General features: G+C 34.5%; 2 protein-coding genes, 1 non-coding gene and 3 pseudogenes across 7 annotated transcripts; 2 read left to right on the top strand and 4 right to left on the bottom strand.

The window, feature by feature from the left end:
* Positions 1-16,155: 16,155 nt before the first annotated feature.
* Positions 16,156-23,180, top strand: LOC146880990 (uncharacterized; annotated as a pseudogene).
* On the bottom strand, positions 16,687-16,793 carry LOC114170899 (small nucleolar RNA R71). The gene has a single exon (XR_003601254.2). It is a non-coding gene; the product is annotated as a small nucleolar RNA R71 (small nucleolar RNA).
* Positions 23,181-36,391: 13,211 nt separating the features above from the next.
* On the bottom strand, positions 36,392-37,007 carry LOC146880989 (uncharacterized; annotated as a pseudogene).
* A 3,152-nt stretch (positions 37,008-40,159) lies between these two features.
* LOC146880988 (uncharacterized) lies at positions 40,160-40,523 on the bottom strand. The gene has a single exon (XM_085668443.1). It carries the CDS (start codon positions 40,496-40,498, stop codon positions 40,160-40,162), a length of 339 nt encoding a protein of 112 aa, XP_085524569.1. The 5' UTR covers positions 40,499-40,523.
* A 427-nt stretch (positions 40,524-40,950) lies between these two features.
* Positions 40,951-49,078, bottom strand: LOC114170155 (uncharacterized; annotated as a pseudogene).
* A 10,621-nt stretch (positions 49,079-59,699) lies between these two features.
* LOC114169670 (proton pump-interactor 1-like) lies at positions 59,700-64,603 on the top strand. 5 transcript variants are annotated; one of them, XM_028054927.2, is made up of 8 exons: positions 59,700-59,846; positions 60,683-61,083; positions 62,161-62,349; positions 62,450-62,629; positions 62,726-62,920; positions 63,173-63,271; positions 63,381-63,890; positions 64,072-64,603. In XM_028054927.2, the coding sequence occupies exons 2-8, from the start codon at positions 60,691-60,693 to the stop codon at positions 64,405-64,407; spliced, it is 1,902 nt and encodes a 633-aa protein (XP_027910728.2). In that variant the 5' UTR covers positions 59,700-59,846; positions 60,683-60,690; the 3' UTR covers positions 64,408-64,603. The 5 variants fall into 5 exon arrangements, with proteins under 5 accessions (XP_027910728.2, XP_027910727.2, XP_027910729.2 ...); XM_028054926.2 differs by having other exon boundaries at positions 59,706-59,846; positions 60,671-61,083; XM_028054928.2 differs by having other exon boundaries at positions 59,730-59,846; positions 60,651-61,083.
* The last annotated feature ends 7,486 nt before the right edge of the window (positions 64,604-72,089 follow it).

Raw genomic sequence — 72,089 nt, 5'->3', positions numbered from 1 at the left:
CAATGACATCTAACATGCAAAAAAATTAATAGATTAACAAAAAAACAAAATATAGGACACATACATAACGATACAACAATAAACTTACCAACCAACAAATCAGAACAATACTTTCCATCAATGATATCCTTTATACTTTTGAACTTCCAAACCTTTCTAGGTATGCTTGCAATGGGTTGTGGTCGTATAGACGTTGCTCCTATAAACAACAGCTTAAATGGATGCTCACAAACTCTATATTGAGCTTTGTTCTTCAAGAGTTTAAAGTTATGCATTATGTAACTTTCACCCTCTTTTAGCTTCTCTTTCCAGACACCCATATCTTCCTTCTTAATCATTGCAACAATAACATCACCCTGAACAACAAATTAAAACATATATGGTTAAATATAGTTGTCATCGAATAAAGTAAAATTTACAATATGCTAAAATATGGTACTTTACATTACCTTTTGATCCATCAGAACCATTTCCATACTTCGTTTGGATTCCCAGGACTCAACATACCACAAATCTACGATTCTAATAGCAAGTTTCAACGTCTCCCTTTTTCCATCAATATCCTTGATCATATCAAATTTTTTTGCCATCTAATATGTCACAATAAGTTAGGTCTTAAGTTTCAACGGACCACACAACGAACTCAAATAAAGAAAAGAAAAATTAAGTAAACAAAATATTAAGGTAAGAATCATCTTCAAAAATAACAAAACAAAATAGTGTTCAATATGTTCTAATCATATAAAACTGAAAAAATTAACAAAAAGAAGTCCTGAGACTGAAATTCGATTTATTCGCTCACAGGAAGTTTACTTGTAGCAAGCGTAACGTAAGCGCTTACAGCCAAGTCAGCTCAGTATTTAAAGAAAGAGAGAAAGATGGAGTCTCCCGTGGGAAAGAAGCGCAGGACTGACTTTGATTGCTCGTTAGAAGAAGGAACGAAGTAGCTCTCCCGATAGTACGTATTCTTTTTCTAGTCTTGGGGAAGGAAATGAAATCCTATAGCTTAGCTTGAGTAAAGCCCATTAGTAGTAATGCCTAGGGCAACCTTAAGAATTATATTCCATTCCTCCTACCGTCCCTCTCCTTTCAGTCGAGCTCACATCCCTCTCACTTCGTTCGAGCGATTTCATACCGGTCGAGCATCTTCAATCTTCATAGCAAGAGTTCCTTCGTACCTTGCTTTAAAGCGATAAAAATAACAAAAAATATTTCTTTTCAACAAAAACATCACAACATCTTCAAAAAAACATTAACAAATAATATCTCAAACAAAACGAAACTTCTATAACGTATTTCAAAACATAATACAGCATAATAACCAAGTACAAAAAAAAAAATTCTATAAAAGTATTTAAAAACATAATACACCACAATGACAAAGTAAAAAAACAAACGATAAAGAAGAAAGATGCATCAAGAAGAAAAAACAGTAAATAAAATAAATATTTAACTTTTAAGAAAATAAAATAAAATATCAACAGCAAGATCAACACATAAAATGTAGTTCAGAAGTTAAACAATATTAACTTACGGAACTAACAAAGAAAAGAAGAAGAAGATCAAGAAATACAGAAGAAGGACGAAGTGAAAAGAAGGAAACCTGGAGAAGAACAACGCAGGTAACTTGCCTTGCAGAGGAAGAATTTTCAAATGTAACCAAATTTTGTTACGCGACTAAGAAAGGAAGGAAGAAGAAAATGAAGAAATACAGAAGAAGGAGGAAGGGAAAAGAAAAGAAGGAAAGCTGGAGAACGACGGAGGTAACTTGCCTTGCAGAAGAAGAATTTTCAAATGTCACAGCAAATGTCCATCACATCATTTAACTCTCTGCACCGCCAAAAAAACTACAACACCAAAATGACTAAAATACCCCTAATCTAGAACACGTGTCAATGAACATGAGTGTCTAATTTAGTAATTTCACTATCCTAACATTTTCTTAGATATATAGTAGATTAAATTCAACATCGTATATTGTTCCCAAATCACGGGAAAATTTAAAATCTATTAACCGATTAACTCCAAAATAATTCAATATTATTACAAGTTTCAAAATCCATAGCCAACTCAAAAGGAAATTACAAATTAACAAAAATTAGTTTCTTAAATTAAATCCCCATTGCTAGCCTTCATTCCGTTCTGATGCGTCGCCAGCCTCACCTAAAACATCATCTACTCCTGTGTGACAAGTCACAAGATCATCGCCAAACACAAACAAAAAGGGTGAGCTTATAAAGAAGCAAACATGCATAATAAATGATAAATACCTTAACCCAACTTAACTTAGCCAATTTCCCATTATTAAATACCTTAGTACTAGACAACTCTACTCTCATAATCTATATGAGATTAACACAAACTCAACCATGGACTTCGAGATTTCATATGCTTTCACAAACCCGCTCGTGGTCCAACTCTATGATCCTCCCCGTTCGTAGTTCAACTCTACGAACTTCCCTGCTCGTAGTCCAACACGCGTGAACACCTACTATGAACCTCCCCGCTTGTATCCCCACATAAGAGTACATCCAATACGAACCTCCCTATCTGTATCCATCACATGTTTCCAACTCCATTATGAACCTCTTTGCTCGTAATACAATCAAGTGTGAGCCAACTAATACGAACCTCCCCGCTCGTATTCTCACACAAGATTCAAACCATATGGACCTCCCCGCCTGTAAGAATCAATGCAAGCTTATCCTAGACCGAAGACCATCACCATAACCCTCCTCCAGGTGCCACTCACTTCAGGGACCCCTGTTTTGTTGCTAACACCTGACGGTCCAATCTGCACCGCTAGGTCTTACACTAGTGTTGTGAATTTTACAGGTTTGGTCATTGTCGAAACCACTTTGTTCACATCAATCGTTAAAGGCACATTTCATAACACCAAATTGCATATGTTTACCTTTCAAAATACATCCAATTGCATCATCACAGTTCATATGCACCAATCACGCATAAGCATTCATACATTCATCATTTGGAAACACGCCATCACTTGAGTTTGACCAAGAATACACATTGCATATATGAATCTATAAGGCAATAACCAAAAGATGCATATAATATAATCATACAAAACACAACAGTACCTATAAAATCCCTTCATCCTAGTGCCTCACACCAAAACCAATATTCAGCACTCTACATGATCATGTATCCATACATAGATTCATATTAGTAGTTACTTGAAATTATCAAGAGATTATTCAAGCATTTTAAAGACTTCCAAACCAGCTATCATGCATATCATATATCTCTAACTACATACATTCAAACTAAGATCACACTGTTCAAATTAAAGAACAACATGTTATGAACCTATTGTCAAAATTTTAGCTAAATAAGACGGTTAGCGAACCTAGAACCGCAATTTTACGAAACTATATAGAGAAGAAAAATGTAGTTGCTACACGACTAGAACTTGGCACCCAGTGAAACAAAAACCAAAGACCTGGAGCCTAGAGGTAGGAAACCACCGCCCGACAGTCCTTTCTGCCCAAAAAATACGAGAAGCAGCGTATTGCATCTACTTTGGTCAATTTAAAGGCACTCAAACATGCAGAATTTAGCAAAGTTTCATCCATCATGCATAAAACTACACAAAATTAAAGGTGCACGTTTAAACAGAAACCACAAAATCGTAGAAAATGAACCAATCCAATTGGTGTCGCCTGACAGATCTTCATTGACACCAAGAAGTTTCTGGCCAGAACCCAGAAACTTAGTTCAAGCAGTATGCATCGCCCAACAGGTCTTCATTGCCACCAGGCGGTTTCTATGTAGAAACCTAAAAACACAAAAAATAGTGTAATTGGAAGAAGGAAGAAGGCACCCGGGCTTCAACACATCACAAAATACATTAAACACAAATTTAAACAAATAGATACAACTCCCCTTACATGGTATTCCTACTCCAATAACACTCCTACACTTCTTCTTAAACCAAAATTGATCCAACCCTTGCCTCTACCATAAAGAACTCTCATTACCTCTTTTTGCACTCCTTAATTCACAATTTCAATGCTCTCACTAGCCTCCCTCAACTAGCACACAAAATGACCCTAAAACGAAAATAAATGTAAATGGTCATCAATAGGAGAGGTTTCTACTCTCTTCCATTCAATTATTCAATTATCAAGCATATACACAACCAACAAGCCAATTCATGTTTCATGATATTTCATGCAGACATACAATTATAAGATCTAATCTCACGTCTATGTATACATGCAAAAGAAAACAATTAATTAAAATATCACACAACAAGATTCAAACCCAAGATCTCTCCACTCCACACCACCATACACACTCAATCACTTAAGCTATCATTGCTCCTTTTCTATGACTTGAAAATTAATTTATTTAGAGGTACTTTCAATCCACAATTATTGCTAATTAAATATTTATTATTTATTTAAATTTTTCGGGTCTTACATAAGCCATTAGGTAAGACTTTGAGTTTGCCATTTTGCAAACGTTGCATTTTTCATAAAACTTGGAGACTTGTTTTTGAAAGTGAGGCCAATAAAAACGGTCTTTCAAAACTTTTAAAAGTTTTATTAACACCAATGTGCCCCATTAGTCCACCTTCATATGCCTCTTTGATGAGAAGTTGTGTAACATCCCTAAGGAATATTACTTGATAATAAAAAAAATAAAAACATAATTACAATAAAGTCCACATTTAATATAAACTATTTCCCAAAAACACGAGAAATTTAAAACTTTAATATACGAGTTATAAAACCAGGAGTCCATAATTCATAAAACTGAAATAAAAGTCAATGGCTCCTGCCAAGTTTACATAATCTTCACAAGGATAAAATAATAAACAAAATACATATGTATCTACATAATATCCCATGCTAGCCCTCGCTCCGAGTCTAAGCATCTCCTGGCCCACCTGTCACATCATCTGCTCCCGGATAACAAGTTACCCGATCATCGCCACACACACACAAAAAGGGTGAGCTATGCACAACATATATATAAAGAAACATGAGAATAAATATGTTCCCCAACCCAAAATAACATAACTAACTCATAGTCCTTCATGAGTATATGCACGAACTAGGTCTTGGGACTTCCCTGTGCTCCCACGAAACTAACTCTTTTGTGGTCCAACCCTCTGAGCCTATCCCGCTCATAAACATAAATTTAGGTAAAACACCAATATAACCATACCCATATACCAACCCCAAATCCCTCCCATGGGAACCCGAAATTTGATAGCAAAACATACCAATAGGACAGTATCTCAGCATACAATGTGACCAAAAGTATAAAAATTACAGTCCAGCTCCCCTAACCTGGGTTATTGGATTAAAGTTGGACGAAATTTGATGTTCCTTTGCTCACCACGGTTCTGCTTCAGATTCCTCCCAAATTAACCTCTCAAACATCCAAATTCACCTCTCACTCTCTAAAATTTCGTTCCTCTCTCTCTATAGGCAAAATCCCCAAACTGGAGAAACCCTCTTTTCTCTTCAATTTCGCCTTTTATATGTGGCTCAATGTAGGTTAGAGTAAAAAAACGATTTGGACTCAAGTGTGGGCCTAATGGCTATTCAAGTCACTTAGTGGAAAGGTTTTACAACACCTAATCTTTATCATTCTGCTAGGTTTTCTTTACCCCTTCGCATTCATACCATCTAATAGTTAGCAAAAATAAAGCTTATTCTTTGCCCATCCAGGTTTGAACCCACGACCTTCCACTCATAAGGCCAAAGCACAACCACTATGCCAAACCACCTTTGGTTACATAAACAATAATCACAAGTTTACATTTCAAATTCCACACTCATACATTTTATTAAAATAAATCATAAAACAACGACACATAATTGGCATCCATAAGACTCAGACCCAAGTCCTCTCACACAATCCAAAGTACTCTCAACCACATGAGCTAGCACTTTTCCACATCACATTATACAGCAATTAATGTCATAAAGACGCCCTCCTCCCGCATTTATTAATTAATTAATTATTTAATTAATTAATTTTCCCGGGTCTTACGTTACCCTCACCTTTTAAAGTTTTTGTCCACGAAAATAAGACTTACCAGTAAAAAGATGAGGTTAGGACTTCCTCATGAGATCTTCCATCTCCCAAGTCATCTCTTGGGTTGCCTCGTCCCAGAGAACCTTCACGGTTCGTATCTCCTTCCCTCTGAGCTATTTGATCTGAGAATCTAGAATCCTCACCGGTCCAACTCCAAGAGTCAGGTTCTCACGCACCTGAACATCATCCTGCTCCAGCACATGAGTAGGATCCGTCACGTACTTTCTCGACTGTGATACGTGGAAAAGATTGTGCAAGTTTCCCAAGTGAGGTGGCAATGCAATCTCATACGCCACCGGTCCAATTCACCTCGTAATCTGATATGGACCGATGAATCGAGGGGTCAACTTCCTCGACTTCAATGCTCTCCCAATACCTGCTGTAGGTGTAACTCTGAGAAATACGTGGTCACCAGCCTCAAACTCGAGTGGTCTCCTCCTCTTATCTGCGTAGGATTTTTGCCGACTCTGAGTTACACGCATCCGTTCCTGTATTACCCTAACCTTCTCAGTGGTCTGTTGTAAGAACTCTGGACCAAGTACCACAACTTCCCCATCCTGTTGTAGGTGTAACTCTGAGAAATACGTGGTCACCAGCCTCAAACTCGAGTGGCCTCCTCCTCTTATCTGAGTAAGATTTTTGCCGACTCTGAGTTGCACGCATCCGTTCCTGTATTACCCTAACCTTCTCAGTGGTCTATTGTAAGAACTCTGGACCAAGTACCACAGCTTCCCCATCCTGCTGCCAACACAAAGGTGTTCGACACCTCCTGCCATACAAGGCCTCGTACGGTGCCATCCCAATGCTGGAATGGTAGCTGTTATTATAAGTGAACTCCACTAGTGGTAGCACATCACTCCAAATCCCGAGGTGATCCAGAACACACGTTCTTAATAAGTCCTCCAGAGACTGTATGGTTCTCTCAGACTGGCCATCCGTCTGAGGATGATATGCCGAGCTCATTTTCAACTGAGTACCCAAAGTGTTCTGTAACGACTGCCAGAACCTCGAGGTAAACCTCGGATCTCTATCCGATATGATACTCTCAGGCACACCATGTAATCAGACTATCTCCCTGACGTACAACTCTGCCAGCTTATCTAGGGACATCTTCTGATTAATAGGTAGAAAGTGAGCGCACTTCGTCAGTCGATCCACTATTACCCATATAGAATCATGCCCCCTCACTGACCTCGGTAGATGGGTAACAAAATCCATGGAAATGCTGTCCCATTTCCACTGGGGAATCTCAAGAGGCTTCAACGTACCACCTGGTCTCTGATGCTCTATTTTCGCTTTCTGACACACTAGACAAGATGCCACATAGTCTGCCACATCAGTTTTCATACCAGTCCACCAGAAAGTCGCCTTCAAGTCCTTGTACATCTTAGTCATACCTGGGTGTATGCTAAGACAACTCTTATGCCCTTCATCCAAGAGTATTTTCCTCAGTACCCGACTACTGGGTATACACACCCTCTCTCTAAATCGCAGGATGCCATATCTACCCATCCTGAAGTCTTTCCTCTTCTCTGTGCCCAACTCACTAATGATGTGCTGCAATTCCTGGTCCTTGCCATGTTCCACCCGAACCTCATCCAAGAATTCATTAGTGATCCTCAACATGCTACACCGTATGTGATCTGTCTCCATATCCAATCCCAGATTCATATCTCGCAGCTTCTCGATTAACTCCAACTCCTTAATCATCATGGTCGACACATGAGATTTCTTCCTGCTCAAAGCGTCTACTACAACATTACCCTTACCAGGGTGGTATAATAGCTCAAAGTCGTAGTCCTTCAGGTATTCCATCCAGCGCCTCTGCCTCATATTCAATTCCTTCTGATCAAACAAGTATTTCAAGCTCTTGTGATCACTGAATACTTGAAACTGTGCCCCATATAAGTAGTGCCTCCATGATTTAAGGGCAAAAACCACCACCGCCAATTCTAAATCATGTGTAGGATAGTTTTTCTCATGCACCTTCAGCTGACGAGATGCATAAGCAATGGGCCGTTTCTCCTGCATCAACACACAACCCAGACCTTGGTATGAAGCATCACAGTATACCTCAAACGTCTTGGCGGTGTCAGGAATAGCTAATATGGGTGCAGTGGTCAATCTCCTCTTCATATCCTCAAAGCAGACCTCACACTCGTTTGTCCAAGAGAAAGGCTGGTCCTGCCTAGTGAGTTGAGTTAAGGGACTCACCAGCATGGAGAACCCCTCCACAAACCGCCTGTAATAACCCACCAGACCCAAGAAGCTCCTCACCTCAGTAACCGTCTGTGGCCTTTCCCACTTCACCACTGTTTCAATCTTCGCTGGATCCACCGATATACCTTGGGCTGAGATTACATGACCCAAGAATTGTACCTCATTCAACCAAAACTCACACTTTGACAGCTTCCCATACAGTTTATGCTCCCTGAGAATTCCTAGCACCACTCTCAGATGATCTGCATGTACATCCCGATCCTCTGAGTATATCAATATGTCATCAATAAACACGACAACAAACTGATCAAGGTACGGTCAGAATATTTTGTTCATGTAGTCCATGAAAATAGCAGGAGCATTTGTCACCCCGAACAGCATCACTACATACTCGTAATGGCCATATCGTGACCTGAACGCCGTCTTCTACACATCCTCCGGTTTGACTAAGATCTGATGGTATCCAGACCTCAAGTCAATCTTAGAGAACACTACAGCTCCCCTCAGTTGATCCAACAGATCATCTATCCTCGGCAGCGGATACTTATTCTTTATGGTCAGCTTATTCAATTGACGGTAGTCAACACACAACCTCGAACTGCCATCCTTTTTCTTCACTAGTAGTACCGGTGCTCCCCAAGGTGATGCGCTCGGCCGAATGAACTTCTTCTCAAGCAAATCTTCTATTTGCTTCTTCAACTCTGCCAACTCTACGGGTGCCATTATATAAGGCGCCATGGATACTGGGCCAGCCCCAGGGATGAGATCAATGGAGAAATCCACATCCCTACTCGGTGGCAACTCGGGTATTTCATCTAGAAATACGTCAGCATACTCCTCCACTACTGGAATCACACTGATCTTCTCGGCGGTACTCTTCTTTTCTGTATGAGCCACTATCATAAAGCAGGTGGCTCCGACTTCTACTTCATTTATTGCCCTCTGAGCTGAGATTAACTCCAATCCTTCATGTTCTGGGAATACCAAACTGTGCCGTCCACAATTAATTATGATGTGATTGTTAGACAGTCAGTCCATCCCCAAGATTACGTCCAGTCCCTCCAAAGGCAAGCACACCAGGTTCACCTTGAATCTGCGACCTGCCACCTCCATAGAACACCCAATGCAGATTGAACTGGTAGCCACTTGACCTGAGGAGGGAGTTGAAACAAGCAACTCACATCCCAAATCACGTGTAACCAATTGTAATCTCCCCCCACACACATTAGAAATAAAAGAATGGGTTGCCCCGGAATCAAACAACACCAACACTAAATTACCAAACAATACACAAGGTTCAAGTATGAGATTACCCGACTGTGTAGCCTCTGTGGTGGTCAGGGCAAAGACTCTGCCCGTTGCTCTCGCTCGCTCTGCTGGCGATGCGGCTGGTTTCTTCGTGCTAAGGCTTTTCTTCTCTAGACAATTGTTGGCGAAATGTCCAGGTTTGTCGCATATAAAACACTTGCGACAGTCTCCTGACCCTCCTACTCCACCTGCCAACTGTGGACAATTTCTCTTCAGGTGGGGTCCGCCACATTGATAACAACTGGGACCCTGAGATGCCTGTGGCCGGTTGTACGACTTTTTCATCTACCTAGCCTCCGCGACATTCTTCTGATGTCGGCTCACAATAGGGCCAGGGCCCTTCTCAAGACTCTCAGCACTCTTGGCTTGCTCCACCAAGATGGGAAATCTCCTCTCTCTCAGAGGGGTTACCACCCTCTTCAGCTCCAGTCTGAGACCTCGCTCAAACTTTAGACACTTCCACTCTTCCGTAATGTTCTGGGAAGAATACCTCGCCAAGTGTTCGAACCTATTCACATATTCCTGCACTGTCATGTCTCCCTGCTGCAGTGCTAGGAATTCAGCCTCTCTGTCTTGTCTTGCCGTATCTGGAAAGTACTTCTCCAGGAAACGAGCTCTAAAGTTGGCCCAAGTCATTGGCTCCTCATTGTTCTCCATCTGTTGTTGCATGCCAGCCCACTAGTATTATGCATCCTCATTCAGTAGATACGCAGCAAACAACAATTTCTGTTCATCTTCGCAGTTCATCACTTTGAAGATTTTCTCAAACTTGCGGAGCCATGCATCCGCTTCATCGGGGGAAGCCTTGCCAGTGAACTCAGCTGGCTTATGTCGCAAGAAATCTTCCACTGTTGGCACCCTGATTGGTGCAATCGCCGTCCTAGGCTTTGCTGCTACGGGTGGCTGCATCGCATCCACCATGCGGTGAATCGCCTCCGCGATGTCATCAACGCCACTACTCCTCCTCCTCTTGTTAGCAGCCATAGCCTGGATACGCCACATTACAACTGTTAAAAATCAGTCGTTTAGTCAAACAAAACCACACACTTTTCACATTCAACACACAGCATACCACAAACAACACATTGATAAGCTCACTCCTCACTAGCCCCAAAATATTTTAAAAATATTTTCAAAACTTTTGCTCTGATACCAATTGTAACATCCCTAAGGAATATTACTTGATAATAAATAAAATAAAAACAAAATTACAATAAAGTCCATCCATATTTAATATAAACTATTTCCCAAAAACACGGGAAATTTAAAACTTTAAATATACGAGTTATAAAACCAGGAGTCCATAATTCATAAAACTGAAATAAAAGTCAATGGCTCCTGCCAAGTTTACATAATCTTCACAAGGATAAAATAATAAACAAAATACATATGTATCTACATAATATCCCATGCTAGCCCTCGCTCCGAGTCTAAGCATCTCCTGGCCCACCTGTCACATCATCTGCTCTCGGATAACAAGTTACCCGATCATCGCCACACACACACAGAAAGGGTGAGCTATGCACAACATATATATAAAGAAACATGAGAATAAATATGTTCCCCAACCCAAAATAACATAACTAATTTCATATTTCATAATCACCCAACCATGACCTCATAGTCCTTCATGAGTCATATGCATGAACTAGGTCTTGGGACTTCCCTGTGCTCCCACGAAACTAACTCTTTTGTGGTCCAACCCTATGAGCCTATCCCGCTCATAGTCCTGCCCTATAGACTCCTCGTCTGTAGTATAAACATCCAAGTCTCATCACTTGGACCCTGGCATGCACGCAATCACCATACTATGGACTCCTCGCCCAATAGTAGCCGACGGGAACATCATAGTTCCTTGCCCATCGTGCGCCCGACACATGCAATCACCATACTAAGGACTCCTCGCCCATTAGTAGCAGACGGGAACTCAACCAGTTCCATGCCCATCATGTGTCCAACCACCGAGCACATCCCAGACCCCTATTAGTCCTTCAAGCCCAAACACCAACCACAAGCAAACACATCCTATCCTTAGCATAAAACAGCCAACGCACTCCCAAAGGCATGAACGACATAGCAATTCACTTAAACTCGCTTAAGCTAGGGACCCCTCGCCCAGGCTAAGCCCTCAGCCTCGCTTAAGCTAGCTCACCTCGCTTGAGCGAGCTTTAAACAACAACAACATCAAATTATCTCGCCTAGGCGAGATCCTCTCGCTTAGGCGAGTTCATCTCTCGCCCAAAAACACAATTCAAACTCGCTTGGGCTGAAATACACGCGAAACACCAAACCTGACCAAAACATCTCGCTTAGGCGAGGCCATCTCGCCTGGGCCAGACCCTAAGTCGCTCAAAACACACAAAACTCTCGCTTGGACAAGAAATCGCGCTCAACACGCGTAACTCCACTATCTCGCTCAGGCAAACCTCACTCGCCTGAGCGAGAGTTAGTGTCTCTCAAAATCCATTCCCTTCGCCTGAGCGAGAAGCTCGTGAGGCAACAGGATATGAGTCGCTGCTAATCTCGCCTAGGCGAGCCTGGTTCGCTTGAGCGAGAATTGCAAACTCTTACTCTAATCACGCACGCAACAACAGCAACCAACATCAAATTCACAATTCACTTCGTACCAAGGCAACTCATACCAATTGCAACAAACTTACAATATAGTTAGAATACAATACCATACCCCAACCCTCACATTTTCACAAGGGCAGCAGACCTAATGCAACATCCATCATAAACATAAATTTAGGTAAAACACCAATATAACTATACCCATATACCAACCCCAAATCCCTCTCATGGGAACCCGAAATTTGATAGCAAAACATACCAATAGGACAATATCTCAGCATATAATATGACCAAAAGTATAAAAATTACAGTTCAGCTCCCCTAACCTGGGTTATTGGATTAAAGTTGGACGAAATTTGATGTTCCTTTGCTCACCACGGTTCTGCTTCAGATTTCTCCCAAATTAACCTCTCAAACATCCAAATTCACCTCTCACTCTCTAAAATTTCGTTCCCCTCTCTATAGGCAAAATCACCAAACTGCAGAAGCCCTCCTTTCTCTTCAATTTCGCCTTTTATATGTTGCTCAATGTAGGTTAGAGTAAAAAAAAACGATTTGGACTCAAGTGTGGGCCTAATGGCTATTCAAGTCACTTAGTGGAAAGGTTTTACAGCACCTAATCTTTATCCTTCTGCTAGGTTTTCTTTACCCCTTCACATTCATACCAATCTAATAGTTAGATTAAGCTTATTCTTTGCCCATCCAGGTTTGAACCCACGACCTTCCACTCATAAGGCCAAAGCACAACCACTATGCCAAACCACCTTTGGTTACATAAACAATAATCACAAGTTTACATTTCAAATTCCACACTCATACATTTTATTAAAATAAATCATAAAACAACGACACATAATTGGCATCTATAAGACTCAAACCCAAGTCCTCTCACACAATCCAAAGTACTCTCAACCACATGAGCTAGCACTTTTCCACATCACATTATACAGCAATTAATGTCATAAAGACGCCCTCCTCCCGCGTTTATTAATTAATTAATTTTTTAATTAATTAATTTTCCCAGGTCTTACAAGTTGTACTAAATGGTTTTTATCTCTAAAATGAAAGCCTTCATTTATGAAAAACCCTTTTCAAGATCCTTTGAATCATTCTTGAAAAATTTGAGATAAGCCATCATCATTTTGATACAATTGCTAAACGTGATCAAAGTCCCAAACTTTAGTTTCCAAAGTTTGAAGCAAGGTGTGTCTTGTACAGAAAGCATCTGCCACAATGTTCTTTTGACCTTTCTTGTGTTTGATCTCATAAAGGAATTCCTTAATATACTCGACCCACCTAACATGCCTTTTGTTAAGCTTGTATTGCCTTTCAAATGTTTAAGGGATCCACAATACTATGAATCACAAATTCCTTTGGTAAAAGATAGTGTTGTCATTACTACAATGTCAACTATTGTATAATTTATAATGTAATTGTTTTTTTGGGATTTTTGAGATTATAGTAATTAAGATTTTTGAGATTTAATTTATGCGATTTTTTTTTTGTAAAATATGATAAAATAACGAGATTCTAATTGGTCAATTAGGATTTTAAGTCCTTTTTAACAAATTATGATTAATGAATTTTTTTTATTGAGGTATAATAGGGCTTCAAGTTTAGAGCATTGTAGGTACATAATAGGATGTTACATAGATTAATTAATGGGTATGCTAAATAATTACATAAGAGGTTTTGTTGGACTTGAAAGGAAAATTCAAATCTCAAATGAAGAGGTTTAGATGATAAATGAAGAAGATGCTAAAGATGTGTCTAAAAATTTTACTTTCATTGTGTATTGTTTGAGTCTATCACATAATATATTCATAAGATTTTTTATTAGGCGCACAACCTATATCAAAACCAATTTAAAAAGAAATGTTTTTATATGAGTAAAATGTTTAATGGTTAGATTAATTGGTTAATTTTTTTTATGTACATGACATGTTTCAAAATAGTATAATCAATTATCAATTTTGTTGATCAATTAACACAAAGAACTATTTTAAGTTATTCTAGAGTTCCCAGGAAAATAATTGATTACAATCTGTCATAGTCTACTACATTTGTTTTCTATATTAAATGAAAAGTGAATTTACTACATTTGTTTTCTGTATTAAATGAAAAGTGAATTTAATCGATTAACACATGTTATAATTAGGGCTGGGCATAATTAATTTAACTGTACTGTACTAGAGTTAATTGTATTATTTTATACTAGAATAAACTGAATTGGTTGTATTAAAAATTGAACTATACTATTGTCTGAACTGTTTTATTACTGAACTGAACTGCATTTTAGTTTTTTCTAGGTGCTTCACGCTTAGCTAGTAGTAGTAATGTACAACACTCACTATATTTCCTCATCTCATGTACACTATGCACAAAATTTGCTCTTTGATATTTTTTTTTCATTTTATGTACAATAATAAGAAAAAGTATGTAACACTTTTTAGGTTATATTATAATAATATATTTAAGTAACAATTGTATGGTTATAGTTTATAAGCATATGATATAGGTATATTCATGCATTAGTTTAGGGCATTTTTATTCATTTGTGCATTATTGGACTCATTTCATCATGCATTATCTAGTTTCGGATCATACATTTTGATTGGTGCGTTGTTTGTGTAAACAAGTCTGAAAGGAGTAAGTTAGACGCAAAACAACATGTTCCAAAAATGCCTGGTGGAGTCTTCCACAACTTGTGGATTTGGCTTCAAAGATTCGAGTTTCAAAATAGTTTGTTCCCTAGGTGCCTGACGGATTTTTCCACGACCTGTGATTTTTTGCAGCGAATTGAAGGATACAAAACAGGGTGTTCCACAGGTGCCTGGTGGGTTTTTCCACGACCTATGGAGGTTGCTTCAGAAGATCATGCGCAAAACAGAGTGTTCCATAGGTGACCTGTGGATTTTTCCACAACCTATGGAATTTCCAGCGAGAAATTTAAAGATTACATGGATTGATAAAGATTTAAAAGGAAAAGAAAATATAAAGAGGAGAGATAGGGGGAAACAGTTAGAGGAGAGAGAAAATCACCTCAGCAGAGAACATGGTGAAAGATAAAAGGGGAGCGTTCACAGAAAAAAAAAACTTCTTCTCCTCCCTCTCGATCTCGTCTATTGTTTTGGGTACCGTTTAGTGTTTTTCATTTTAGTATGCATAACTAATTTCTTTTTGTTGGAGGATTGATGTAAGACTTTGGATTATAGGTTCTACTTTTTACATTTGATGTTTTGTTAATATTCTTCATCTCAGTGCTCTGTTTATGGTTTTATCGTTTATCTATGAGCAATTTCACAATTGGAAAATTGGGGATTGTTTGCGATTATAAACAAGACAGGTTAAATTATGTCATAATTGGGAAATTGGGCATATCTAATTAGTTTGCAATAGAGATGATTATAAATTTTTCATGATTTTATTGAATTTTTGTAAATTGACCTAAGGAATTGGGGGTTCGAATTCAGTAAATAGATTTTACCTACTAAGGGATTAGGGGTAAAACAACTCTCAGTAAACTCAAGTGGATGATTACATTACTTGCATCAAATGAAAAGGAGTAGAATTTTATTGGAAAAAGTACAAAATCAATCCTCTAACGATTCTTCTCTTTATTAAAGTTTTTGTTATAAATTTTATGCTTGCAATTATATTGATTTTGCATTTGCTCAAAATTACGTAAATTAGGAATTTAGTATTCAACAAGTCAATCTCAGAGGACGATATTTTATTACTACGTTAACGATTGGTTCACTTGCCCAACGTTCATCAAGTTTTTGGCGCTGTTGCTAGGGATTGATTTTTCTGTTGATATTAATGATCTAATTTGCTTGAGATTTGAGTTTTAATTTTTAGTTAGTTAAAATTGTTTGTGTTTTCAGTTTTTGTTTTTTCTGTTTTAATTATCTTGTTTGTATTTAATTTATTTTCACGCGATTTTTGTTGTTAGAATCTTGTGTCTTTAAGTTGTTTATGCAAGGTACAGTTGCAGAAAAAATCTTGCTTTTTGACCCAAAAATTGAACGTACTGCTAGACATAATAGGAGTATCGTAAGAAAGAAGAAGCAAGAAAGAAAAGCAGGGCCATCAGTTGATAAGAAGGAGGACATATCAACATTGGCAAAAGAACAACCTATGAGGAGGACTCTGCTTGCCTACTCGATGCCAAATACAAATAATTACCAGGGGAGCATCGGGAGACCGCCTATTCAAGCCAACAATTTCGAAATCAAGCCTGCACTATTACAAGTCATCCAGCAGAATCAATTTGGAAGTGCAGGTTCAGAGGATCCTAATTCTCATCTGGAGAATTTTCTGGCGATTTGTGACACTTTCAAGATTAATGGAGTTTCAGATGATGCAATCCGCTTGAGGCTTTTTCCTTTCTCATTACAGGATAAAGCTAAAAGTTGGCTTCATACACAACCTCAAGGTAGTATTTGTACATGGGAAGATATGGCTACAAAATTTGTAACCAAATACTTTCCTCTATCCAAGTTAGCGAGAATGAGAAATGAAATCACTACTTTTGTGCAACAAGAAACTGAATCGTTGTACGAGGCTTGGGAAAGGTACAAGGAGTTACTGAGGAAATGTCCACATCATGCTTTACCAGATTGGTTGCAAGTCCAAATATTCTATAATGGTCTTGCTCCATCTTTCAAAGCAATTCTTGATGCGGCAAGTGGAGGATCAGTTAAACTGAAAACACCTGAGGAAGCTTTGGAGACTTTGGAGTTAATGGCAAGTAATACAGTGAATATGCAGTTTGACCAGCAAAATAGAAAAGCTGGAGTGTTAGAGGTTAATACCTTGGATACTATCCTTGCCCAAAACAAGTTGTTAACACAACAAATTATTGAGTTGACGCAGAAGTTGGGTAATATGCAAGCAAAAGCAGTTAATACAACGTCTCTTCTATGTGATTTTTGTGGAGGAATGCATCAAAATGGTGAGTGTCATGTAACTCAACAAGAGGCACTGGTGAATGCAATGGGACAATAAAAAAATCAGTTTGCTAATAATTTTTCAAATTGGAGGAGCCCACCAAACAGACCTTGGAGTGGTTCGAATCAATCAAACCCACCAAGACCTCCTTATCAATATCAAGCACAATCTAGTAACCAAGGAAACAAGATGTCTACTTTGGAGAGTGTTGTGGAGAAATTAACGGTGCAAACCTCAACATTTGTGGAGCAAACTTCTAATTTCATGAATGAGACAAGGACTAATCTCAAGAATCAGGAAGCTTTAATCCAAAAGTTGGAGAATCAAATTGGTCAACTTTCACGACAAATTTCGGAGAGGCCTCTTGGAACAATCCCCAGTGACACCGTTCCAAACCCAAAGGAGCAATGTAAGGCAATTCAATTTAGGAGTGGGGGGTTGGTAGAAAATGAGAAAAAAAGTGAGGAGAAAAAAAGTGAGAAAAAAATGCACAAGGAGATGACATTGTAAAAGAGAGTGAAAAAAATGAGCGGAAAAATTGTGAGGAGAAGAGTGAGAGAGAAAAAAATGAAGAGAGTGAAAAAGGTAAAATGAGAGAATATGTTCCTACAATCCCGTTCCCTCAAAGGTTGAAGAAGAAAGATCAAGAGAAACAATTTTCAAGATTTCTTGATGTCTTTAAGAAGCTCCATTTAATATCCCATTTGCAGAGGCATTGGAACAAATGCCAAGCTATGCGAAATTTATGAAGGATTTGTTGTCTAGGAAGAGGAAGCTGCAAGAAGATGAAACCATAATGCTCACAGAGGAGTGTAGTGCAATAATTCAACAAAAATTACCTCCCAAGTTGAAGGATCCAGGAAGCTTTGTGATTCCATGTGAGATTGGAAATATAATGGTGAGTAAGGCATTGTGTGATCTTGGAGCAAGCATTAATCTGATGCCTTTATCCATTTTTAAAAGGTTGGGTATTGGAGAAGTGAAGCCTACTATGATAACTCTCCAATTGGTGGACCGTTCAGTGACTTATTCATATGGAGTAGTGGAGGACGTCTCAGTGAAGGTGGATAAATTTATCTTTCCAGCTGATTTTGTGGTCTTTGACATGGAAGAAGATACTAAAGTTCCAATTATATTAGGAAGACCATTCTTAGCCACGTGAAGAGCATTGATAGATGTACAACAAGGCAAGTTGATGTTAAGAGTGGCTGATGATAAAGTCACATTTTCCATAAATGAAGCAATGAAACACAAGGTGGAAAAGGAGGATTGTTTTCGAGCTGAAACTATTGAGTCTCTGGTGTATAAAGAAATGGATAACCATGGGAGGAAGAGTCCATTAGAGCTCACTTTGTTGTCAGGTATGCAAGCGGAGGAGTTACTTGCAGAAGTGAGTGATAAAAAGGTGGTTCAATGTGCACATCAATTAGAAGTTGTTAAGCCTTTATTCAGTTCTACCAGAAGAGTAGAAGATCTCAACAGGAGTGAAGGTGGAGGAAATGAGACATCCAAGGTAGAATTAAAACCACTTCCTTCTCACCTTAAATACAGTTTCTCAGATGAGACAATGCTCAATCCTGTCACTATAAGCAATGAACTTACTATTGTTGAGGAAGAAGAGCTTGTAAAGGTGTTGAGGAAGTACAAATCTGCTATAGGTTGGAAAATTGATGATTTACAAGGTATTAGTCCTACGGTGTGCATGCACAAAATTTATTTGGAAGATAACTTCAAATCTATCCGTCAATCACAAAGAAGGCTCAATCCCACAATGAAGGATGTGGTGAGGAAATAAGTGATAAAGCTATTAGACGCGGGCATTATTTATCCAATCTCTAATAGTGAGTGGGTGAGTCCGGTTCATGTGGTGCCTAAGAAAGGTGGGATGATAGTTGTAAAAAGATGAAAAGAATAAACTCATTCCCACAAGAAAGGTGACTGGGTGGCGCATGTGCATTAATTATAGAAGACTTAATCAAGCCACAAGGAAGGACCATTTTCCCCTCCCATTTATAGATCAAATGCTTGAGAAATTGGCTGGACATGAATACTATTGTTTTCTGGATAACTATTCTGGTTACAACCAAATAGCAGTAGCTCCTGAAGATCAAGAGAAGACAGCGTTTACATGCCCTTATGGAGTCTTTGCATACAGGGAGATGCCCTTCGGTCTCTACAATGCACCTATAACATTTCAAAGGTGTATGTATTCCATTTTCTCTGATTTGGTTGAAAATCGCATGAAATCTTCATGGATGATTTTTCTGTATTTGGCTCTTCATTTGATTCTTGTCTATCTAATTTGACCTTGGTGTTGAAAAGATGTCAAGAAACTAATTTAGTGCTAAATTGGGAAAAATGTCAATTTATGGTAAAGGAGGGTATTGTTCTTGGTCATCAAATTTCTGCTAAAGGCATTGAGATTGATAAAGCAAAGGTGGAAATAATTGAACAATTACCTCCTCCATTGAATGTAAAAGGGGTAAGGAGTTTTTTAGGACATGCAGGTTTTTATAGGCGGTTTATTAAAGATTTTTCTAAAATTGCAAAGCCTATGACAAACCTTCTTGAAAAAGAAGCCCCTTTTGTTTTGATGATGCATGTTTGAAAGCATTCATAACTTTAAAGAAACAACTTGTCTCTGCTCTTATAATTATAGCACCTATCTGGTCTTTACCATTTGAACTTATGTGTGATGCTAGTGATTATGTTGTGGGTGTTGTAATAGGACAGAGAAAATACAAAGTGTTTCATGTTATTTATTATGCCAGTCGTGTATTGAATGAGGCTCAAAAGAATTATGCCACGATTGAGAAAGAATTGCTCGCTATAGTGTTTTCTTTTGATAAATTTAGATCCTATCTTGTGGGATGTAAAGTTATTGTTTGCACTGATCATGCTGCTTTGAGGTATTTGTTTGCTAAGCAGGATGCCAAGCCACGATTAATCCGTTCGATTCTTTTGTTACAAGAGTTTGACTTGGAAATTTGGAATAAGCAAGGGAAGCAAAATTTAATACTTGACCACCTTTCAAGACTGAAGATTGGTGAGGATGATGCTCGAGAAATACAACCTATTTCAGAGGAGTTTCCAGATGAGAAGTTACTAGCCATTACTTCTTTGCCATGGTTTGCAAACTTTGCCAATTTCAAAGAAGCTGGTATAATTCCTCATGACTTGACTTTTCAGCAAAGAAAGAAATTCTTGCATGATGTTAAAAGTTATTTCTAGGATAATCCTCTGTTGTTTAGAAGATGTGGTGATGGTATCATTAGGCGATGTGTTCTTGAGAATGAGTTTGAGAGTATCCTTTGGCATTGTCATGGATCTGATTATGGGGACATTTTAGTGTTGAGAGAACAACTTCTAAAGTTTTACAAAGTGGCTTCTATTGGCCTACTCTCTTTAAAGATGCTCGTGGTTTTATTGAGAAGTGTGACAAATGTCAAAGGGTAGGAAATATTTCAAAGAGAAATGAGATGCCTCTAAACAACATTCTGGAAGTGGAAATTTTTTATGTGTGTGGTATTGATTTTATAGGACCATTTCCATCGTCTTTTTCAAACCAATACATTTTGGTTGCAGTGGATTATGTGTCAAAGTGGGTGGAGGCTAGGGCATTACCATCGAATGATGCTAAAGTGGTAATTTCTTTCGTTAAGAAGCACATATTTTCTAGATTTGGGGTACCTAGAGCAATCATTAGTGATGGAGGTTCACATTTCCATAACAAGCAATTTACAACACTTTTGGGTAAATATGGTGTTAACCACAAGATCGCCACTCCTTACCATCCACAAACCAGTGGGCAAGTGGAAATTTCCAATCGAGAGTTGAGGATAATTTTAGAAAAAGTTGTGAGCTCATCCAAGAAAGATTGGTCTAGGAAACTAGATGATGTACTTTGGGCTTACCGTACAACTTTTAAAACTCCTATTGGAATGTCTCCATATCAACTGGTGTATGGGAAATCATGTCATTTACCGGTGGAATTAGAGCACAAAGTATTTTGGGCTATTAAATTCTTGAATTTCGATTTGAAGATTGCAGGTGAGAAACGATTATTGCAATTGGATGAGTTGGATGAATTTAGACTTCAAGCCTATGAGAATGCTAGCATTTATAAGGAAAGGACAAAAAAATGGCATGATAAAAGAATTGTGCATAGAAAGCTTACATCAGGACAACATGTGTTATTATACAATACTAGGCTCAAATTATTTCCTGGTAAATTAAAGTCAAGGTGGTCTGGCCCATTTGTTGTGAAGCAAGTATTTCCCTTTGGTACAGTTGAAATTTCGGACCTCAATTAAAAAAGAAGTTTTAGAGTAAATGGTCAAAGATTGAAGGTGTGTGTCGGTGATGTTTTTTAGAAGAATGTAACCATTGCTTCATTAACATCACCACAACCAGATATTGAATGAGTCCTATTCTTTTAAAAAAAACAAAAAAAAAGGAAACAGAAGAGGATTACAGTGGCGTGCGAGAGAGGTAATTCATTTTCACCCTAAAAAATCCTAAAGGTCCCCACTCACGTCAGAGCTCATTTTTACCCTGCTTTGTCACGTCTCTACCGTCATCCCGTCCACCGGACACCGTTTCCCTCTCCAATAATGCGTCGTCGTTCTAGCCGCTTCCTTTCGATCAGGAAACTGCCCTGCTCTGCTAAAGTCTCTGCGCTTATCACCGTGAGTTCATCTCCATCTTTGTCATCGCGACCCATTCCAGAGGAACCTCAACCCACTCCAGAAGAATCTTAAGCCTCTCCAAAAGCTCATGCCTCACTAGAACTTCGAGTATCTCCCGAATCTCGAACCTCTCCCATACCTCAACCTTCTCTTGCACCAAATTATGCGACTTCAGCGTATTCTCAGACGGTGGGAAGGTCTGCCGGCACAAGAAAATGGAGGCATTCTTCTTCATCTGTGGATAATGACCATGGAATTATTTTCCAAAATGAAGAACAAAAACTGAGGTATGCTTCTCTTATCAAGCGAGTGATTCTCCCTGCTCGGTATATTGATGAAAGTTCTTTGAATACATTGGGAATGTTAGAAGACATGACTGCTATGATGAGAAAAATTGGTTGGACCACTTTTACCAGTTTGAAAAACCTTGCTTATGAGAGGATTACTCTTGAATTCCTCAATTCTCTGAGCGCAGAAATTTTGCAGGGAAAGAATTGCGAAGAGGGGTTGATTAAGTTCTGATTGTATAACACTGATTATACTCTTGAGTTGGCTGAGTTGAATGCTATTTTTGGGTTTCCTAGTGGTGGTGAGAGGAGGTATCCACGTATTTTTAATGAACATGCCTTTTGGTGTCGTTTATCTACTGCTAGTCAGTTTGTTTCATCAGATTCCAAAGAATCCCATATTCATTATCCATGTTTTCGTTATGCTCATCGCTTGTTAGCTCACACACTGTTTGCAATGGGTGATAACACTGTTGTTGTAAGGAAATCTGAGTTGTTATTTATGTGGAGTATGGTCAATGATTTTCACCTAGACTCAGGTGCATGGTTGGCTCGTCAACTCATAAAGGTTGGAAAAGCCTCTTTAGGAAACATCGCAATTGGTGGGTTGATCACGACTATTGCTCTCCATTTCAACATTCCCTTGGAGGATGATAAGCCAATTTTGGGGACATCTCGTATTGATCTTGATATGCTTGTCAACAATGAGATGTTGGTTAAACGAGATGGTCAAAACTGTTTGGTGATGAATTCTATAGAAGTCATGCCACCATAACCTCTCCCTAATCCTGCCTTTACTTCAGTGTATGGTAGAGACATATGGACGTTCTTGACGTCTGATGCACACCATTCCTCTCCTCCTCCGTTTTTTCCACCCTCTCGGGTGCCATCAAGCACTGTAGAGTCTCATGCTGAGGCATTTACCCGTATCCATCAGTCCCTTACTGAGCTCCACTTGCAACAACAACGCCATTACAATGAGTTCGAGCAATTTAGGGATAGTCAACTTCTCCATCAGCAACATGTGAAGCAATTGCTCCATGACACTATGGCTTTGCTCCGTCCCCACCATTAATATTTTTGTGAGTCTCTCCCTTCCTTTCTTAGTTGTTTTTGCTTATGTTGAGGACAACGTATACATCTAAGCTTGGAGGGTTATATGCATGTTAGTTGTTGCATTTCATTTGCATAGAATAAAAATAAATCTAACTCAAGTCTAAGTTTATTCAATTATATTTTGAGAAGCACATTAGATAATTGTTGGGGAACTCACACACTACACAAGAAGAGGTTTTGACACTTGACATGTAAGGAAGATAATTTTTGAGTGATAGACTTAAAGAGGTTCTTTTTTGGGTTTCTAAGGTGACACTCACTACATTTGGTCACTGGAGAAATGTCTGTCAATTTCACAATATAAAAAAAAAGAAAAAAAAAGAAAAAAAAGGGAGAGTATAATTAATAATAATAATAAGTGAAATGGACATCCCTTTGAGACTATTAGTTACTGGGAAAAGAGACACTCCTTTGAGATTGGTGTGGTAAGTGCAAAGCATTTGAGTGAAGGATCCATGCTTAGTTAGTAGGTAAGTGTTTTCTAGGCTATAAACCTAAGAAGATATCTTTTTTTGCAGAGAACTTTAAAAACACATCAAAGATTTTCCTCCTAAGTGTCTTGTGTCTTTACACGACCTGTGGTTTTTTTGCAGCGAATTGAAGGATACAAAATAGAGTGTTCCACAGGTGCCTGGTGGGTTTTTCCACGACCTGTGGAGGTTGCTTCAGAAGATCATGTGCAAAACAGAGTGTTCCATAGGTGACCTGTGTTTTTTCCACAACCTATGGAATTTCCAGCGAGAAATTTAAAGATTACGTGGACTGATAAAGATTTAAAAGGAAAAGAAAATATAAAGAGGAGAGATAGGGGGAAACGGTTAGAGGAGAGAGAAAATCCTCAGTAGAGAACATAGGGAAAGATAAAAGGGGAGCGTTCACAGAAAAAAAAAATTCTTCTCCTCCCTCTCGATCTTGTCTATTGTTTTGGGTACCGTTTAGTGTTTTTCATTTTAGTATGCAGAACTAATTTCTTTTTGTTGGAGGATTGATGTAAGACTTTGGATTATAGGTTCTACTTTTTACATTTTATGTTTTGTTAATATTCTTCATCTCAGTGCTCTGTTTATGGTTTTATCGTTTATCTATGAGCAATTTCACAATTGGAAAATTGGGGATTGTTTGCGATTATAAACAAGACAGGTTAAATTATGTCATAATTGGGAAATTGGGCATATCTAATTAGTTTGCAATAGAGATGATTATAAAATTTTCATGATTTTATTGAATTTTTGTAAACTGACCTAAGGAATTGGGGGTTCGAATTCAGTAAATAGATTTTACCTACTAAGGGATTAGGGGTAAAACAACTCTCAGTAAACTCAAGTGGATGATTACATTACTTGCATCAAATGAAAAGGAGTAGAATTTTATAGGAAAAAGTACGAAATCAATCCTCTAACGATTCTTCTCTTTATTAAAGTTTTTGTTATAAATTTTATGCTTACAATTATATTGATTTCGTATTTGCTCAAAATTACGTAAATTAGGAATTTAGTATTCAACAAGTCAATCCCAGAGGATGATAATTTATTACTACGTTAACAATTGGTTCACTTGTCAAACGTTCATCAATAGTATAAGTTACAGTTTCATTGATATTACTTATTTAATTTTATAAAAAATAGTCTGTAATATTTATTTCATTTTATAAAAAATAGTGTTATATATCATTTATATTAATTAATGTAATTATCTATGACAAAGAAAATTTAATACTTCAAACACTTATTTTCTTAATATTCTTTTTATACCGAACACAAAATAAAATCTGTCTCTTTTAATTATAGTTTCCTTTTTTTCTCTTGAAAATGTGTTTTTCTTATATATCACATAATTACTATTATTCATGGAAGATGGTATAAATAATATTTTAAGTTTTATTTTTATTATCGCTTTAGTACGTAACAAAATCATGGGATATTATATATAATTTTATATTATTTTATCTATCTCAGTATTTCTTTCTTCAAATATATCTTTTATAGTTTTAAATATATAGTGTTTTAACTAAATTTATATTTTATTTAAATTTAAAAATATTGTAAATACATAAAATACTCTTTACTTACAGAAAAACATTAATTTCAAACTATTGTACATGAATAAGTATAGTAGAAAATACTTTAACTTAATTCGTTATTAATATACTTGTTAAGTTTATTAGCAAAACAATAAAAAAATTTGAAGAAAAAATTCAACAATTTAAATTGATGTAATAATTTATTAACAATTGAAATGATGAAGTACATTTTAGTTAAAAAATAGTACAATTTGGTTCAAAATTATTGTGGTTTAGTTAAAAAACGGTTCAAAAATAGTGCAGATTAGTTTAAAAATAGTGTAGTTTGTACAATAGTTCAGTTTATAATAGTTTAGTTCATATTATAGTGCAATCAATTTAGTTTGTTAGGCAAAAAAACAGTTCAGTTCAGTTTGTCTGAACTGTTTTTCAGTTCAATGCAATTCAGGCGAACTATTTTTTAGTTCAGTACAATTTTTAATAGTTTAGTGCAGTTCAGTATATTTTGCCCAGCCCTAGTTATAATCAATTAAAACGTAAAGCGTTGCATTTTTTTGGATTTAATTAGAATATCTTATTAGGATTTAGAAATATTCTACTAAATGGATTAATATAGGATTCAAATTGTTGTTTTTAAAACTCTATAAATAGTGGTACATTCTAATTTTTTAAAACAACTCTTGCAATCATAACAGTAAATTGAATTGAGATTTTCTAAGTTTCTTTCGTACTTTAACTTTGCTTAAAAAGATTTCCAAAAGCAAAGGTTGTGTTGTGATAAAAATGCCTTGTGATATAGTTTCTACTATGAAATTTGGTTAACTCTTTTTGTATTCTTGTTGTTGGAGTGTTCCAATACTATTTGGTTATTGTTATATCAATAGTTTATTAGGAATATGTTCTTTGTGAGACGAAGAGTTAATATAGGTTGGTATCCTATTAAAAGTGTTTAAGAGTTGATTATTGTTATCTTGAGTTTGTACAAACTTGTTTTGTGTAGTGAAACCAATTATTCTAACTTTCTAAGGTTGAATAATAACTAAGAATGGATGTAGGATTGTTGGATCTGATCCAGTATAAATTCTCTTATGCAACCTCTCTCTTGGTTTTTTGTCTTTTGTTGTGTTGCTAGCCAATATTGTATCAATCTTGATTCTCAAATTTAATTGCATAGAATTTTCAAAATTGAAAGCGTTTTAGAAAGAACATAAGAAAGGATATTTTTTTTGGAAAAGTTTTAAAACCAATTAATCCCCACTCTTGGTTTAGCTAAGTCACTCTTTGTTTTCTAACATATTTGTCATCTATAAGGGTACACTAGTCATTATCAATTCCACAATCAAATTAAAGAGTAGGCGTCTAATGCAAAGTCTAAAACTGAATATTGCAAAAAAAGTCAATAGAAGTTAAGTATAAATAGGGTTAGTCAACTCAGAGTTGTCTCTCAAAGAATTTAATTACAATCTCAGTATTCCAAATTCTAAGGGTGTCTATAGAAGAAAAAATCAAAGTGAAAAATAATGTATAAGGGGAGGGGGGTTATTGATTCTGTAGTGAGAATAAAACAATCAATAAGCATATTGGTTATGTAGTTCATTTATAATTGAATTCTTCATCAGCTATCTTATAATTATTATTCATCAAATTCTAAACAAAATAAAATTAATCAAACAACCATCAATCAATCCATTGAATATCTCTCACGTCTCCAAGCATCTATGTTTGAGTTTCATATTCTTTTACCTATTGAATTAAGCAAACAAAAGATTGTCAGAATTAAGCAAACTAACAAAAACTCCAATTAAAAACCAAGTTTGAATTCTCAACAAATATTGAAAAATAATCCCAAGTGCAAAAATAAGACCTAAAAAATAATAGAAGGTATAAGAACAATTTGATTAATGCATTAACTATCTCTCATATCTTTAAGCATCTATGTTCAAAAATTATATTATTTTACCTTTTGAATCAAGAAAATAAGAAATTATTAAAATTATGCAAACTAACAAGAATTTCATTAAAAAATAAAAACAAAATTATTATCAAGAATTCAAAAATAATTCCATTAGCAGAAATCATAGTTCAAAAGGAAGATACTAGATAAGCACACTTTGTTACAAAATTTTATGATTGAACCTGTTTGGCATAGGACGCCGTAATTCATTATGAACTCACTAGAAAAATCAAGAAATGTTTATCTTTTTATACGGAAGACAAGAGAAAAAAAATAGAAAAAATCTAGTTGGACTCAGTGTCTAGCAAAGAGACATGAGTAGTGACTGGTGATGGATGGATCTCTTCAACCCTAAAACTCTTTATGTAGCCGTTGGAGAATAATCTTTGCAGTCCTAAATCAATAAACACTAGATTCTATAAAATGTACAATATTAAGTGCATATCTACATTGTTTTGTTGGCAAAAGTGGTTCTATAATGAAAGTTTTGTTAACCTTCAAAACGAAATTGCTTCTTTTCTGCTTGAGGAAATAAATCAAATAATATCCTAGATCACAATTAGCGAATAATCATTTGTTTCTATGTTTGAATTGCACACACTTCTTGAATAAAATCACTTAATTCAAATTAGCAAAGTAAATCTATGTTGGCACATTTAAAGGTTAGCTAGAAGTCTATTGAAACTTAGTAGACTAAGTGGTCCATTTAGTCTCAACAAACTAGATGCTCTAATGAGATTTCACTAATTTCTCAATTACACAAAAACACGTGTTAAAATGTCCAAAGAACATGTATGCATTCAAGCATAAAAGTCACTTATCATAAAAAAATTATAGACAACCATTAGACCGTTTAATGAAATTCAACATATTAGAGCCTTTATTGAGACTTGTTTGGTTGGGTCGTCTAACGTCTCTTAAGGCTTAAAATTTTATTTTTATCACTATTTTCAATTGAAGCTAAGATAATACCAACTAGGCAATTTTTCATTTAAAATAGTGACATTAGTCTCAACTACACTCCAAGAAAGTTAGGATTAAATGTTCTAAATGTAAGTAAAAATGTAATCATCACATGTCTTCACCAATAGAAATGTGGGAGATTATATATAGACATGACATAAGAGGTTTTCTCACCAAGTGTGTGATTGTTGGCATAGAAGTGTAGGAGGCATGCTAAAGAGTGTATTTCACTTTTAAAGATTAGACCCCATTATCATGATTTTATATTGAAATTGAAAACTATTCTTCTAAAATGTTGTAGCCTTAGATGTTAGATGACTAATTTTTTTGTGTCACTCAAATATAACATATAGAACTAAGTTAAAATGTACGAATATACATATCCTTAAAGGTACATTAAAGACATGTTATGCTATGATAATTTATGTTTTGAACTATTTGTGCTGATGAATTTACATTTGTTTCAAGTTATAAGATGTTGTGCTGTGAGTTATTGTGATTTATTTTGACATGCATAGGGATCTTAAAAATGTGAGATTTTTTGTTTGTGTTGTGATAAGTCTAAGCAATGACTTGGAAGTGTGAAATTCAAGTTAAGCTTGGTTGTTTGAGAAGTCTAAGTAATGTTTAGCTATGTGAAATGTAAGTTATACCTTGTGATTTGTGATATATAACGGGTAATCCATCTTTATGTGTTAGAGATTTCAGATTGACTAGAGATAAGGCGATTTCATAGTATATAAGTGAGTGCAATCCTCACCTTACAATTTTACAGAGTTGAGTTAGGCTTAATCTTCACCTTATAGTATATAAGTGAGTGCAATCCTATCCTAGCAAGATTTGTTGTTGTTCGGCCTATTAGACCAACCGCTATTAGAAAATTTATTGTTTGTTAGACTTATCATGTCACACGCTATCAGATCACCCATTAATTTCTAGTCTCACGCTCGAGATGTACATGTTTCCAGCTTGAAGGTTGTGTGTTGGAGATCCTAAATCGACTAGAGATTAGACGATTTCATATTATATTAGTGGGTGCAAACCTCACTTTAGAAGCCAATTTTGTATTATATCAAAATCTTATTTATTTATTTTTGTCAATTTTATTTTTGAGGAGCAATGTATGTGAGTTTTATACTTTTTATTTTTCACATTCTATAATTTATTAAATATTAAACTAAATATTTAAGGTAGAGGTTATTCATATTATGTCCAAATTAACAAAAAATTATAAATAATTGTACTTAAAATTAAACAAATTTATACATAATTAACAAATAAGAAATTAAAAAAATAACATATAATTAAAAATAATAAAAAAATCATGAAATAAATTTAAGGAACAAAATTGTAAATAAGTAACAATGAAGTGAAAATATGACTGGGAAAAAAAAACCGAGGGAGTAAATTACAATTGAAAAAAAATGCACTTCTAAATGAGAGAAAATAGGTACACAATGTGAAAGTAAAACAAAAGTTTTCATCGAGCTCAATAATTTTTATATTCTGATTTATAACGTATAAGTAGACTTATGAAATTGGGTATAGCATATATAAATAATGCAAACAAGTTCTTATTTACAAAATTGTTAATGGAAATTTTTACATCATATTTAATTGAATTTCACATAAATCATGTGATTGCATATTTTTACATAGTATTTATTGTAATTTCACATAAATATTGTTGAAGAACTAGAACTACCAGAACTCAACCAAGTTGATGTATAAATCCGAATAAATTTCATATGTAAAGTAAAATTCATAAAGAAAATACAAATAAATAATATAAATTAAAAGAAAAAAACAACAGGTTGGTGGATTTCTGTTAATTTATCTTTGAAAAACAAGCAATGAAATGGTAAATGAACATAGGGACAAGGGATTTGTAAAATTAGGAATACAAAACCCTAATTTGGGAACAACGGTTTGCAATGATTTTATGATTAGCCAACCAAGATAGATATCACAAACCTAACTAACTGCACATGGATCTCAACCAACTAAACTATAGTGGTTGTTGGTTAGTTAGTTAGTTAGTTATAGAGCAACTTTAATCATGAAAGTTACACTAAACAATCTTATCCCCACAAAAAGTAGGAAATAAAAAAATAAGTGCATGAGTTAATTTATCTACTAGTGTAAGGAATGTTTACTCCTGCTTTTCTCTTGTTTAAGATTAAAAATTTTCAAATTTTGTTAACAGGTGTGATTTTCAATTTGTTATTGAAATAAAAGATTTTAAGTTTCAATAAAGCTTTATAATATAGAGTACAATTTAAGTTGATTCATGAAGACGTATAAGTTGTATTGAATTTTTAATAATGTTCCTATAAACATTAATTTAGGGATTGAAACAAATTGAAAGCAATTAAAAGAAATGCAACAGTGATTGAAAACAGAATTAAAACACAACAAAAGAGTGAAAATAAATTAGTAAAAGATGAAAGGTCAATTACCATATTCAAGAATCAAGCAATTCCATTTATAACACTTCTCTAACCATTCATATTCAAGTTCAATTTAATCAATTAATCAAATAAAGTAGCTATACAAATCAAATCAAGTTGTTATTCAATGTAATCCTAACATTTCTCAAATAAAGATTCTATTGATTTCTAAAATTTGAAACCCAAATTAATCATAAAGTGCAAATTCAAAATTAGAGAGTTGAAGAATAAACTTGGAACTTGGAACTTGGAACAAGCAGTGCAAAACTGAATACGGATTATTTGATCTTGATTCTTTGAATTGATTGTCAAAAATTAGTTTTTCATGGATAAAGAACGATAAATGCAAATGAGAGAAGAAGAACGAAGGAGAAAGAGAATTCTAAAATTGAGAGAAAAAAGAAAAGGAAAAGAGGAGACAACTTTTGAGACTGAAAACTAAACAAATGATTTTTTTTGTCTACATGTGTTAAGCATATTTAGGTTGTACATACGTTCTAAAATCTTAAGTACGCGCCTAAATGTGGGCTCAAATTAGTTTCACAAGTCCAAGGAAAAAATAAATATGTATGGATTTCTTTAAAAAAGTTCAAAAAATTGGTCTCAATATATAAAAGTTGTAGAAAATAGAAGAGGCCTAAAAATACAACAAACCATTTTTTTATTTTGAATTCCTAAAAGTAAAGAATTCAATACAACTAAAATTAACTAAAAATAATACTTACAGAAAACAAATTATAGTCAAAACAGTAAGCAAATGTCATATTTCTTGAAAATATAGTATTAAAACAAATATGTACATTAAGACTAAATTATTACTGCTAGAAGAAAATGAGTCAAAAAAAATGAAAATAGCATTTAAAAAAAATGCGTTAAGAAGGTGCAACCAGAGTGATACGGGAAAAAGTTCACAAAAAGATGTTATGGACTCCAAAACAGGTTATAAGTGCATGAGAATATCAAGAAAAGGTAAGGTTTCAAGGCTTTTGTTTATTGGAAAGATGATAAATGTTCCTGATTGAGGATGTAATAAAAATCCATATTTGTAAGTATCTATGAATAAAATTCATAGTAGAAAATAGATATTATAAATGGATGTTTACGATTAACGGATACGGATATTTTTTTTATACCCGCATGCTAACAGGGTGGGTATGAGTATCATAATATCCGTACATGTGGATACCCGTACCCACTATACTCTAATTTAAATTAAAAAAATAAAATAATTAAAATATTAACACATTGATTTTGAATGGGTTATTTTTTATCAATTGGTTTTAAAAAATCTTTATTTCTTTGTAAATTGTCATTCAACACTTTTTAAATGAGTTATTTGGACATTGTTTGAAATTTATGAATGATATATATTATATTTTATTTGAATTTATAGTTAAAATATGTTGTTAAATATTTTAATTATTTTTTTTTTATAAATACCCGTGGATGGATATTAAAAAAATATGTGGGTACCTACATAACGGATACTTGCACGAATATAGAGACGAGTACGAAATAGATATTTATCCAGTGGATAGGGTAAGGTATAGGGGAACTATTATCTCTATCCGACCCTACCCGTCCTAATGATATTCGTATTCGTGATTTGCTTATGGTTTGGACAAAGTTAGGAAAGACCAAATGATGAATGCATGGATAAGGGTAAATTTTGGTCAGTCTTGTTATAAAATAAAATGAACTTTGTTGGTAATTATGATTTATTTTCAAGAGTAATTTTGTTTATTTTTAAAATAGGGATAAATAACAATTTATAAAGCTAGCATTATAAGAAAATGAAATTAGCTTCCTAACAATAACTTTAGACTAAATGTGACACTATTAAACAGACTCTTGATGCCCACTTTCTATTTTTAAGTTGTGGGCCCTACTTTAGTGAAGGGCCCAAGCCAGGCACTTGTGTTCTCACTTTCAATAAACCTTTCAGTTTTCCCCCTCTGTTTTGCACTCATTTTTCTCTCATTCACCCAAAATCAGTTCTCACTCTTTGCTCTTTCTGAAACAGAACCTGAGCAAGGGCTTAAGCGAGATCCTCCTCCGAGCTAACCAAACGCTTTTCCTCCAAGTAAGTTGAACACTAAACTCCTATTTTTCCTCCTTTCCAAGTTCGAATGTGTTGGTTCTGTCATGGGTTCTTCCTCAGAACCTCATTTTCGTTCTTGTGTTCCCATTTTCAGCCCGCTAATTACTTCTGGAGTTGTGGTGCTCCTACGGTTAGGACTTTCTCCCCCTCAAGTTTAGCTCTTAGTCAAGGTAAGGGAAGTTAGGGTTTATAAGTTTTCAAAATGATTTAGTTGTGTTTATCCCTTGCATGTGATTTAAGATAAATTTGATGGAAATTGAGACTATAACGTGAAATTGGAAACATTTCTAACTTACATTGGGCTTAAAATGGGTTTTAGGTTCATTTGACATTGTCAAATTGTAGAATTCACATTTCTGTATTATTCAGACTTGCTAGGCGAGCCAAATATCTCACTGGGCGAGTTAAGCTTTCCAACTTTGACTTATCTCGCAAAATTTTGAATTCTCGCTTCATTAACTGTTATATCAGGCTGAAATTTTTACAACAGGTCCTAGACATATGATTGTTTTGACCGTTGTCACTTGTTTAGTGCATAACTTTTTCTATAGGTAGCCAATCTTTTTGCATCGAGTTCTTGATTCAATTAGCTTTCAATTGATTGTAAGAACATAATTTTTGGATTTTTGTACAAGTTGTAGTTTTATTTTTTTAAAACCCTCAACCGGTTTGAATATGCGTTGTTAAGCTATTGTGTAGTATATTTGGTGACTATGTGAATGTATGAGGATGATATGAACTTTTGAAATATAATTATGTACTAAAGTGTGATGATTTGAAATATAATGATGTACTAAAGTGTGATGACGAACTTGCCAATGGATATGTGAGAATTGTACATTGATGATATAATGTATGAGACTTAACTTGGTATATTTTTTTAAAATATGTGATTGTTTTGATATTTGAAATTTGAAATGGTAATTATTCTGATATAATATGTGGAGTATATGAGGGTTTCATGGAGACATTCCTTTAGTGATAAAGTAGTGTCTGTAGTGACTTAAGGATTCAAGTAAGGATGTATCCTAACACTCTAATGAATCAATCAGACTTAGAGTAGATTGGTTCATGTGGTGAGAGTAGCAGGAGGTTCTAGTCTTTGGTAGAATAATGACCTTAGATGATCATGGACTAACCTTGTGTGTGGTAGGGTGAAACCCATTGGCAATGACTTTGTAGAGTAGTATAGGCCACCACAAGTGCAAACAACCAGTGAATCCGATTGCACTACATGTATCCAGATAATTGAGTTAGAGGGTTTGTCTCAGTTTGTTATCACATGTTGCTTGTGTTTAATAAATTGCTTTCTTATTTATATGTTAAAATTATTTTTTTCTCTAGCTTACCCTTTCTCTCTGTGTCTGTTTCTTGTGTGGTGTTTTCATTTTTGCAATGATCGCCAATTTTGGTGTGAGCAAATGTGGAGACTCTTGGTGATCGTACAGATAGTGTAGATATCGCTGTTTATTTAGGCATGATAGATCTTGCTCAATGTTGAGCTCCTTTTGAAGAACAATTTTATTTTAAATTTCTTGCTCTGTGAGCAATCCTTTTGGCCAAACTGTTTCATGTTTAATTTATGTTTATGGCATGGTTTTGTGCCTTAGTACCCTTTTCCAATATACTGTGGATAAATGTAATGGTTGATTCTATATACTTAATATTGCATGATCTACTTTATATTATGATTATGTGATGTTTTGTTTATTAGAGTTTATCCATTAAATAGGATGTCACAACTCTAACACGACATAAAAAGAACAAACTTTTTTTAAATATTTAAAATAATATCAAATTAATTTTAAATTTAATTTTATATTGTATGTTTATGTTAGTTAAATTGACCCCATTAATTTTTTTATTATATAAAGGATTGATATATGTAAGGACCTAAAAAATGTTAAGTGTTGATGTGGATGATATTGAGTAGATAATAGGTGTAGACGAGGCATAGTAAACAATATATGTAGATAAGTAAGAGTATAATGGTGGAACTTGATTATTTTATTATTAAAAAGGCTTGAGCTATAAAAGGAAAGCTAAATAATCAAGTTTTATTTTATAAACATTTCATTCTCCCTAAACATATTTCTTCTCTTTCGAATTTTGATCAAGTTGCTCATTCATTTGAAGATTTGAGAGCATCCTAGGAATCCTAGTCTGGAAGGCTATCATCCAACTGATTAGAGATTGAATCAAAGTAAGATGATCTTATACTCTTTTCTTTAGAGTCATTTAATGGTATGTTTGCATGTAGGTGAATTGTTGGTTGCATGTGACTCTTTCAGGTTCAAGATGAGTCTATGCAAGTCAATGATCTTTAGGATGTGATCAAATCGTTGATATGGAGTTTTTCTTCGTATAGAGTAGAACAACTGTGAGAGTGCTTGTTGGTAAATTGTTATTTAATATTATGATTTTGGTTGCTTCATTATTGAATGACTTTTACATTTGAGAAGAGATACGATGATGTTGTATGTTGTTGGTTGTGCACAATATGATGAAACTAAAGATGTGTGTGTGTGTTGGTTGTTTTTCTATCAAAGATTTGTTGTATATGAGATTTTTGAGAAGTTAAGAAAGTTTAGATTCTTGTATTACATCAGCTAAGTCTAGTAGTTATATTGTAGGTAAAATTTTAAATATCAAGTCATTTATTTAAGCATAGAAAATGAGTAGAAACACATTAATAAACCAAAGGAGTCAACTGATATAGTGTTTTGCAATTGTGAAAAGAAAGTTTTAGACGATAATATGAATGAGTTTGGAATTATTTGGCTCATGAGAATTGATTTTAGAATTAAATGACATGTTTTAAAAGGTTTAAGAGAGAAAATCTATGTAGAAATCAATAATACCCCCTAATGTACTTATCAATTCTCCCATGTTGAGTAGACGAAGTACTCATCGATGAGTCATCCACCCGTTGAGTGAAAGTGAAAATTCCAAACTTCAGAGAGAACTTCATTCAATACACCCATAGGGTGAGTTAGACCCATTGGGCGAGCTTAGTGGATTTAACTCCCAGTAGTTTGAGTTGTTGGGTGAGTGGTAATGTAATTGAGCGAAAAATGTTTTGTTAAAATCCTAAGATGTGCATTTGATGGACAAATTTTGTGCGGCTTTTGTTCCAAGACTTATTGTTAGGCATATTAGTTTCCTTGTTGAATGAAAATCCAAAGAGTTCAAAAGGAAACTGGACGTTGAGTGAACCATGTAATTGTTGGACGAAATACTCACTAGCTAATACCTTTAGTGGACAAGTGTGTGAGCTTGTTGCACAAGAACGAGGAAAACTATTTTCAAAATGTGAAAAATTTTGTGATTTGACAAAATGATGACAATTCAACCACCCATCTTAGTTAATTACTTATTGTATTACTTATCGTCCTTACATATTTATTTATCTATCTATATATATATATATATATATATATATATATATATATATATATATATATATATATATATATATATATATATATTTAAAAGGCAACCATAAATAGCATGTGATAACATAGTCCAACAGGAAGTAGAACATCATAACATAGTACATGATAATTTTAGTCCAACTTGAAATAGTATATCATGACATAATCCAAAATGAAGTAGTACAAGATAACATACAACATGATAACATAGTCTAAACCAATATAGAATTCCTAATTTCACATGGAGGTTAACCACTCCCCATCATCATGTTAAATACCTTATTCTAGCGATGATTGATAGGCATGCCCGTTAACCTTTTGGTGGCCATGGGGTTTGTGCATAGGAAATCATAACACTAGTTCGTAAGATTATCTTCCTATATATTCATGCCGATAAGCATTTCCCATATATCACTTTCGGTGTATTGGAATGTTGCCTTGCGACGCATCATCCCCACTTGCTTATTGAGAATATCATTGCGCTCCACAATAGCAACCACTTATTGCTCCACTATGGATGATATTTTCTTGAACTGAGAGTTCCTCTATCCCATTACATCCATGAAGTTGTCTAGCTTTTTACTAAGCTTATCAAACTAAGTTCATCACATCCACCATAGGGGTTTTTCTTTTTGAGCCACGTGATGTTAACTAATTGAGTTGGGCTAGGACTGTACTCATCCATATGTGGCGATGATTGTGGAGGTTGGTAATAAGTCCCTTCAATGGTAGGGGCATCAAGTATGTACTCAATTTGATCATTGAGATCAACCTCCAAGCGTGCTTGCTAGGTTGACGACGTGCTTGGCGTGCTGTTCTCACTCCACCACCAGTAGCTTTATCAGCCGCCCATAACTCCTCCATCAAATCATAGTGTCTAATGTTAATAACCTTCCATTTAGCCACAATTGGCTTAGCTTGAAATGTAAGTGAACGTATATGTCAACAAATAATTTGGCATTCACATTGGTAGTAAAGACATGGTTCGTGCTTATTTACCCTTTTTAGGTCTTCCCAAACTTCATCTCAGCCTCGAATCGTTTGGATAATGAACTCCATCCAAATCCACTAAGTGAATTGAACAACTCATGAAGTTTGTGCCATTTTTCCTTCAAAACCTTTTGCCTATTTTTTATGTTATTTTTCTTACTCCAACAAACCCCAATTGGTGAAGATTAGTAACGATATTAGTATATGCTTGAGTTGTTCAAATTTCCCCCACCTTGTTCCCCATTCGAGCTCCTTCGATCATCACATTTAAAAGTCTTTCATCCATCTCCTCTGTCCATTTCATAAATTCTCGGGGCCCGATAGAGGAATCTGTGGCAACACTCTTTCCCTTGTTCATGATTTTACCTAATCCCAAAAACTTGAGGGCATAACATTAAAGCATTTGATATAAATGACAAACTTTTTCATTAAAGATAGCATAGTCAAACAAGTCAATTAAGTACATCAATTTAAGAGTTCTCATAATCTAGCCACATTTGTTTTGTTAAATCATCCCTAAAATCACAACCAATCTTGTAATCATCTTCACAAAATTGAGCAGCATTAGTTTCCACCTGCTCTTCGATCAACTCCCTATCAACCTCATCAATTAGCGATTCATCATTGTCCAAGTTGAGTAGGAAGTTATGTAGGATGCAACAATGTCTGTCATTGTCTCTAAACCATAATGAGGTTCACTTCCACTTGCTATAATGAGGAATCTTTTTCTGAAACATTGAATGTTCTTTCAATCACATTCTTAGTGATGAATGAAAATGGCTAAACAGATCGTATGGATTTTGTGGACCTCTTTATGTGAAATCATTAAGGTATTATCTTACACCTTAATATAGAGTCAATATTGCTCTTTTCAGCATAAATCCAACATCCCCCTAATAGTACTTTCCTACATCATTGTTCATATATGACTTATCAGTAAAAATAAATAAAAAGTAAGTCAATAACCTTCAGGTATGAGCAAGGGATCATCTTGTACTATAGCATATTTCAAAATTATTGAATCGGATGTTGTCCCTTCCAAACCAACTAAAACATATGTGAATTTCATATCGAAATCACAAACAACAAACAAATTTTGAGTTGGCCAATCCTTTCTCCCTCAGAACCTAGGAGCATAAGATCTGTAGACCCTTACTCATACATGAGTTCCATCTATGGCCCCTAGATAATCCTATTTGATATAAATGACAACTATCAATGAAGGATGAATTTGTACATGTTTTTGTGAGAAATTTTATAAGCAAGTCATTTTACTTTTACCTTAAAGTATGGGAAAACTCGACTATTTTTGGCCAAATTTGGATGAACCTTACATCGTAAGGGCTGAATTAAAAATTCAGACTCTAAGGTCAAAATTGCATCCAAAACATTATGGAAATGTTTGCTAACAGTTGACCCATAATGATGGAAGAAAAATGCACACTTCGGTTCTTTACATTATGCTCAATTATGTGTAGAAATTTTGCAACTTGTTCTTCCACCATTGACCATATATCATTGATTTCCTTCACTAGTCTAGTTGCCTTTAGCTGCTTAAATAGGTTAATAAATGGCTCTAGTCCCGTATGAATAATATCACAACATTGATTAGTATGCACCACGTAAGACATCAATTACTCTCTACGATAGTCTTTGTCTGGCACACATTCCATAATAATATTGTTATGATTTGAATACGTATTCAATATATTCAACGCATGTGCAACAATGCATAACATTGTCACTATGACTAATGTTGTGCGCATTTGTAATTGATGGTGTAAATATGTAACTATATTAAAGTCCACACCCACAACATCATTAATTATATCATCACCATCCAAATATGACAGTTTTAATTCTTCGTCCTTCTATATTACCTTAAACAAATATAAACCCTATCACATACTCATAAAAATCAACCATTAAAATTTTAATGTTTTAAAAGACTACAAAATGAATTCAAATTTCTAAAATAATAAAAAATATTGCACAAAATAATAACATAAACATTTAAAGAGAGTTTTTCTCAAATTGTTTATAGCACTAATTATGAATAATGCACATAATACAAACAATTCCATGTATATGTATGAAAGGTGATTGCCACAATACATAGAAGTAAATAATACATGGAAACAATCCAAAAAAATAATGCACAATACAAATATGATAATTTTGAAAATCTACAGACCTTTTGATGACTCTTGAGGACTTTTAACAATGTCCATGAAATCCACTTGATCATAACTCAAAGACCTACACTAACCAAGGCATACTAGAAAATGCAAATGATAAAAAAGGCCTCCTCCACGAACCACCAACTAACCTCCACCAGGTCCTCGACTTGAGAATGAAGATAGCTCCACCACCTACACCAACACAGAAACTGAAATCAGTGAACTACAAACTGAGCACCACCACAGGACAACCCAAACAACAAAGTTGAAACACCTACACCAACAAACACAAATCAAAAACTGCAAATGTGCTACTTATAAACGACAACTGAGCATCACCTATAACAACCACTATAACACCCCTTTCGAGATACGTGTAATTTATAAATCGCCAATACTTCCAAAAATATAACTCTGATACCATCACTAAGAAGTGAAAATTTTAAAAACTTTATTTCTCCAACAAAAAAGAAACGTTTTAAAATCAACCAAACTAATATAAGTCATCAAAGGAAACTTATTACAAATCCTTCCAATTTGAAATAAAATTTTACTAAAGTCCATTATTACATCTTATTCAAAAGACACAACCATTTGATTTCCAAATACTCCCAAAAGCCTTCCTAACGAGCCCCTCACAACCAAGGTTGTCAAACTCGAGAGTTTACATAAGCTCGTGAGAGCCCAGTAAACTCAAATTGTAAACTCGTAAGAGTTTACTTCACATGGAAAAAAATAATTTATATAAATAATATCCTAATTTAAACAAGTCCATAAAATTATATAGCTTAAAAGTAATTGAAATAAATAAGTTCATATAAATACTGTAAAACATAAATTCAAATATCAAATGTCTATGTGTAATCCTGTAATGATATCATCATCTCCATCATCATCATCATCTTCATCCAAATCCTCCCCTGATGAAACATGTTCATCCTCATCGGCATCAAAATTTATGTTATCAAGATAAAGAGCATTTAGAGCTAGATCTATTGTTGGTCCATATAAGGGAACATTTTGAATATCAATTTCACCTTCAGCTTGCTCAATCTCAACATCATCTTCCTTTTCAGTTATCCATTCATCATCTGATTCAATGTCATCAAATGGTAGAGCAACAATTTTTTGAATTTGTCTACTTTTCAACTTCAAGTTATACATCACATAAACTAAATCATTCATCTTTTTCTAATGTAAATAGTTCCTTCTCTTTGTATGAACCTAAAATGAAATATTAAATTTTAGTAGATATAAACCTAATAAAGAAAATTATAAATTAGAAATAATTTAAATTACCTTCTCAAATGAGCTCCAATTACGCTAACAACCCGAAGAACTACAAGTCAAGCTTAGAATTCAAATAGCAAATCTCTTCAACTCTGGAGTTGCATCCCCAAACATCTCCCACCACTCACCAAGATTTAATGCTTTTCTGCATTCCTTTGCATCTTCCATTTCAAAAAGACCTCTAGCAAAATGAAATTCAACAATTTGCAAATTAATTTTTCTTTTTCTTTTTGCAATATATGGCACCAATCTTCTCATGCACTCATACAATCCTTCTTTAACCTCTCCACCATCATCACATCTAAAGTTAGGTTCATAGTGGAAGTTGGGGATGAGAAAATAGGTAGCTACATGCAAAGGCCTATGAAGTTGACTATCCCATCAAGCATCAATTATTCTCCAAACCTTTTCATAACTACATTCAATACCAAACAAATTTCAGATATAAGGAATTAAACTTTTAATGAGTTAAAGTTTGGAAGTATACCTCTTCTTAATATTGTTAAAATTGGACCTAATCTTTTCTTTTGCATAATCTATCTCTTCATAAATGAAACCCATTGCGGGTTTTACATCTGTGTCCACCAATCTTAAGACAACCATGAGAGGGGTAGTAGCCTTCAAGCACGTGGAGACATTCTTCCAAAATCGGTTGTCTAATACCATGCGTTCTATTCTTTTCCCCTCTTGTGATGTTCCAAATTTGCTTGTCTTCCACTCCTTGGAGTTAAACATGGTCAATAATGATGCCTTCAATTCATGAAGACAACCAAGAGTTAAATATGTCGTGGCAAATCTAGTCACATCTAGTCTTATCAAGTCTCTACCTTTAGTGAACTTTTTCAAAAACAAAATCAACATTGTTCTTCCATAAATGTAAATGGTAATCTTTCTTTCCTTCTTGATTGTTAATTCATGGACCTTCAAATTCTTTTCAAAATCTTCAAAGATCAAATCAATACAGTGTGCAGCACATGGAGTCCAATATAGTCGTTCTCTTTTTTGCATCAACAAATCTCCAACTGCCTTGAAATTTACAAAATTATCAGTAACAACTTGAACTATATTTTCTTCTCCAACATACTCAACAACATCATCTAACATCTTAAATAATTTATCAGTTGTTTTTGAAATGTCTGAGGTGTCAAGTGAATAAAGAAAAACCATCCCTTTAGGACTATTCACCAAGAAGTTGCAAATAGAACGTCTTTTTTTTGTCCCTCCAACCATCAGACATAATGGTACAACCAGTTCTCTTCCACTCCTCCTTGTATTCTTCAAGAGCTTCTCTTTAATATCATGATAAGATGGTGGTTTGTAGCAAACTCCACATTTATCAATCATTTCACACATTTTGCAAATGCTGGATTTCTAATCATATTGAAAGGAATGACATTAGTGTAAAAGACTTCAGCCACTTAAGCATCAACCTTTTTTTTTAATCCTTTTTTCATCATTTGATTTATAGTTGCTTGGACTCCCCCTTTACTAGCATTGGCAACTATTTGTTTTCCATTAAAGCCAAACAACCTATGTCCTCCTTCAACACTTCCACTTTCTACATCTTCTTCATCAATGATATTCAACTTTCTTCTCTTTAATGTTGCATGTGTAACTTCTGCAATTATCTTTATCATCAAATTTTTTATTTCTTCCGAAATAGAGGCACAAGGTTCAAAATCCTCCCTAGTTCCAACAAGATGATGTTTGAATCTAAATATCCCTCCACTCACAATCTTTGAGCAATAGTTACATTTAACTTTTCTACCATTGCCATTAATATCTAACCCGTGTTTCCATCCAATATCAGACCGGTTCCCCGGAGCATTTTTACTTCTACTCTTGATAGATGAGGATGCAATTGGATTAGTATCCACTGAATTTGAAGCATTTCCAATCGTAATGGTCTAAATTTTCACTACAAAATTAACATATAAAAAAAATCACAGTTGAACTAAACCTATAAAGGGCTTAATTAAAACTGCAATTATTTAAGAAAAAAATAAGAAATAATACTATTTATTAAGTAACAAGCTTGGTAAAGATGAGTTACGAGGGATAGATCACACAACGGAGACCGAAGCACTACAAAGGGGAGATACGACCACGGTTGACAGCGAGATGGTGGCCAATGATGACGACAACTATCATAGACAGGGATGCGACGATGAGGCAAGACGACGGCGAGGTGATGCGACCAGTGATGCGACGCGAACGCAAACTGTGACAGATGCGAACAATGACGTGACGCGAACGTGAGCGCGGTGGCAACCTCCACACGCGACGTCGACTACAGTGGCCAAGATCTCCAGACGCGATGAGGAGAGCTTAACAGACAACAACTAGAGGGCAAACGAAACTGAAGAAATCGAAAACCAAAAACCCTAAATCACGTTTCAAAATCATGTCAGATCACCTCCAAGCGATGTCGTTTTCGTTTCATTTTTTCACCCATTCAAACTCGCACACACGTTCCAAACTCGCGATTTTGCGCGATTCAAACGAGCCTGCTTCCGATTAAACTGATTTTACATCAAAAATGAGTTTTCTTCTGAGTTAACTCGGAAGCCATGTCTAGGATCGCAAACTCGTCCGAGTTAACTCACGAGTTTCATAATCAGGCTCACAACTATGCTTCTCTAACTGCATTTGCATCAACATTTGCTCTCGTATAACATACACGTTATACAATCATCGCACAAACACAAACGACACACAAAAGCAAGGATGGGCTAACTTGATAAAACATCATTCCACAACATAATATCTGCATATCACTCACCTTACAATATCACAACATATGCATAAACTTAACCAAGTTAACAATCCATCACATGTCCGTACATATTACCACCAAGTAATACCAATGGCATGACATGCTCTCATAACCCCTACAAAGTGCACACTTCTGATTAGTCATATCAAGAGCCCCAACAAAGTGCACAACTTCGCATTACTCTTATTAAGAGCCCTAACGAAGTGCACCTCCATTAAAATTTACACAGAGATATCTTTCATTACATTCATATCCAAGTATACACCATCTCATCATGATCACACACCAATCAACCATCACATGATTATCTACATCCGTGATCAATAAACACACAAGCACATCAAGGCCTCCTCATCCCATGTATTGCAACAAATTGACACCATACAATCATCATCATTATATTAACATACATTAGTCATCATGCCTAAACATACAGTATACTACAAACAAAACCTATCACAATTTATCACAACCAAAGTATCAATACCATACAACCATGAAAAACAAGCAATCATGTGTAACATATATCTCCAACTACAGACCTCTAAACTAAGATCATACCATTCAAAGAGAAGAACAACATGTTATAGACTAGCTGTCAAAATTTTAGCTCAATTCAACGGTTAACAAATAGGGAAAAATCAGTTTTAAGAAAAATACAATGACTAGAAAAATCGGTGGCACCCAAGACCTAGAACCTGGTGCCTAGTGCCCAGAAACCCAAGACCCGACGTCCGACAGTAGGAATCCAGCTCCCGACGCCCTTAAAACGCTAGGCTTAGCGCCTGGCAAAAGGAAGCCAGCGCCTAACACCCCTTATTGCGCAAAAATATGAAAAATAACATTTTTTTCATGAACAAGACACATGTTTCATACATACCCAACATCCAAAATATACACAAAGCTTACCAACCATCTCATGTCATTCTTATGAACCCAAAAATATGTATACATCATGGAACCCTTATACTAATATCTTCATGCATAGATACACACCACTTACTTCAACTCTAAAATACAGAACCCATATATATATATATATATATATATATATATATATATATATATATATATATATATATATATATATATATATATATATATATATACATATATATACATATATATATATATATGTATATACATATGTATATATATGTATACATATGTATATATATGTATACATATCTATCTATATATATATATATATAAGTATATGTATGTATATGTATGTATATGTATATATATACATATGTACATGTATATATATATATACATATATATATATATATATATATATATATATATATATATATATATATATATATATATATATATATATATACTTACCTCGCTTAAAAATAAAATAACAGTGGACCATTTGAAAGTCATTTCTTACAATATGACTAATATAACATATAATAAAAAAGTACCTCTTTATAAAATATGCATATCATGCAATATTAGCTATTTTAGACTAAACGCACAAAACAAAATCATCTCAGCCATGCCTTCTATGACAACCTATAAGAAAATAAAGTATTTGAGCATCCACCCATGTCAACAACCCATAAAAAACATGTTCATAAACATAATCCACGTTTTTTCCTAAAAAGATAAAGAGAGACAAGACCTATATTTAACCCAAACCAAATTTTATATACTTTTACACATTCTTTAAATTTTCGAAACCTTAGACATAGTTTTTGATAACCTTACCAATTACTTATCTTAAAAGCAAAATAAAAAGTGATCAAATAATGTACAAATAAATATACATATCAACTAGATAATGATGTATATTATATAATATCCACTATGATAATAACCAACCCAAAATTCAATCTATGTATATAAATGGAAATAAAAATAGAACTATAATTGTCGTGAAACGTCACATCGCATATTTGACACAATAAAACCAAATCATAGACCAATAAAGGAAAAACAACCATTGACTATGCTCATACTAATTATCAAGACTCACCAATCCATATGTTTTATGCTAATCTAAACATGATAATACGAATAGTAATTCAACATATACAAGGAAAAAAAATATAGATAGCTCCCCTTACCATTCAATGTTTTTCTGTTATAAATATAAAAAAATTCAGCACACAACCTTTGCTCTTCCCCATATAAACACTCCAAACGTACATATCAAGAATTGAACCCTTGGCCACCAACCCCATAACAAGGATCTAACCAACTATGCTACACTTCACTTCAGTAAAATTATTTATTTATTCATTTGAATGATACCTTACATCCCAAAACCACCTTTGAATAAATAATTATTTTGTTCGAGTCTTACAACATAGTACGAGCTCAACACCACCACACAAACTCAACTACACCACCTACAATTTAAATCGTGAAAGTGAAGTCAGTAACCACATGTCAAGGATGTCCTCAACCCGTCAACCCATGCAAGACCACCTCCTCAAGCTGCCGACAATGGCATCATCAACCACCTCCTGCAAAGGAAATAACACAAGCACTTTCAAATACGTGCAAGTGAATCAGTTCTAAGGTATAAAGACCACATTCAATGTACTAGGATCAGATTTGCAAGGAACTAGATTGGATCCCTCTACATTTCCATGGCCATATCCATTCCAACGTCAAATGGGATCAGATCTCTTCTCCTGAATGGTTATTAGATCGGTTCCAATATGCATGGATCTGATCCCTTTCCACAAAGCTCTCAATGGATATGTTCCAACGTGTATGGATCAGATCCCTTTCTATAAAGTTTTTGGTGAATCGATTCCAACGTCCATTGATTGGATCCTCTCCAAAAAGCTAAGTGAATTAGTTTAACACCTCATTGGATCGGATCCAATAATTCACTATTATCTTCCTACTCAATTTTCTTCTTAGTTTCATACCTCATTAAGGACCACTTCCATGGTTGATCCTCCATTCTTCACCACCATGCTTTCTTCTCGTAGCACTTCACATTTCATTACATCAACAACACACATAAAAAAATTTCACCCAATCTAAAAAATAATGCAAATAACTAACCTGAAATGGCACCAGTACTAGACGACTCTCTCTACCAAAGCAAAAAATTGAGATTGTCTTCTCCACCTCTTACAACATATGATGAAGGATCGTCTCGGATTTTGGGGTGAAATTCGACTAGAACGAAAATGGGTATGAACCCTAAAACGAATGAGGGAAAATGGAGGACGTCAATTTGGGGGTTTTTGGAACGGGAGGAATTCACGCCACTTGGAGGAGGTTCCAAGAAAATGAGGAAGATCTGCCACTTTGAATCAGAGATTCAAAGATAAGGATCGGTGGTTTTGAGGAGAACCTCGAGACTTGAGAGAAAACTCAAATTTTCATATAACTCAAATCTGAATACAAATGTTTATCACAAGGGCTTATATACTATAGGCCGAAACACCAAAAGGCCCAACACAACTAAAGGTCCGATGAAGCCCAAACAAAAAGATTACAAAAAAATATAAAAGAGTTCATATTCTACGATCTGAAGCTAATCCGAGATCTCTTTGAAGGTCTTGGACATGATTCCATCAATTGCTTTGAAATCCCTATGACAATCCTGAATCATGCCTCCATCATTGCCTCTGGGTTGGAGAAAATTCGACCTCGAATTTTAACACTTTGTTACCTATAACCAAACACACAAACATAAGTGTTGAAAGCACACAAAACCAAAATAGTCTAAAGACAGAAATAAAATGTTGTAAAAAATAATGAGATTGAAATCTTGGAAGAGGCTAATCTCTTATTATCAAGGTGCTTGGAGATTGTCCTCCAGAATCAAAGATAAACCTGCAGAACACATCAAAGAGTTTCAACACAACTATACTATCCACAGTGAAACAAAATGTAAAATAACCCCTAATAATTAGAACAAAAAAAGAGTGCCCCTGAAATCCCTTAGGATTTTCATGATAGGACACACAAGTAGATGATTAAAGTCAGGTTCATGTTTTGCCCATGTTGTTGCTGCCTTTTCTATCATCTTTTCTTCAACCCACTACTTATGCCATTGCTCCTTAATGTATAATTCTTCTCTATGCATTAAGACAAAAGGGGAGGGGTTAGTAAGTGTTCCCAACGAAAATGAAAAATCATGATGTGAATGGGAACAACAATTTAACGCATTATCATCCCCCTTTAAAGAATTCATCTCAACCATGCATGTCAGGGGTATGAGGAGAGACTCTTTCTCGTGTTTCTCTCTTTGTTCTTCTTCCTCCTTTTCTTGTCACTCTTTCTTCTTTTTCTCTCTTAGCTCGTTCTCTTTTATTTCTATTAGCACTTTCTTCCTTTGTTCCCTCTCAAAATTTCCACTCATGTTGCTTTTTCCAACATCTCAAATCGTTGGAGTCTCATTTGTACTCTTGCTCTAACTCTTTCTTTGAGCTCTTCCTTTTGTTGTTCTCTTTCTCTCATCTCTAGCTCTTTTTTCTCTTTTAACTCTCTCTCTTGTCTTGCCTTTTCCCACATTTCCTTTAGTGTTCTTTTGGCCTTTTCACGCTCCTTTTTGTTTGTTGCTCTCGTCTGACTTCGAGATTTTGCCTAACACTCATTTTCACCTCTTTCAAGTATACAATGTAATCCCGGAGTTCCTGAAGAGTCATGTACTTTGAGTTCCAATTAGGACATTGATAATTTTCGTGTCCATATCCTTCACACTTGGTGCACCTAATTGCACTTGTTTTGTCGCTTGACAATGATCTTCTATCATGTTTGTGCTCCCTTCTAAGTTCCCCAAGTTTGCTATTCAGCCTGATGATTCTGGACACAATGAAGTTGATATCCTCTAACAAGGTCGAACGTGTATGGAACATTGTGGAGTGCTCAAAATTGCTAATTCCTGCAATTAAAGATAGGAAACAAGAACTAACAAAAGAACACAATAAGTAGTTAGCACAAGTAATGTGGATAAAATTATCAAACGGGTCTCACCACTCCTTACGTGTTTACACTCAATTTCACTTGTGTTTCACTCTTTAAGTGTATTCACTCGTTCTCAAGTTCCTACTCAGTTCTTCAAAGAACCTTCAATCAACCCATCAAGAATTCAACATCAAAGTGAAAGATGTAACAGATCTAAGCTCAACTCAGGAGGTCAAGGAAAGGAAAACTCCAAGACAAAACCAAGGAAATTTAAAGACAAACTAAAAAGCACCAAAAGCAAAAAAGGGTTAAACCAAAGAGAGTGAATATGTGACAAACTAAGCCCTGACAACGAGAAAAGCACTTTAAAAGACAAGAGTAATCTAAACAATGTATTTAGAATTACTCGTGGAAATGTGAAACAAAGTGCTCAAGCTAAATTGTGGTGAATAATTCAAACTCCCACAAGCAATACTTCCAACAATTTAACCCAAGGTACATTGTCCCACAACACAAGAATCCAAGGAAAATTAAACTCAAAAAGAAAAGTGATAGACAATGGACTCAAGCAAAGCTAGAAATTCAAGAAAAGAGACTTATACTCACAAGAATATTGACCCAGAAATAAGCACAATAGGCACCATGTATATCTGTCATAACAACATCCAAAACAGCCCAAAAACAGCTCAATTCACGCCTAAAACAAAGGGAGAGAGCAATAAAACACACTCAAGACTGTTGTCCAAATCAGTAGAATCCACTCCCAAACAACCCTCAACAATTGTGTTGTCCAGTCCTCCATCTATGCACATTTTAGTCAACAAGATCTCCCCAAAGTAATTAGGACAGCCACTCAAAACACTAACATTAACAACACCTCAAGCTCCTATTTGGTTCATGTGAACAAAGGAAGCAACGCTAAAGCAGAAGGGAAAGAGAGGTTGAGTGCACCGTAAAAACAATAACACTTCAAGTTGTAGTAGCAAATATCAGATTGAAAATTCTTTCGTGGTACTATATTGGCACCATTTGAGAATAGTACATCTAGTGCAACGTGCCAAATTGTTGTCAAAGAATCACAACCCTAGGTTATAATCCCAACCACTTGATGAAACAATAATAACTCTTAGCTCCACTTGGCAATTGAATGTTTCACTAGGATTGAGTGGATGAACGTGGCAGCAATTCAACGCCAATTCTCCACCATGTTGCACACCAATACCTCTACTTTCACCGTTTCAAACATATTTTGCACTTAACTCACAACACGCACATGCTTCTTTTAATGGTTGGCACCAAATGGGATATAAACAGGTTGCTGCCAAACAATGATTCATGTAGCAGCTGCATCAAGCACCAAATCAAGCCTTGACAAATTCTGTACCGCTCCAAACAGCACACGCAAATGAGTTTGCTTGTTCTAATTCAAAATGAGACTGCCACCGACTACACTAATTACCACCACCAAATGAACCAAGCGGGGCTATTGTGTTGAATGGTTTAGTTGCCACCGCATGGGCCAATATCCTGTTGTACAAACCTAATTAAAACAGATCCAACACTCCAAATACTTACTGCACTAGAATTTTAATTCCCAATCTGTATGCTTCTAGAAATTCAAAAAGGGCTGCCAAATGGACACAAAGAAAATTTGTTGCCCTAATTCTAACTACACTGAATTGTTGTTGTTCAATCAAATTCTGCACCATAATTTCAACAAAAATGGCTACAACGATCTGCACTAGATATTGGCACCAAATTCAAAGATAATGGAATCAATTTGTAGCCACTGAATGGGTTAAATCACCACGTTGCACCAAAGAAGAGCAACCAACTTAATTCAAAATACTGCACCACCGCATCAAAAGTTCCAGTTGCCACCGAAAACTTTGCTGCATCATTCACCTATTTAGTAGGCTGCTACAAAATTTTCACTGCACCAACTTGCACTTGATGATGTCAAGCATGTCTCTACTGCACCAAATAACTAAGACAGACCTCAAGCATCCACTTTTGCACCAAGAAACTAGAAAATTGCACCAATAGCGCACTGCTTAACCAATTTAAATGTTCCAGCCCTGCTGTGCACACTGCTTGATGATGCCAAAACTTCCACACAATGCATTTGGCACTAAAACAACCACTACTTGATTACACCAAGAGTAGAACAAATTTAGATTTAGTGTGATTGCTACCCTTGCTTAAACCAGAAAGTTGTTGGCAATTGTATAAACTATAATTTCTTGCTATTGCACCGAGAAGATCATGATGAATTTCCTTTGCACCGCTTGGCCTCTTTCTCACTTAGCCAATCTCTGACGCACTTGTCACAACCAACTTCAATTTCACAATTTATCTTCCTGAATCAATTTCACAAACACTTGGTATGCATTGCTAACTCCGCAGCCCAAAACAATCCCAACCTAGAAACCGGTATGCGTAAACAGAAAGCTTCGAGCTAGAGAATCCAATTTCAAAAAATGGTTGAATGGGTGTAAGCACAAAATGAAGAACAGTGGTTTTTCAAACCACTCATACGCAGATGACCACACCATCAGCTCTTCACTTCAGCTTATGCCTTAGAAGAAATAATGATTGCGATTTAGCAACTTTGCTTTAGAGAAATAAACGAAAGAGCACGAAGGATGAACAAGAACAAATACGGCAGAACCCAAAATGCGCCACAAATGGAAGAACGAAAATCCCGAATGACTCAAATCAATCGAGCTCTGATTACCATATGATGAAGGATTGTCTCGAATTTTGGGGTGAAATTCGTCTAGAACAAAAATGGGTATGAACCCTAGAACGAATGGGGAAAATGGAGGACGTCGAATTGGGGGTTTTCGAAAAGGAAGGAAGTCACGCCACTTGGAGGAGGTTCCAAGATAAGTGAGGAAGATCCGCCACTTTGAATAAGAGATTCAAAGATAAAGATCGGTGGTTCCGAGGAGAACCTCGAGACTTGAGAGAAAAATCAAATTTTCATATAACTCAAATATGAATACAAATGTTTATCACAAGCGCTTATATACTATGGGTCGAAACACCAAAAAGCCCAACACAACTAAAGGTCCGATGAAACCCAAACAAAAATATTACAAAAAAATATAAAAGAGTGCTTATTCAACGATCTGAAGCTAATCTGAGATCTCTTTGAAGGTCTTGGACATGATTCCATCAATACCTATGAAATCCCTATGACGATCCCGAACCACGCCTCCATCAACTTATACACTGCACCAACCACATATACCAACCTTCTATCTTATTCAATTCATATTCAATGGCTATTTTAGTCAAAAGAAAGTCAAATGTAACGTGTGTAAGACCCGCGAAATTTAATTAATTAAATAAATAAATAATAAATGCAAGTAGTGAGAGCTTTTATGACATTAAATGTTGAATAATATGATGTGGAAAAGTACTAGCTCAAATGGTTGAGAGTACTTAGTTATGTGAGAGGACTTGGGTTTGAGTCCTATGTATGTCATTTATGTGTTTTTTAATTGATTATTATTTTAATAATATGCTTGATCATGATGAGTGACAATATAATCCTAGAATTATAGACATTATCACGAAACATGAATTGGTTGAATGGTCGTGCATTTATTTGACATTGGCATCGTTATGGGTTTGAACTAAACTTTCTTTTTGCCAAATTAAACTTTCTTTTTGCCAAAATTCTCTTTGGCATGAATGTGAAAGGGCAAAGAAACCCTAGCCGACAAGGGAGCAACCAAGAGGGGCTGAAAAACAACTCATAATGGTTTCTGAATGGAAATTACCATCACTGGTAAACCAAATTTTCGTTTTTGTCCATTAACAACCATTAAGACCTAACTAAAAGGCCAATTAGAGGTGAGAAAGAGGGTTTTTTGAGTTTGCCATTGTAGAGCACTTTGAGGAGAGAAAAATTAGATTAGAGTGAGCATTGTGCTAACTAAATGAGAAGGAGAGATAAAGTGGGGAAGCTCAAGGAGATCATTTTTATCAAGGAAGAAGCTAAGAATGTTCAAGTTTGGGCAAGGATATCCAAGTTAGGGGAGCTAGAACTCATTAGCTTTGTGTTTTAGATTTAATTTTCTTTATGCATAGCATGTTTATGTATGAATCCTTCCTGTCACGTTTAAAATTATAGGCTTCTGGAAATTTTCCAGAAATTGCCTAGCGGGCATTCAAAGCCGCTAGACGACTCATGTTGTTCTTGAGTGTTTTCTAGGTTCATTGGAGGAACCGCCTGGCGGTGAGCTTTGCGTCGCTAGGCGACGTAAATTGATCAACCCAGTTTTTGGGTTTTTGAATGAAGGGCCTGGCAGTGATGAACACGCACCAGGCGACGCGAGTTAAATTGACTCGATTTTGATGTTTTTGGGTTTTTTGGGTTGATTTTGATCGAGGAATGAGGGAATCGTATCATTTGTTTGGTGGTTGGATGCTATAATTATTGAATTAGATTGAGATTGGAAGTGAATTGGATGAAATTGATATGAACATATTTTAGGGTTTCGAAAAGTGAGGGTTTTTAAATTCTAGATCAAATTAATGTAATTCGGTGAGTTGGAAGTTGTATGAAAGAATTATGAACGTAAGCACACTAGTGTGGCCTGTTAGGTCGAAAATAGAGAGAAATTGGAGGTGAGAACCCATGCAGGTATAAAATCAGTTCTGGAATTTCTATAAAATGATGCACCATCTAATGGGGCATAGCGTGTCGCTAAGTGCTAATGCAGAGCAAAATGGTTCTACGTGGCTCTTAGATACGGTTCTAAGTCTGGGTTTCAGTTGGGAGATGAATTAGTTAAGAAACGAATTATGGGTCATTGGACAGAGGTTTAGGGTGGTACTTGTGAGTTAGAATTATGATTTAAATTGGGGTTGATTGTGAGTTGGAAGAATTATGAGGTTTTATACTGTGCAGGATGAGTTAGTTATACCACAATTGGATATGGGACTGTGAGGGAGTAAGACTGGAAGTTTGGAAGTTATAGGTAATTGATCAAATTAAAAGGTGGGAAGGGTAAGTGGTATAAGATTGGTATTACTATTGATATGGTAAGAGAAATAAATGGGATGATTGATTCTAGTTAGTCAAGCTACCCAGACTTAGAGTTATAATTGAGAATGTTGTGATTATATTGAAAGTTGGAGCATCTATGGACACATGACGCTAGCATGAGATTAACATATGTGCAAGTCCATAAGGAATTGGTATAATTGAGAATGTTGTGATTATATTGAAAGTTGGAGCATCTATGGACACATGACGCTAGCATGAGATTAACATATGTGCAAGTCCATAAGGAATTGGTATGAGTGTCTTGGCAAAAGTAGGCAGTAGCTTGTGAAGGTGAATTGTGAACATGTACTAAGATAAGACTACTTAACTTAGAGAATTAAGGCAAGAGGCAGGGCCATGCGATAATGCAGAGGCAGGGCCTGTGTTTTGGTTGTTTTGGATGTGCGTGGTCTACAAGGTTTTGGTGATATCTCGAAGGTCGGCTTGCTGGTGTTCTTTGAGTTATGGCTTGGAATGTATCCCTTGAGTTGTGGCTCGGGATTGGGGTTAAGCACGTGGCATTCCTTGAGTTGTGGCTCAGAATGACATCTTTGGAGTTATGGCTTGCGATGACGGATGTACACGAGAAACTCTTGAGTTGTGGCTCGGGATTGCGAGTGTTGCCAGTGTGAGTGTGCGAGTTATGGCTCGTACGGATAAGTCCAGATAGATTAGCCTCCTTAGTATTAAGCTAATGAGTTTGTTACTCTTGGGATGTTATGAACTATGTTCGTATTGGGAACTCCACCTGGCGTTACTAAGTATGGTCTGTAGCATGTTTCTTCGCCCATGCTCTACAAGTTGTGGCTTGTAGGTGTGGCAGCAAGACATCTTGAGATATTCGTCTAAAGACGTAGACCATAGATGACATGGTGGCCATATGATATGGAATCAAATCATAGTATTCCTTTGATATGATTGTGTAATATAATATATATATATATATATATATATATATATATATATGAATTGTATATGTTTTATATATTGTTAGCTCACCCTATTTGCTTGTATTTGGCGATGATCGTGTACACGGTACACGGAAGGAGATGATGTTACATGTGGATCTAGTGAGGCATAGAGCCGAAGCGTGGGCTATATCTGGGAAATTTTATACAGAGTTTTATTTTTATAAAATTTACAAACTTACACACTTTGGATTATTGAACATGGCTTTCATAATAGAGGTTTTGAGATACTTTATAATGTAATAAAGTTTTAAATTTCCCGCGTTTTTGGGAAATGGAATTCTAAATAAATGATGTTTTATCCTTACTTCTTATTTTTATGATTATTATAGAGAATAAATTCTATAAATGAAACATCACATATAATATAATATGAAAGAGCAAAGCCATGAAGTATATATGTATCAACCATTACAATTATCCAAAATATACTCGAAGAGAAAGACTAAGGCACACCATGATGCCATGAACAAAATTTAAAAGTTCAACAGTTGTCCAAAAGACCTTGCTCATAAGCAAGGGATTACAAAACAACAAAAAAGCTCTTCAAACGTGAGCTCAACAGTGAGCCCAACTTCAACTCATGACCAACTAAACTGTAACATTCCCATCGTCACTACGACCACCAAGGGTTCCCATATTTGCTCACACTAAGGAATAAGTGATCATTGCAAAAAGGAAAACCACACAAGAAGAAAAACACAAGCAAAAAAGGTAAGCTAGAGTAAAAAGATTTGTATCATATAATTAAGCATGCAATTTAAAAGTTGAGAACACATCAATCATCCAAGCATATGATGGCAAACAACAAGACTCTAAGACTCAATTTATCCGGATACATAAAATTGGTCAAATTCACCAGATGTCTGTACTTGTGGTGGCCTCTACTACTCTGCATAGCCATTGCCAATGAGTTTCACCCTACCACGCACAAGGTTAGCGTTCAAACATATAAGACCATTATCCTACCAAAGACTAGGGCCTTCTGCTACTCTCACCACTGGAGTCAGTCCACTCTACGTGAGACTAATTGACTCTTTAGAGTTTCAGGATGCGATCCTTACTTGAATCCTTACCTAAATATATACACTAAAACACTACCATGAACTCTCACCATGAGATTCATGAAAATATCTACTCACACCAAGGAATTGGTGATCATTGCAAAAAGGAAAACCACACAAGAAGACAAACACAAGCAAAGAGGGTAAGCTAGAGTAAAAAGATTTTTATCATACAATAAGTATGCAATTTAAAAGTTGAGAACACATCAATCATCCAAGCATGTGACGACAAACAACAAGACTCTAAGACTCAATTTATTCGGGTACATATAATTGGTCGGATTCACCGAATGTCTGTACTTGTTGTGGCCTCTACTGCTATGCATAGCCATTGCCAATGGGTTTTACCCTACCACACATAAGGTTAGCCTTCAAACATCTAAGGCCATTATCCTACCAAAGACTAGGGCCTCTTGCTACTCTCACCACTTGAGTCAGTCCGCTCTACGTGAGACTAACTAACTCTTTAGAGTTTCAGTATGCGATCCGTACTTCAATCCTTACCTAATTATATACACTACAACACCACCATGAAATCTCACCACGAGATTCATGGAATTACGTCTATCTTATACCACAACATGTCCTTCTAACCAACCACAAGTTTATCAAGCATAACAATATCATGCTAATATCCAACCAACCAACCAACCATGATTCATGACTTTATTCATACCAAGCTCATCAATTCCAGTCTCATTATATCACATAGAACATACAATGAATCATACTTAAACTTTTTAAAGTAATAAACCAACCAATCACTAGAAACATGCACATATTCAACTAACTCTATCAATCTCGCTTAGGGTAGGGAGCCCTCGCTCAGGCGAGAGGAACCCCTCGCTCAAGCTACTAGATCTTGCCTAGCTGAGATTGCAAAGAGAGAGCACGTTGAGGTCTCGCTCAAGCTAGCCCGTCTCACTCAGGCGAGAGGCCTTCGCTTAGGCGAGCCCTCAAAACAGAGAGGGGGATGGGTTGCAACTGTTCTCACTCAGGAGAGAACTTCTCGCTTAAGCGAGAGCTTTCCATTTGAGCGACCATCCAACTCGCCTGGGCGAGTTCAGCAGAACCCACTTGCTCTCACGCGTGCAAAACCCGATTCAAACCATAATAGCAGTACAAGCAACATATTATCACATGACCAATAGCATATATCAAAGCACCCATAACGTAAAACAAATCAAACAGGAAAAATAACTTAAAAACAGTGAAACCCTAGCTAGCCTTACCTGAACAGAGGCTATCAAATAACACAGGCACCCAACAAACGAGCACCACAACTTCAGGAACATACTTATGAGCTGGAAATACTGACACCAGATTGAAAACAAGGTTACTAAGATGAACCCTAGTTGGAACCACGGCAATAAAGCTAGAGAAGAGAAAGTATGAGTTGAGGACCAACTTACGTGGAATAAATGTAGTTTAGCTAGCTTAGTGATGAACGAGGTCCAAACCCTAGCAGATCTCTGTTAGAGAAAAGAGAGAGTGAGAGAAGGGGAACTGTCTTGCGAAAGTAAGTAGAATGAAAAAAACAAGTGGTTGTAAGAGGATCTTGAGGTACCTATGGACTGGCCTTAGGTCCAACAGATAAGACTATCCCTTTAAACATTAAGAGCAGAAAAAGTGGGTCTTACAATAATGGTCACTGTAACGTCCCATTTAAATAATAACATAATTAAATGAAACATCACACAAGGTAAAATAAAGAGTAACGACGGGGAGTATAAATATCACTCCTTACAACAAAGTCCCAAATACTTAAAGAGAAGTCTAATGCACACCATGTTGCCATAGACTAAACAAGATAAAGCAGAACAATACATAAAATGAATTCTCAAGGAGTGAAGTAAAACATGGGCTATGACCCTAACAGAGAACTCGAAGAATCGAGATCTGACCCAAGACGAGTTAAGCAGCGAAATCTCCATTACCTTGTTGACCACGAGGAGTTCTCGCATCTGCTCACATTAATAAATTGATGATCATCGCAAAAAGAGAAAACCACACATAGAACATACAAACAAGCAGAAAGGGTAAGCTAGAGTAGAAAAACATTTTTTTTCATACAATCGCATACACTTTCATAGCCCAAGGTACATATATCAACCAATCATGTTATGACTCGCAAACAAGCCTCTACGACTCAAGACACGACTTATCCGGATACATATAATTAGTCGGATTCACCGGATGCTTGCACTTGTGGTGGCCTCTACTGCTATACCGAGCTAATTGTCAAAGGGTCTTATCCTACCACTCACAAGGTTAGCCTTAAAGTGTCCCAGGCCTCCTATTATTCTCACCACTTGAGTCAGTATGCTTTACGTGAGACTAATTGACTCTTTAGAGTGTTAGGATCCAATCCTTACCTTCAATCCTTACTAAATTATATAATGAGGCACCACCACGAAACTCCCACTAACAGGGGTCATGGAATTATGTCCTGACCATGAGGCACCACCACGCAACCAACGTGGAATTACACCCTGACAAATGAGGTACCACCATGAGATCTCACCTAGAGATTCATGGAATTACGCCTTGACCAATGAGGCACCACCATGAAACTATCATGGAATTACGTCCTAACCAATGAGGCACCACCACACGACCATCGTGGAATTACGTCTTGACCAATGAGGCACCACCATGAGATCTCACATAGAGATTCATGAAATTACATCCTGACCAATGAAGACACTACCAATTAAATCAAATAGGATCTCCCACATGGAATCTCCTATATTCTACACAAGCATTTGAAGACACATATTAAAATCATACAACATATTTCTCTCTTGGAAAATAACTAATTCTTATAATTTTTATCCAATCCAACTTAACAACACATTATGCAAACGATTTGGGATTTTAGAAATAAAACTGCAGCTTGTGTAAAGCTCCAAAAATTTTGTATTTATATTCAAATTAAATATGATTGAATCAAGAACAAAATGAAACAAGAACCAACTTAATTAAATAACTATAAAGAAAGTTATGCACCAAACAAGCAACATAGGTCAATGTTGTCAACAACCAAACTATAGTGATCTTGCGATAGAAACTACTCTCACTATAAAGCTCCGATTCAAGATCTGACTGGTCAAAGTCAAGAATTATGTGTTAAGGATCAGCTGTTAAAATATCAGCTCGATCCAACGATTAACAAAGTAGGAACCTTCATTTTACAAAAAGTGTGCAGTGTTGTCAACAACCAAACTACATTGACCTTGCGATAAAAACTGCTCTTACTACAGAGCTCCGATTCAAGATTCGACCGGTCAAAGTCAAGAATTATGTGTTAAGGATCAACTATTAAAATTTTAGCTCGATCCAATGTTTAACGAAGTAGGAACCTTCATTTTACGAAAAGTGTGCAGTGTAGAAAAAAAAAGTAGCGCCACATCAATCAAACACACTCATTCCAGAATGAAAATAAGTACACTGTATTTCAAAGAAAAGGAGTTTTAGCTTCCCTTGCCTGGATAGAGGATAGCAAATACCACGAGCATACTACGAAGGAGCACCATAGCTCCAAGAACAGCTTGGTGAGGTGGAACCGAAGTGGAGTTCAACCAACTTGATGAAAAACGATGCCAAATCCTAGCAGAGCTCATGAAGCAGCCAAGGGAGAGGAAAAAGAAAATTGTTTCTGAAAAAATGCAAGAATAAGGGAGTTAGGGCTGGTTTAGGGATTTTGAACACCTTATGGACCAGCCTTTACTTAAATTTTAAGACAGAAGAAAATGGTTTTACGATCACTATATTTTTCCAAATAAAAAACAAATTGTTAGAGTATAAAGTTTCGAAAGCTAAAAGAGCATAAGTTATTTACTTAATAGTTAGTTTTTTTTGGAAATACATGTTTAAATTTAATTATTATATATTATTAATGGTTTTAATGTCAAGAAATTAAAAATAATTCCAAATAACCTCATCAATAAATTTATCATATACCAATAAGGAAATGGTTAATACAGTATCCAAAGTTATATCTTAACGCATATTAGTCCCTTAAATTTTAAAAAATAAGTTCATAAAATATTTTAAGAATTTTTTTAGTTTAATTGTTTTACTATAAGTTACATTGATAGCATATATTTAGGGAAAAAATGAAAAAGTAATTAATTCAAAGGTAATTCATTTATTTCTTAATTTTAAAAATTATTATTACAACAAGATAAGGTCATTAAATTGAACATTATTCCGGCAATCAATGATGAAAGATAATATACGAGTAAAATTATATGCCAGTAACATTTAAATTAATTTTTCTTATAAAGACAAAGTTAAAATTTTGGAAATAGAATAAAAACAAAATGAAATCATTTTTGATAACGTGATTAAGGCACGTGTTCTCTCTCTTTCTCTTTCTCTTTCTCTTTCTCTCTCTAACTCTGGCTCATATTCATCCTTCCCATTGTGAGACAGGGAGAGATCTGGCCCGTTATTACTCTCAAAAATTCTCTCCCTTTCTGAGGTACTTTTCTAACTTTGGAATTCGATTTTGGTGTCGCTTTGTCAAAAGGGTCTTCTTTTTCTGCAAATTCTCTCTATCTCTCATCTGGGTAATAATTCCTCTGTGCTTATCTCACTCCTCCACACTGGTATATTCTAATTTCTTCTCCTTTTGCTGTTGTTGCTTCTGCATTTCTCATTCTTCTGTGTGCAAATTTTCTGTCTTTCTGGGTGTATCAATCGTGGGTGTGGTCCATTCAAGGTATTTGGATCACACCCTTTTGAATTTTTTGCCATCTCTTGCAATTGTGTTATATTTTGAATTTGGCTTTGCATGCATGGTTTGATCATAGGAAGAGTTCCTGATTTTTGCCTAAAAATCTGGTCGTTTTTTCGGAACGGGGTTTTCTTGTTATGCGTATTTGATTTTGATGTGAAGATGATGATAGATCCTCTTGTCCATTTGACGTTCATGATTGAAATTGTACTTGATTGGGATCAAATTGATGAAATTCATGTATTTATTTATTTATTTGACTTAATGAGGTGCTTTTTTTTATTAATAACCTCGGACCTGATTTTATAACTTTTTTATTAAATAAAAACTGATAATAGTTTTTAACAATCCTTATGTGTTATCTTTTTGATTTATGGGGTTGACATTCGTGTATCTGCTATTTAGGCCCGTTTGTCAAACTGTTGAATCGAACTGCTCATAAATGTTGGTCAAACTGTTGAATCAAACTGCTCATAAATGTTCCGTATTTTCGTGTAAAACATTCATTATTGTTGTTTTATTAATTATTAATATAACCTTCTGATTAAGGTTTCTTGGGTTTCTGTGAGGCTGTCCTGTAGTTGGAGCTATGGCGGTTGAGGTTGTGGGATTTGAGACGGTTCAAGGGCCAGCGGAGAACGGTGCTGAAGAAGACAAACCTGTTTCTGAAGAAATTGAAAACGGGCAATTGGAACAAGATGCAGAAGTCGCTGACGCTATACCATTTGGGTCACATGGAGATGAATCTGCTAAACCAGAAGAGGAAGTTGCCCCAGATTCTAATGCTGTTCTAGATTCTAATGTCCCTAAAGATGCAGCTGAAGATTGGCCTGCGCCAAAGCAGATACTTTCTTATTATTTTGTTAGGTTCCGGCCTTATGATGATCCAATCATCAAAGCAAATCTTGATAAACTTGATAAAGAGATGAGCCAGAAAAATCAAGCACGAATTCAGGTCACTGATGCTTTAAGGGCTAAAAGGGTGAGTTGAAAATGGAAGAAAATCTATGTAGGGGATTACATATTCCTGTTTTTTTTCATTGTCATGTTCCACGTTGTCAACCAATGCCTATGGGTTAGATTTGGCATCATTCATCCCCTAGGCTAATGGCTTTGAATACAAAGTTATCTGATTTTTGTATATATTTTAGTTGTTGTCTAATTATTTATCTAGTGCTATGTTTTTTCATTGTATCTGTTGTTGTTCTGTTTGTTTTTGGTTTACTCACTTTTAGTCCCTCAATATTGCAGTTCAGTTAAATCATTATGTTGTTGTTTTTGTTGTTGCCATCATTGTGTCAGTTTTCTCACTTCAGTCCCTCAATATTCCAGTTCAGCTAGATCTTGTGCTCTGTTTGTTGGTGTCATATTGTTTTAATTTGCACACTTTAGTCCCTCAATATTCCAGTTCGGTTAGAGTTGTGTTTCTGTGTTTGTTGATCTCATATTGTTTTAATTTGCTCATTTTAGTTCCTCAATGTTCAAGCAGTTCAGTTAGATGTTGTGTTTTGGTTATGTCATATTATTTCAATTTACTCATTTTAGCCCCTCAATATTCCAGTTCAGTTAAATCAATGTGCCATTTTTGTTTTTGCTTTTTGTTTGTTGCTGTTTCTGTTGCTGTTGTTTTGTTTTGGTAAATTTTAGTCCCTTAATATTCCAGTTTTGTGTTCTTTGTTGTCCATATTGTTTTAATTTGCTCACTTTCATATCTCAATGTTTCAGTTTAGTTGAATGGCTTTGGATAAACAGTTATATTCATAATTTATTATTGGTGTCATCAATTTGGTTACTATTACATTTATTTGTTGTTATTTTTAATTTGCTCACTTTTGTCCCTCAATATTCTGTGTTGTTAATCGGCCAAAACCTGTATTTGTTAAAATGGGAAATAGAATTTCTTTTAGTTTATGGACTTTTTTTTATCTGAAATTTATGTGATGGAGATTTTGTAACTTAACAATTAGCTGTCATTTTATTGAATGGATTTATATGATATGATAGACTCCATGAGTATTTACTGGCATGTAATGTAATTTCATATTTGATTTTTATGCAGTCAGAACGAGCGGAGTTGATATCTCAGATCAAGTCTCTAAGAGATGACAATAAGCAATATCAGAGTATTGTCGATGAAAAAATAAAAGAGATTGAACCTCTGCAGCAGGCATTGGGCAAACTGCGTAATACAAATAATTCAGGCCGGGGTGGGGCATTATGCTCTTCTGAGGAGGAACTTAACAATCTCGTATGTCGGAGTCAAAATTCTTTTTAGTGGAGACTTCATCACTTTGTCTATTAGTATTAATCCAAACACCATTCCCATGTATGTTTCTCTATTGATGCAGATTAGTAGCTTGCAATACCACATACAACATGAGAGCATTCCATTGGCTGAAGAAAAACAAATCCTTCGAGAAATCAAACAGCTTGAAGGGACAAGGGAGAAGGTTATTGCTAATGCTACGATGAGAGCCAAATTACAAGATTCTATGGGGCAGAAAGAAGCCATTCAAGATCAGGTTAAGGTGAGGTTATTTCTATTTTTTCCACAAAGGTTTTGTTAAGAATTTTTAATTGTGTTTTTATGTAAATTTTTATTTGACAATTATATTTCATTGCAGCTTATAGGTGGTGATTTGGATGGAGCTAAAAAAGAGAGGCAAGTAATTCGATCCAAAATCAAACAACTTGATGATGGAGTAAAAGCCTTAGACAAGGATATCCAGTCTTTACAAGAGGAACTAGGAGCTGTTACTGAAAAGAGGGATAAAGCTTATGAGAACATTCAGCAGCTGAGAAAACAACGTGATCAGGGGGTGTGTTTGACTTGCTTTGACATACATTCAAACATTTTATTTTATATTCCGTAGTACTAAGCTATACTCTTTCTTTTTATCCAAATTTATGTTGACCAATTCAAAGCTTTCCTTCCCCTTTTCTGCTACTTCAGAAGTGCATGCTATTGAATTTTTTTATTAATTTGATATTAGGATTTGCTGGTTTTTTCTGTTTACTCATTTTGCATTGTTGAATAATTTCTAAACATTGATCAATATTAACTTGTTCAGAACTCCTATTTCTACCAAAGTCGAACAATTTTGAACAAAGCACGGGAGCTTGCTGCAAAGAAAGATATTAATGCGCTGGAGGAATTTGTAGAAACTGAGGTTTGTTTGCATAATCTTTGTATTGTAGTGTACTTTATCCATCTGATCACTGTTTACTGGGTTTTTAGCTAAGCCTTGTTGTAGTTGCTATTCTTTTTGATGGTTCCAGGTTGAGAAAGTTATGTCGCTTTGGAACAGTGACAAATCCTTTAGAGATGATTATGAGAAAAGACTTTTACCATCACTCGACATGCGACAGTTGAGTAGAGATGGACGTATGAGGAATCCAGATGAAAAGCCCTTGCTGGAAGAACCGAAACCTGTTGAAATTGGTACACTGCCAAAAAGCATTGTGAAACAGGCAGAGGGGTCTAAATCAGTTCCCCAAGCAACTGTGCCTGAGCAGAAGTTTCAGAAAGAAACCAAAAAGAAAGGAAAAGATTTGAAATCCAATGTTGACAGTAAGGTTTTAGAAGATGATGACGAATATGAATTTGAAATGAAAAAGGAGACTACTGTCAAGGAACCTCCAATTAATCCAGAAAAGCTGAAAGAGAAGAAAAGAGAAGAGGAAATCGCAAAAGCAAAGCAGGCATCGGAAAGGAAGAAAAAACTCGCGGAGAAAGCTGCTGCCAAAGCAGCCATTAGAGCACAAAAGGAAGCCGAAAAGAAGCTCAAGGTGATTGCTTTGTTTGTTGATGCACATATTTGATTTGTCATGCATTGGTAGTGTTAACATTTTTACGAAGTCACATAATATTTTGAATCATTAGTGCATTTAAGTTAAATTGAGTTTGTTTGAACTATGGTTAGCTAAAACAAAACTATTGACATAAGGAGTTTGCTTTGATTCATTATAGGAACGTGAGAAGAAAGCAAAGAAGGCAGCCGGTGGCCCGGGAGCTGTGTCAAATCCTGAGGAACCGGCAACAGATGTTGCAGAGGATACAGAACAGAAGACCAGTGTTAACATGGAGGCATCAGCGGCTCCGGCAGGTCCGGCTGCTCCGGCAAAGGTCCAAAAGGAGAGCAGTGGGAGGCCTAGGATTCGACCAAAGGCGCTGAAAGGTGCTCCTGAGTCAATCCCAAAGGCTATTCTGAAGAGGAAAAGGTCTCAAAATTATTGGTTATGGATTGTATCTTGTGTTTTAATAGTCCTAGCTGCTTTGGTGCTTGCATTCATCATTCTTTCTTGATAACTTAAATCTAGAAGGAGCTGTAGGCCAATTTTCTGTGGGTGGCTTGACTAGGTTTGACAGAGTAAGTAATTTTGTCGTTCTATATATAGTCCTCTTGGTCAGTGGATCAAACACAAACTGTGAATTGTGCTACTGAGAGGAAAAGTTATATACCTTTTTATCTAACTCTAAAATTTGTCACATTTCATGGTTATACTTGGATTTCTGTTTTCACTTTTCTTTCATACATAATTCATCTGGCAAATGGCGATGGCACTGACATGTACTTGAAAACTTTGTGCTGAGATATTCCAAATGTTTTAGTTTTGTTAATGTAGAGAAAATTTTCATGTAAAATTATGAAAATTGGTGTTGATCAGTAGGTCACAAAATGCATGATGCTTGGATTGGTAGAGTTCACCTGTAACATCAAAAATGTTAATTACCAACATGGAATCTTCTCCATATATAGAAAGGCTGTTTTTTACTTCACCGTATCAAATTTCTGCCTGCACCCCATCAAATCAGATTTTGTTTTTCGGAACACACTAATCCAATTTCGGAAAAAAATTTCCAAAGACATTCATCCCACCCATACTGTGACAGGGTGCAAGAAGAAACATCCATATAGAAATAGACCTGGTTGGAATAGTCCGTAGGTTATTTAATTTATGACAAAATGGACTTTGTTTTGAAATATTGGTCAGAATATTCTGGGAGGCCTGTACCTTAAATTTCTGCTTTGTCTCTCGGTTAAAACCAACTAATTTTTTTTCCTCTTTAACTTATCAACTCTCAAGTGTTTTTTTTTTTTTTTCTCTCGATGGATGTTGATATCTTGGACCTTATTTTATTTAACAGATATTGATATTTGATATTTTTATTTTAAGTTTTTGTCCATTACAGATGTTGACATCTATAATATTTTTTTAGATGTTGACATTCGGTGTATAATATTTTTTTGTCATTTATGGATTTTCGACGTCTGATTAACATAAGATAAATATCAATATATATTAAATTTTATTTTATTTTTAAAATATATTTATTAAATTATAAAATTAAAATATAATTAAATTTTGAAAAAATTAATAAAATTAAAAAATTAAAGAAAAAAGAATATATATATATATATATATATATGTGTGTATATATATATATATATTCAAAATTAAAATTAATTATTGGAGTTTATAACAATTTATTTTGTAATTTTTAAGCCAAAATTATTTTTAATTTGGGTTGTCTATTTGTGTTTTAAAATTAAATTCAATCAATTTTGAGCTGGGATTTATCTTTACTTGTTTTAGTTCAATTTAATATATTATTTTAAAATTTTATATTTTAGTAATTATTTTAATTTTAATAATAAATGTTGACTTAATATATCATTTATAGTATTATATTTGTTACTATGGTATTATCTTTTATTTATTTTTTAAATATATTTATTACTAAAATTAGTGAGTTCTAATTTTTATTCTTTTAACTTTAAAAAATTTGAAATTACATATTTTAGTCATATAAAATTATTTTTTTAATTCTTGTAAATCATTTTATTTTTTATTTTAATTCATGTAAAATATTTTTTTCAGCTTTTTATTCTTTTAAAATCGTATATCACTATGTTTTCTAGTTTCTAATATTTAATTTAAGATAACTAAATAGAATTTGTTTCATGTATTTTAAGATTTTATTTTTGTTACATTATATCATAACATTTGTATGTGTTATTTTGAATGTTTATTTGATTTTTTTGTTTAACGGATTAGTTAACATAGTAAACATTTTCTTTAAAAGAATTAAGGATTAGGAAAGTAATGAAATATTTATCTTTATTAGTAAATAAAATGTTGATTTGTGCTATAAGTTAAAAATAATGGAAGTGAATTTATGAATCAATATGAAAATAATATATTGAGAATGAATTTATTTTATTGAAAAGAATGGAAAGAAAGATTATTTGCTACTATTAAATCCATTTGCTACGAAAATGGGGACTAAAAGTATAATTTAATCATTTTATAAAAATACAAAGCATATAACATGTTAAAAAATATAGAATAACTTTTTAAAAATACAAAGAATAGACTATGCAAAAATATGTAGAATATATTCATTATAAATACAAGTTGGTGTATGAATATATTGGTCTAATGTGTATTGTTAAATTCGTAAAATTTGTGCATCGACATGTTCATCTAATATCTAATGTTAGACTCGTCTAATCAGTACATGGTCAAACTCATCTAATGTGTGTGGACACACTCCTCTAATATGTATTGCAAGACATGTCTAATTAGAGAATGGATAGAGTTGTCTAATATGTATTATTAGACTCGTATAATATGTATACAAATAAAATCATTTGATTAGTGTATGGATAAACTCATATAATGTGTGTTGCAAGACTCATTTAATCCGTGTATGGACGGATTCACCTAATGTGTATTCTTAAACTCGTCTAATTAATGCATGAAATGACTTGTTTTAAGTTTTATACACAAAATACTTGTATAATTAGTGCATGTGGACTCATCTAATGTGTATTACTAAAGTCGTCTAATTAGTGTATGAATAGACTCGTCGATTCATCTAATTAGTGAATGGATATACTCGTCTAATGTGTATTAATAGACTCGCCAAATTTATGTATGAAAAAACTTGTTTAATGTATATTGCTAGACTCGTCTGATCAATACTCGACAACTCGTCTAATCAAAATATTTGTAAACTCATTTAATCAATGTATGGAATGACTAGTCAAATACCTTTTTGTTATGTTCTTAGTGTATAATCTCATCTAATGTGTATTGTTAGACTAATGTAATTTTTTTTTCTATACTCGTCTAATAAGTGTATGGAAAGTCTTGTCTGATGTGTATTTCTAGACTCATCTAATCAATGCATCGACAAACTATTGTTAGACTTGTCTCATAAGTATATGGACACACACGGATACCCACGGGTACCCGTGACTTTTTACAAAAAGAAAATCTTAATATTTAACAACAACTTCTAATCATAATTTCAAATAAAAATACAATGCATAACTTTTATAAATTTCAAACAAAGTGCAAATAACTGATTTAAACATGATAATTTACAAATAAATAGAGATTTTTTAAAACCAATTCATAAAAAAATAACCCATTCAAAATCAATGTATTAATGTTTTAATCATTTTTTTTATTTTTTTTAATTTAAATTATAGTATAGTGGGTACGGATACTATGATACCCGTACCCGTCTCGTTAACATGCGGGTATAAAAAATACTCATACCCGTTACTTGCGGGTATCCATTTTTAATATCCATTTCTTACCCATTGCGGGTTTTATCTGCAGATACCCACGGGTACGGATTTTTTTGACATCCCTAATGAGTACTGGTATAGCTCCTAGCGATGGTGTTCGAACTGTCAGGCGATAGCTACAATTTCAAGTGGTTATGTTGACGTGTGGCGCTTGGCGGTGGAGGTGGTTCTACCAGGCGATATCTGCAGAGGTAGTATGTGGTAATACGTTCGGCGCCTACCGAAAAATAGGCACCGCTAGGCGGTCTGCAACTGACTCTCACTTGGCGGTTGTGGAGCAGCGCTAAGCGATAATGCAGGGGCAGAATGTTTGTATGCTTTAGATGTGCATGGTCTACAAGGCTTTGGGTGATACCTTAAAGATTGACTTACTGGAGTGTTCCTTGAGTTGTGGCTCGAAATGGTATCCCTTGAGTTGTGGCTCGGGATAGAGGGTAAACACGTGGTATTCCTTGAGTTGTGACTCAGATTGGCGAGTGTTGCTGGTGTGAGTGTGCGTGTTGTGGCTCATATGGAGGGTCTCCACTCGATTGAGTAATCATAGGTTGTGGTCAGTGATATTGGAAACTCCACTTGGCATTATAAAGTGTGATCCGTAGCAGTTTTCCCACACGTGTTCCATAAGTTGTGGCTTGTAGGTGTAGCAACAAAGGGTATCTTAAGGTTACCATCCAAAGATATAGAGCATGAATAACATGTTGGTGGTCATGTGGTATGGAATCATAGGATAGCATTCCATTGATGAGCGTATGCATATATATATATATATATATATATATATATATATATATATATATATATATATATATATATATATATATTCGAATTGTGTATATGTTTATCTGTTAGCTCACCCTATTTGCTTGTGTTTGGCGATGATTGTGTAATGTGTTACACGAGAGTAAATGATGTTACATGTCGTGTTGGTGAGGCATAGAGCCGGAGAAAGACTAGCTTGGGAGAACTATTCTATGGCATGTTTATGATTTTACTTTTATGTATTGGAGAACAGTATTTTTGTTGGTTTCTGAATTGTAATAATGACTATTGGTACTTTATATTTATGAACGCATTTAATAAAAGTTTTCATTTTCTCTCATTTTTGGGAAAAGGAAGTTAAATTAATGTGTTTACATTATTTATTTTATTTTATTTATCTAAAATTAGTAATATCCGACCGGGATGTTACAATGTGCACTATTAGATTCGTCTAATCATTGTATGTTGAGACTCGTCTAATGTATATTGCCAAACTAGTATAATTAATGTATGAACAGACTCATTTAATGTATATTGCAAGATTAATCTAATTAGTGAATGAACATACTCGTCTAATGTGTATTAATAGACTCATCAAATTTATGTATGAAAAAGCTTGTGTATATTGTTAGACTCGTCTAATCAATATATGGATTACTCGTCTAATGTGTATTGTTAGACTTGGTTTGATCAATTCATTGACAACTCATCTAATCAAAGTATTTGTAAACTCATCCAATCAATGTATGGAATGACTCGTTTAATATCTTGTTGTTATAATCTTCTAATTAGTGTATCCATGGTCTCATCTAATGTGTATTGTTAGACTCGTGTAATATTTTTTGCTATACTCGTCTAAAAAGTATATGGAAAGACTTATCTAATGTGTATTCCTAGACTTGTTTAATCAATGCATCGACAAACTCTTCTAATATGTATTGCTAAACTTGTCTCGTAAGTATATGGACACACTCGTATAATGTATATATTGCTAAACTTGTTTAGTTAGTGTATGTTCAAACCCGTCTAATGTGTATTGCAAGACTTGTTAATCAATGACGGGACAAACTAGTCTAATGTGTATTATTAAATTTGTCTAATATGTGTATGTAAAAACTTATCTAATGTATTTTGCTAAACTCATCTTGTTAGTGTATGAACAAACTAGTTTAGTATTTGTTGATAGACTCGTCTTACCAGTGTATGGATAGATTTGTCTAATGAGTATTCTTAGACTCATCTAATGAATTTTGTTAAACTCGTTTAACTATGGTTTAGACAAAATTATCTAATTAGTGTTTATTCATACTTGTCTAATTATTTAAAATCCTATATCGAGTTTTATGTACATATCATTAATGTTATTTTTTATTAGATAAAATTAATTTATTTTTTTATATACTATAAAGAAGAAGAATATTTAATAATAAGAATATTTATATTATTATTCAATATAAAAATGATAAATATAATTTTTTATTGATAAATGTTTTAAGACAAAATTATTTCATCACATTTATTTTTATACTTTATTATCAATAAACATGTATTATTTTTTAAATATTATTATCTTAAGAAATAAAAATAAAATAGACTTTTTCAAATTTAATTTTATAAATGATTAAGTAATTATATAGTAATATATAAAAAAATTAATAATTTAAAAATAAGTATTTTTTTAACATAATAAATATGTTTAAAATATGTTAGAAAAAACTTGTATTAATCGTTAAAGCGTGCGTGGGTGAGGACACACATTAAAAGAACTATTTATTTATGACTAAAACGTATTTGAGGACACGATTAAAAGAACTAATTATTTTTTTATTTTAAAAATCAACTAATTTTTAAAATAATTTTCAAGAATGCCTATTATAGTTTAAGTATATGACATTGTATTGTTAATAGATATATATAATTTTTTTAAATAATAGTATTTTAAGAAATAAAAATAATATATTTTTCTAATTTTAGTTTTATGAAATGAGCAAGTAATTAGAAATCATAAAAGAATAAAATAAATACTATAGAAAATAATTAATATTTTAATATAAATTATTCTTTAATAAATTATTAAATGAGCAAGTACTTAAAAATTATAAAAGGATAAAATTAAGAATAAAAAAAATACTACAGCACAATGAAGTTTATATTTTAGTTATGAAGTTTATATTTTAATAATAAATATATTGAAAGTACATTGAAATTTTTTAGTGATAATTAAAAGTATTCGGATACTTATTAAAGAAATAACTATTTGCACCGGCGGAACATGGTAATGACATAGCGGAGTCATGGAACATGGTAATGATACAGGGAGCTACGGCTCCCCCAAAAAATTTTTATTTTAACTTTTATATATGATAAATATATTTTTTAAAATTATATTTATATATTATTATTTTATTTATATTAAATTTAGTAAAAATGTTATTGTATTATCTATTTTATTTATATATTAAAATTTATATGTATTTATTATTTAAAAAATAAAATAAAAATTAACTTAATAGACATTGGTTAATAAAAGAGAGTAGGGTTCTATCACTAGTTATAAGATTATTTTATCATAAATGATTAAAAAAGAATGAGAGTAAAAAAAAAGTAAAGAAATAAATTAGGAAACAAAAGATTTCAAATTATAATTTATGATTATCCTATTATAATGTTTTTCTCAAATTAAACATTTTCCAAATTAGTATGTCTAATTATGAAGGGATTCTTTTATAAAATTGACACGAACTCTAATTATGTATTTCCCGAAATCAGTATAACCTAAATTATGAAATTTAAAAATTTTGTGTTTTTCACTGTCTATAGTAAAATTTGTAAAATTTTATAGATATATCTTGGACTGCATTATGAATTCTTCTGCACATAATGAATTAGTTGAATAACTTTAAATTGGAGTAGAATTTAGAATGCCACTATTACGTTAATTTAATGAATTAGAAATATTATAAATTGAAAAATACATATGAGAATCACTTTATGAAAATAATTTAAAGAAAGAAAATGAAAAGTTTCTTTATTTAATTAGAAAAAATAATTTATATAAAGAAAATTAATTTGGTACCTCTAAAGTTTTTTTTCAAGTTCCGTCACTGACTATTTGTTTATTTTAAAATTAAATAAATTTTTAAAATAATTTTACGAATGCATATCATGGATTCAATTAATTAACAAAACAATTCAAACTTTATACATGATTAACGTTTTGAATATTGATATAAAAAAATTAAATTTTAGAAAATAATAGTTCTATTTAAGAGCTAAGATAATAATTTATTAGATATTAAATCAAATGGATAAAAAAGTAAAATAACATTTTAAAGAAAAAAAAATCATATGATAATGTAAATCATAAAAAGATAAAATTAAAAATGAAAAAAAAAAGTATAAAAATTTATAATTGAAATATAAGATATTTTTTAATAATTTATAAAATGACCAATCAATTATAAGTTATAAAATGATAAAATTAAGAACAAGAAAAATAGTATAGACAAATTAGATTAAAAATAAAATAAATGGATAAAAAGTAAAATAAATTATAAAATAAATGTATAAAAGAGTAAAATAAATTCTATGCACGTAGTAGGAAAATAAAGATAATTAAATAAAA

This window comes from Vigna unguiculata, chromosome 11, assembly GCF_037176805.1.
Source record: "Vigna unguiculata cultivar grain cowpea cultivar isolate G323 ecotype 2 chromosome 11, ASM3717680v1, whole genome shotgun sequence".
Lineage (NCBI taxonomy): Eukaryota > Viridiplantae > Streptophyta > Magnoliopsida > Fabales > Fabaceae > Vigna > Vigna unguiculata.
This window is presented reverse-complemented; position numbering and strand designations above follow the sequence as displayed.

Coding starts and splice junctions, on each gene's coding strand:
- LOC146880988 (XM_085668443.1), bottom strand. CDS start 40,498: ATGAATGATTTAGTTTATGTGATGTATAACTTGAAGTTGAAAAGTAGA.
- LOC114169670 (XM_028054927.2), top strand. CDS start 60,691: ATGGCGGTTGAGGTTGTGGGATTTGAGACGGTTCAAGGGCCAGCGGAG. Junction 62,350..62,449: donor AGGAGGAACTTAACAATCTC/GTATGTCGGAGT, acceptor CTATTGATGCAG/ATTAGTAGCTTGCAATACCA. Junction 63,891..64,071: donor AAGCCGAAAAGAAGCTCAAG/GTGATTGCTTTG, acceptor GATTCATTATAG/GAACGTGAGAAGAAAGCAAA.